At 42.9% G+C, this 72,089-nt stretch overlaps 1 non-coding gene across 1 annotated transcript; it reads left to right on the top strand.

Annotated features, from left to right (window-relative positions):
* Positions 1-40,331: 40,331 nt before the first annotated feature.
* Positions 40,332-40,438, top strand: LOC142201680 (U6 spliceosomal RNA). Its single transcript, XR_012715590.1, has one exon. It is a non-coding gene; the product is annotated as a U6 spliceosomal RNA (small nuclear RNA).
* The last annotated feature ends 31,651 nt before the right edge of the window (positions 40,439-72,089 follow it).

Below are 72,089 nucleotides of genomic sequence, written 5' to 3'. Positions count from 1 at the left end.
GGGTGTGATTCTGAGCTCTGACACTGGCTGCCTCTGATTGGAGCTCTGAATCACAGCCCCTGCCTGACACTGCCCTTCTGACATTACAGAGCTTAGATAGCATATCAGATGCCAAAACCACCTGCGCTTGTTACATGGGAATGGTGGAGGCAGAAACTAGAACTGTTAAACTCACTAGTTTAACTAGTTTAACTTTTATACTGTATATTCCATGAGAATTGAACTCTGTGCTTTCATTACACATTTTACAAGATTTACACATTTGGAAGTATTCTTATAGGTCTTTGTTGCACTCACTAGATTACTACTACTACTTTACTACATAAACTTTGGCTAGTACAAGTGGAATATGGCTATTTGGCTAGTGGAATATAACTGATATGCAATTATATGACATGTAATTTACATTAAATTAATTTAGTTGAAGAGCATGGCCCATGTGGTCTGGAATTATCAGGGTTCAATCACTCTTACCAGCAGAAAACAGTCTAGAATGCCAGATCCACCCCTGAATTGTTCTAACCTAATCTCATCAATCTAAATTCTATTCTCTGGAATCTTATACTGAGCTAACAAATATGACTCAGTCTGTTCTATTATCTTGAGTATTTATTTACACTTACCCCTAGGTATTTCTTATACACTAATTACAAAGTTACATCAGATATTTTATGCAAAAACAACAAACTCCATCAATCAATAAATGCTCAAGAGTTGTGTATATTTTTACAAAATTCATGTCCTAACTCCCTTACAACATCTCATTATTTTCACAGATTTGTCCATCTCCTGGATCTCCTTCATAACCTAACATTTAGTGATCCCATCCTGAGACTCATACTCTTCTCTAGGTAGGACGTCCAACTAGTCATGGTGAACCGAGTAGTCACTAACCAGGTTCTACCCAAATATTGTGAAGCCAAATCATTCCAAAACCAAATAAATGGTGATTTGTCTCAGATAAACTAAAATGGCTACCATCACATGTATTGTGCAGGAAAAATATACAGGAGAAACATGTGTCTCTGTGACATCCTGACATCAGCTGACAGCCTCACAGCCAATATTCAGCAATAAGTGGACACCTTACAGTGCTGGCTTTATATAGACTATATAAGGTGCTGTTGGCTTGAACATGAGGCATTGCAGTGATGGTGGATGTAGGGATGGATGTGTTATTCATCCCACTGCATGATAAAGAGAGCGGTGAGTGCTGCAAATTGCAATAGAACTAAAGAATCTTAGGAATAGGACAGTTTGGTTAGATGTAATTAATTTAATTAATTAATTTTTTAAAGGCAGATTTGTGATAGAAATCATAGTAAGGAACAATATATGTGCTGTTGTGAGCCTGACTGCTGCAGCCTACAGTAATACAGACAAACAAAGGACAGTGAAACCTTTCATTGCCAATAATCTAAATTTGTCTGTTTTTACTGAAAGTCCTGTTCCTCCAGTCCCTCCACACTGGCCCATTTCCTACCCTCAACTTCACCAGGCCAAACCATTGCTTACACTCCCCCTTCCTCATTTCATGGTTGTAAGGTTAAGCACACATTGAGTGGCAGTGTTGCACATGCTGCAGCATCAGTTTGAGCAGCAGTATACAATGAATGATTACTGCATGTAGCAAACCACAGGGACAATGGAGTAGATAACTTTGAGAGGAAGAACAACTTCTACGTCACGATCACGTTTGGAAGATAGTCTAGCTTTTTTTACTGATGCCTTCAAATGCCTTTGTCTTCAAAGTCTGTAAATTATCACTACTTTTTGCTTCATGTCCACCCATAAAGGGGTCTTTTTGTGGTGACTTTTTTCTACACTCAATTCTTTATCACTTTTTAAAATGGCTGGCACACTGATCATGTGCCATACATTTTCTTGTAATTCCAGCAACACAATGTTGATATGGCATTTGACCCATTCAGGGATGGGTCATAGAATCCTGCACCCCCATGTTTTCTTGAAATTCTGTAAATTGTCACTTAACACAATGTTGATATGGAATGTGCTTCCATATACGGATAAATGTCAGGATAATCCAGGTTCTTTTCTGATTTACAAGTGCTGTTCTCGTGATTATAAAATTCTTTCCATTTCAGAGTATATTGTAGCTTTTTCAGCTGACAGTCCAGGCACGCTGATAGTATGTTTTCTTCAAATCTTAAAATTGTCACTCACTGGTGCTACATCTGTAAAGGAACAACTTTTGGTGTCATTGGAGCACTCTACTTAGAAAAACACTCCGTCCAGTTCCCCATAGCGCCTGTCTCCTGAGGAAGCCTGAGTAAACTTTCAGTAAGTACACTGTGTATAGTTGGTATTATATGGCTACCGAGAATAGCTCAGTAGCAGCAGCAGTGGGGACCCAAACAGCCAGAGACAGGGCTACAATGACACAATGTTGGGTGAAAACAGGGTTTTGTCCATGTGGATTTATTATTGAGAAAAATAAAATACAGTCTTAACTTCAGTGAAAAAGGAAAACAAAATCCTGCTCATGCGGGCTCTAACTAAAAAGATAGGTTTTGACTATACATATGGCTTACTTCCAGCCACACAAGCCAAAAAATATACATCAACACAAACTGCAGCAAGGTCTCATCAGGCTTAAAATGATTCTAACACTAAATAGCTATTTTTTTCTGCTTTAGACGTCAGAATAGCCTTTAGAAAGGCTATTCGTCTCTTACCTTTAGACGTGGTCTCCACAGCGCCATTCCTTAGAAATCCCATCTTTTACCGGTATGCTAATGAGTTCTATTGCAGCAATGGGGGCGGCCCCAGCGCTCAAAGGGCGATGGGGGCGTCCATTCTGCTGCCCGAAAACTCTCTCTCCAGCGACAACTCCTTCTTCAGCTGCATCCTCCCCTTCTCTGTCGTCTTCCTTCTGCGTCAGCTCCAACACCTGAGCAGTCGGCTCTGCCAGCGAGACACTAGCAGAGCCGACTGCGCATGCCAGTCGGCAGCCATATTTTCGAGGCTGCAATTGCGCAAACGCGCGCGATACGCTCCTCGAAGTCTTCACCGAACAGAGCGTACTGCGCATGCTCAGCAAGGTAAATTGTTCTTAATAATGGTACCATTTATTATTCTATATAATGTACTGAGAAGCTGCAAAAAAAATTCAGAATAGGGTGGAACTGGAGAAAAAGTGCAATTGTACGACTTTCTTACGGGCTTCTTCATAAAGTCACTATATTCTGACACCTGTAACTTTGTTATATTTCCATGTAAGGTGATGCATAGGGAAACTATTTGTTGCAGTGCGAGGGGTACTTTTAGTCATTACATTTTGGGGAAGGGTTATAGCTTTGGTCACTGTTTATTAAAAATTTTATCAGAAACAATGAAAAAAACCTGAGGTTTGGCAATTATGATTTTTTTTTCCCCACCACCTCATTCACCGATTTTGTAGACCAGGCGTTTTCAGACACAGATATACCTAATGTGTACGTGTCTATCAGTATATATATATATATATATATATATATATATATATATATATACTTTATATGTATTCTAGGGAAAGGGGGTGATTTGAATGTTTAACTCTTTTTATTTTTTGCTATTATTTTTTTATATTGTATTCATTAGACTCCCTTGGGGTCTTGAACCACAGAGTGTCTGATTGCTAATGCAATGCATTACAGTGTTAATGCATTGCAATGCATTGTTAAACATTTGTATGGCAGGCTATATAGAGCATACAAATCATTGCCAGACAAGTCTGTGAGCCTTCAATAGGCTTCTGCCTGTCATGGAAATGGGTCACCAGGCTCTGATCTCGTACCAGGTGCTGGCGATCCTCCCCTAAATGGTGGCAGGGGCTGACCATGATATCAAGGGTCTTAAGGCATGTGATCAATGTGGGCACTATAATACAGAGAGACCCAGCGCCTATGGTTTCCACTCAGCTCCTGACTGGCTGCCATATTTAATCACCCGACATCTGTCGTACTATTGCGACAGATGTCAGCCAAAGGTTACATAAAAAAAATAGGGGTTTCAAACTTTTTATTATTTTTTTTATTTTTTATACTCTAATTTTTAATGTAATTTTTTTTTTTTTTTTACTTGTTTACTTTTTCCTTGAACCTGAGATATGCTAATCTCCTGTACAATGTACACAGTACATTGCACATAGGCTCCCTATGTGCAATAGGGATTGGCAGCCCTTGGACCCCACAATCTCATCACAGGGAATCTGAGAGATGGCAGGGAGCAATCTTTCTCCTGAACCATGCAGTTTCCATGATCACAATTGATGACAGCATCTGGATGGGGGGATGAGCCAAAGCCCAGAAGTCATGCTTCAGGCACACCTCCTGTGCCCACAGCATTACAATACCATACTAGTGTGATATAATAGTACGACACAAAGTAGGAAGGGGTTAACTACCTTTACATAATTAATTATGCTAACAACGTGTACCAGCGCCACTCTTTTGGTCTTTTACCCATTGCCCTGGAACCCTCAGTGGCAGTAATACATTCAATTGTATTTATGCCCTCCACCTTCCCCATTATGAAATGGTGGTCGAAGAATCTTTAGAATGTACCAACACCAATTATGACATCAGAAATATAGCAACAGAAAATCACGAAACTACTGATCAACTGTGCCCTAGTATTCACTTGAATGCAGACACATGTAACAATAAAGATCTCTCACAAGTGTCACACACAACCTTTCAAACAGCTGATCGTCAGGGGTGCCAACAGTCAGATAGATTATCAATATTATTGTACCAAGAAACTCTTTTCATCTTTATTTTTGCACTATAATTTGTATTGATCAAGCTATTATTTAAAAACAATGAAAAATTTCAGAACCATAGATGATAGAGCTACATAGAAGATAAAGCATCATTTTTTTGCCTATTCTATAGTGAGAGTGCTTGCAATACTGCAGCTTTTTTTCACGCAATGTGTAGATGCGATTAAACAAAATCTTATTTATTTTGCTGGTACTGTAAAACACAGCATAGGGCCTAAGCCCAGAGCACATATGGTAAATATGACTGTATTGACCCTGTATTCCTGACGTTAATGTAGTGTGTATTCCTACTGTCTGCTTAGCAGTGTATATTACTCACATTCCTTTGTAGGTGCTTCCATGTGATGGAAAAGTAAAGTAAACAAAGAGCATTGTGGAAAGATTTAAATTTGGCACCAGATCACTTTATTTGGCCAGAAATACTCCAGCAAGTGCACTTCAGTTCTGCATCAGTCACATCACTTTGACATTAAGTGAATTTGAGCGTATTAAAGTATCATGTGGCACTGATGTTGCTGATACCAGTCTTGCCAAACCTGTTGCAGACATTAGGACGTCAGCTGTCCTAATTTCTGCCTCACTCAGAATTAAAGACAAGATACAACTAGCAGAAGTGAGATTAAAGGTATGATATGTAGTTTCAATGAAATTAAAATCTGCTTCTATACTACCAAATGGACTTCAAATAAAAGTACAATAGTTTTTGTTTATTTCCAGTGTGGCAGAAGAGGTCCCATCTTACTGATAACATAAAAGACAAATGGGAAAAAAAACCTCAAAAAGTCACATATTATTGAGAATCCAGGGAGCCCATATAATAGTAGAGAGTTTATAGAGTGGAAAAGTGCAGCCAAAACCACAATAAACGGCCATCATATTTTCTTACTTACAGTTAGTAGCTATACAAAAATGCATTACATGTGGTCTGTTTCGTAAGACTGTTTTCTGTTTGTTGTTAGAGCAGCACACATATTGAGGCACAAACCGTTTTAACCATTAAGTTTAGCCCCAAATCTATCCCGTTTTTTTTTTTTTTTCTATAACTATACAAGTAAGATGGGTGTCTTTTTTTTCTCTTTTTCCCAGTTTTACAATATTCCTATTTCACCAAGTCATTTTTCTCCTTCCAATGGAGACCGGCACTTCACCCTTCTAACCAACCATCTTTATGGCAATGAGGACACCCCTCAACCTGAATGTTGAGTCACAACACATGCCTTCTAGGACATGTGCTCTTATACACTGTTCATGTACAGACCATACCATTATCTTTTCTTCTACTTTCCATCAGGTCAATTTAGATGCAGGATCAGACACTTCTCATGTAGGATTATAACTTTCTTTTGGTAAGATAGGAGTATTTTTTCTTTAGTTCTTTTATTTTGTTATCGGTTAGGGTAAGTTCACACAGGGTTTTTTGGTCTGGAATCTGAGGCACAGGACTCCTCAGGTTACAGACCAAAATACGGGTAGCTGCGGCTGGATGCAGTGCATCGGCATCCAGTCGCGCACTCTGCTCCGGATTAGGCACAAACGAATGGAAAATGCAAAGCTTATTCGGCTCACCGTATAAAAATCTTTTAACAAATAGTCCTGGATGCACGGCATACCGGTGGACCCAGCCCGTCTAGGTACAAGTAGGAAGACAATAAAATGTAGCCAGCTGAATCCAGATGGATGAAGAGTCCGCGGTGAATAAAATTTAAGTTTTATTTAAATAAATAAAAAAAGTTACATGGTAACCATGGTGTAAAATCTTTGTACAAAAAGCGACGCGTTTCGGGACGCTAGTCCCTTCCTCTCGGCTCAAACATGTAACAACAAACTGATCTTTTAAACCATTACATCGAGATGACTCCACCTCCCGCCCATTCTATTAACCCTCTCATTGTTAGCACACACAAAAAAATATTTACATAATCAATATACATGCAACAACTTCGTTTGTATAACTCAATGTGTGTACAATAAATATCTATTAAAGGGCGACACATAACCACTTACACAAAATATACATACAGATATAATTACCGCGGACCAACACATATATAAAAAACCTTCAATCAAAATGTAAACCTATCTACGTACTACCAATAGTCATATACGACCTGTTACTACTACACCAATCTTAAATGCTCAACTGAAAACCAAATCCAGTGAAACAAGAAAGATTTTATCGTCTTCCCACAAACGAATGGGCCTAGTCGGGAGGGAGTGTCTTCAATCGGATGTTGCGAGGCGAATCCGCCAGAAAGAATGAGCATGTTGCTTCTTTTTTCTGGGAGCCAGAACAAACAGCTTCCAGAAAAAGAACTGCCCAGCTCCTATCGATTTCAATGGGAGCCGTCTATTTGGTCAGGATTTTGAGGCGGATACGGCCTCAAAATCCTGACCAAGAAACCCTGTGTGAACTTACCCTCAGTTTGTGTCTGATTCTGTTGGTCTTCCCCAGAATAGTCCTATTATGTGAGATTTTATTTTTGCACAGCCATATGTAGTATTTCCGGTTTTTAATATATATGAATGTATTTACTTTTATATGTATTACTATTATTATTACTATACATCCATATGCTTAAATGTTTTAATAGATTGAACCTGATGAAAGATGCAGTTTGCTACTGAAGCACGTAGGCACTCTAATAAAGTTGTGTTCTATACCCTCTCTCCGTTTTCAATTGAGGTTCTCAACAAAATCTTGATGCAACTATTATTGATAACTTCTTCCAGTTGTACAGATTTTCCATAAGATTATGCAACTGAGAGGCAAACAAACTTCTATACTAAAACGGTAACACATAAAGCAACCTCAAGAAATGAAGAGGAGAAATCCAAGTACACAGATGGTGGAAGTGATGAGCTATCTTCAGGATTTGGAACTTTATGCAGAAGATTGAACATGGAAGTGTCTAACTCAAGAAATGACTTCTGGGGAAATATGCGCAATGTATTGTTATCCTGACCCCAGCAATCTCTGTCTAATGAATTTTCATAATTATCGACATGCCAGCTACTATCCATGGAGCCTAGTGCACCACAGGGAGACTTGCCCAGATCTTCAGTCATCAACCAGGAATGTAGATCTCTGTCTAATGAGGGACCTTGATGACTCACTGAATACTGCTGAAGGGGTTGGTGGTGAACTACAGTACAAACTTTTAAGGCAGCGCCTCTACAAAACTTTGGTATGCAGATAATAATCAACTTGAGTAGAAAATATAAACAAATACAAAATAATATAATATACAGTTAGGGCCAGAAATATTTGGACAGTGACACAAGTTTTGTTATTTTAGCTGTTTACTAAAACATGTTCAGAAATACAATTATATATATAATATGGGCTGAAAGTGCACACTCCCAGCTGCAATATGAGAGTTTCCACATCCAAATCGGAGAAAGGGTTTAGGAATCATAGCTCTGTAATGCATAGCCTCCTCTTTTTCAAGGGACCAAAAGTAATTGGACAATGGACTCTAAGGGCTGCAATTACAGTCCTATGAAAAAGTTTGGGCACCCCTATTAATCTTAATCATTTTTAGTTCTAAATATTTTGGTGTTTGCAACAGCCATTTCAGTTTGATATATCTAATAACTGATGGACACAGTAATATTTCAGGATTGAAATGAGGTTTATTGTACTAACAGAAAATGCGCAATATGCATTAAACCAAAATTTGACCGGTGCAAAAATATGGGCACCTCAACAGAAAAGTGACATTAATATTTAGTACATCCTCCTTTTGCAAAGATAACAGCCTCTAGTCGCTTCCTGTAGCTTTTAATCAGTTCCTGGATCCTGGATGAAGGTATTTTGGACCATTTCTTTCTACAAAACAATTCAAGTTCAGTTAAGTTTGATGGTCGCCGAACATGGACAGCCCGCTCTCAAATGATCTGAAAACAAAGATTGTTCAACATAGTTGTTCAGGAGAAGGATACAAAACGTTGTCTCAGAGATTTAACCTGTCAGTTTCTACTGTGAGGAACATAGTAAGGAAATGGAAGACCACAGGGACAGTTCTTGTTAAGCCCAGAAGTGGCAGGCCAAGAAAAATATCAGAAAGGCAGAGAAGAAGAATGGTGAGAACAGTCAAGGACAATCCACAGACCACCTCCAAAGAGCTGCAGCATCATCTTGCTGCAGATGGTGTCACTGTGCATCGGTCAACTATACAGCGCACTTTGCACAAATAGAAGCTGTATGGGAGAGTGATGAGAAAGAAGCCGTTTCTGCACGTACGCCACAAATAGAGTTGCCTGAGGTATGAAAAAGCACATTTGGACAAGGCAGCTTCATTTTGGAAACAAAAATTGAGTTGTTTGGTTATAAAAAAAAGGCGTTATGCATGGCGTCCAAAAAGAAACAGCATTCCAAGAAAAACACTTGCTACCCACTGTAAAATTTGGTGGAGGTTCCATCATGCTTTGGGGCTGTGTGGCCAATGCCGGCATCGGGAATCTTGTTAAAGTTGAGAGTCGCATGGATTCCACTCAGTATCAGCAGATTCTTGAGAATAATGTTCAAGAATCAGTGACGAAGTTGAAGTTACGCCGGGGATGGATATTTCAGCAAGACAATGATCCAAAACACTGCTCCAAATCCTCAGGCATTCATGCAGAGGAACAATTACAATGTTCTGGAATGGCCATCCCAGTCCCCAGACCTGAATATCATTGAACATCTGTGGGATGATTTGAAGCGGGCTGTCCATGCTCGGCGACCATCTAACTTAACTGAACTTGAATTGTTTGTCCAAAATACCTTTATCCAGGATCCAGGAACTGATTAAAAGCTACAGGAAGCGACTAGAGGCTGTTATCTTTGCAAAAGGAGGATCTACTAAATATTAATGTCACTTTTCTGTTGAGGTGCCCATACTTTTGCACCAGTCAAATTTTGGTTTAATGCATATTGCACATTTTCTGTTAGTACAATAAACCTCATTTCAATCCTGAAATATTACTGTGTCCATCAGTTATTAGATATATCAAACTGAAATGGCTGTTGCAAATACCAAAATATTTAGAACTAAAAATGATTAAGATTAATAGGGGTGCCCAAACTTTTTCATAGGACTGTAACTCTGAAGGTGTCTCCCTCGTAAACCTGTGATCAATGAAGTAGTTAAAAGGTCTGGGGTTGATTCCAGGTGTGTGGTTTTGCATTTGGAAGCTGTTGCTGTGACCAGACAACATGCGGTCAAAGGAACTCTCAATTGAGGTGAAGCAGAACATCCTGAGGCTGAAAAAAAAGAAAAAATCCATCAGAGAGATAGCAGACATGCTTGGAGTAGCAAAATCAACAGTCGGGTACATTCTAAGAAAAAAGGAATTGACTGGTGAGCTTGGGAACTCAAAAAGGCCTGGGCGTCCACGGATGACAACAGTGGTGGATGATCGCCGCATACTTTGTTTGGTCAAGAAGAACCCGTTCACAACATCAACTGAAGTCCAGAACACTCTCAGTGAAGTAGGTGTATCTGTCTCTAAGTCAACAGTAAAGAGAAGACTCCATGAAAGTAAATACAAAGGGTTCACATCTAGATGCAAACCATTCATCAATTCCAAAAATAGACAGGCCAGAGTTAAATTTGCTGAAAAACACCTCAAGAAGCCAGCTCAGTTCTGGAAAAGTATTCTATGGACAGATGAGACAAAGATCAACCTGTACCAGAATGATGGGAAGAAAAAAGTTTGGAGAAGAAAGGGAACAGCACATGATCCAAGGCACACCACATCCTCTGTAAAACATGGTGGAGGCAACGTGATGACATGGGCATGCATGGCTTTCAATGGCACTGGGTCACTTGTGTTTATTGATGACATAACAGCAGACAAGAGTAGCCGGATGAATTCTGAAGTGTACCGGGATATACTTTCATCCCAGATTCAGCCAAATGCTGCCAAGTTGATCGGACGGCGCTTCATAGTACAGATGGACAATGACCCCAAGCATACAGCCAAAGCTACCCAGGAGTTCATGACTGCAAAAAAAGTGGAACATTCTGCAATGGCCAAGTCAATCACCAGATCTTAACCCAATTGAGCATGCATTTCACTTGCTCAAATCCAGACTTAAGGCGGAAAGACCCACAAACAAGCAAGACCTGAAGGCTGTGGCTGTAAAGCCCTGGCAAAGCATTAAGAAGGAGGAAACCCAGCGTTTGGTGATGTCCATGGGTTCCAGACTTACGGCAGTGATTGCCTCCAAAGGATTCGCAACAAAATATTGAAAATAAAAATATTTTGTTTGGGTTATGTTTATTTGTCCAATTACTTTTGAGCTCCTAAAATGTGGAGTGTTTGTAAAGAAATGTGTACAATTCCTACATTTTCTATCAGATATTTTTGTTCAACCCTTCAAATTAAACGTTACAATCTGCACTTGAATTCTGTTGTAGAGGTTTCATTTCAAAACCAATGTGGTGGCATGCAGAGCCCAACTCGCGAAAATTGTGTCACTGTCCAAATATTTCTGGCCCTAACTGTATGTAAGAATTATGAAGAATTCCCAATAAGACCACATGTGGCCTAAAATCTGGTAGCTATGATTGTCAGCAGCTCTCCGATAAAGGGTTTGGAAATAAACCCACATTGCAAGGTATATTAAATGTAACTGAAGTTAATCTTGGCAACGTGTAGGTACCTCTAGCGCATAAGACATCTCTCTCTCTCTCTCTCTCTCTCTCTCTCTCTCTCTGTATATATATATATATATATATATATATATATATATATATATCTCCCCTTGCGAAATCCCTTCTACTACCTTTTTTAAAATTTGTACCTACTGTCTCTGCAATGCCTCTACCTTTTGTATTTGTATATTGTATTATCTATGCTGTGTAACTATGTAACACGTTGAATTTCCGCATGGTGGGACTAACAAAGGATTATCTTATTTTATCATATATTATATGCCTGGTGACTGCAAAAATAACACACATTGTGAGGTAACTTGTATTGCAACACAATTGTCTAATATGCATCAACCAAATGCATCCACCAAGTCGAATTTATAAAATGACACCATGGATCTTTGTTATTGTTAGCCTTGAGGCTAGGACTGCATATCTAATAATTCCTTAAAATCAACCTAAAAGTCTTTAAGTCATTTTGTTATTTCTTCCTGGTGTCCTATGGACTTATTATCCCAGTCATTATTCAAAAATTCATTTAACATCCCCACCAGGGCAACATCAGTGACTGGCATGGACCCAGATGGTTTTTTCCTGCAGTTTCACTGGCATGGATGGGATAAGCTGCGCTTGGTACGGACCATCAAACATAAGCTTCAGGCTCTTTCTTGTGCACCCTGTCTCCTGTATGCAGAGCATGTGCTCCTTCCAATGATTCTGGATCAGGGATGGGAGAAAACACTTATTTATGAGCATAATCCCCATTATAACTGGTAAAATCCCCATGGAATACTTGCAACTGCTGATGAAGACACAAGGTTGTTCTGGGAAGGAGTTTCTCATATGGGACAGTACCTCATACAGAGTAAGTCTGTTCTTTCTGCTGGGGGTGGTGCATACAAAATAAAGGGCCAGGAGCAAACATCCTGTCCAAGGTTTATGAATCTCTTTGATAGCCTTCTAAATTTTCAACTTAGAGGTCCCAATAAGGGCCTTTCCACCCTACCACTACTTTGGGGATAACTTGCTGTTTGAAAGCAATGCCTAGATCCTGTAATATGCGACTCAAGTCTTCTCTAGTGAAATTTATCATGTTCTACTATTCTCTACTAGACTGGGCTGATCACCTGGATGTGCTGCACAGAAAGGGTCACAGCAGGCTCTACCTGCTCAGAAGGCTGAGGTCCTTTGGAGTCTACAGGCCACTTCTTATTGATTTTTTTTTTCAACTCCATGGTTGCTTCAGCCATCTTTTTCAGTGTGGCCTGCTGGGGGAGCAGTATATCAACCATTGACAGAAATAGACTTGGCATGCTGATTATAAGAGACCCAATACAGGTGGTGGGTGATAGAAGGATACTGTCCTTGGTGAGCTCCATGCTGGAGAATAAATTCTACCCCATGTATGAGACCTTGATGGCACTTGGGCAACACTATAAGTGACCGACGACTCCCCTCCAAGTGTGAGAAGGAGCACTATCAGAGGTCCTTCCTCCTAACCTTGGTCAGGCTACATAATCCACATCAGACCAAGCAAAGAGAGAGCTAAATAATCCTGAAGTCTCCTTTCTTTCTTTTCTTCCTTAGCTGCTATGAATTCCTAGTATTTCTCTAAGTTTATGTATGTCTCCTTCTGTAATATATTACTGTGTATTATCCTGTATCTGTATTACCATGCTGCTGTAACACACTGAAATTTCTACACGGTGGGACTATTAAAGGATTATCTTACCTTATTCACTACTACTTTAGATATTCCTTATTTTACATTTATTTTTTCTTGAAACTGTAGTCACAGGCCATGGTTCTGACCATCCTGAAAAGAGTTCAATGCAGACAAGGACACACTCATATTGGCTCTCTTCAGCAGTTTACTTGCCGTCTCTGAAACAGGTAAGATGGTTGTGCAATTTGTTGGGCAAGTAGTTTCAGCATTTTACTTGGATTATGACAAGAATATATTATGTAATTCTGCACCAACATTGTTACTGCATTGTTGAATTCAATGGCTAACCAATGTAAGGGTTCTATAGTACACATAGCCTCCTCTACTAAGTAAGTGGAGCTGTGTACTAGATGGGTTATCATGAAGTATAGGACAAAAAAAAGGTTCTCTTTAAATCTGCTACATATTGCAAGTCTCAAATTACCAGTGCTGCTCCATTGTCTCAGCATCAGACTTGGTGTCCTGACTTGAACTCTTTTCTGCACCCTCAGGATGCAGATAAAGTTGAATACAGTGGTGAAACAGAGAGCTGTTAGAAACCTCTCCCTTTCACTTGAGGACCGGCAGATCTGGTCAGGTGATCAAAAAAGGTCATACAGCATGTACTACAATTAAGTTGCTAAAACATTTTAGCCACTATGTGGCAGTAGAACAAAATAAATATGCAGCTTTTCCTTTTCCTTTTCCACAGTAATGCACTTGTGTGTTCTTACATTGGCCTAGGTCATGTTAGAAGTATCATGGTGCAATATTAGAAAGGGTATGGCCACACCTACATTTGAAGGCATATATACAGCATAACCGAAATAGCATAACCAATTTAAAGAGACTGTGCTACTTCTGTTTTACGTAAACTTCCATGTTAAAAAAATATGTATACATGTGGCCTGAATTTGGCCCAGTTTAATTCCACAAGCAGTTCTCTACCCACCTGAAATGTGATATAGGTGTTGATGAAGGATGAGAAAAGCATATTAAGGCTAAGGCCCCACAGGATGTCCCGCAGGAAAAAAGGGCTGTGGGAAAAACCGCGGCGGCAATGCTTCACATTTCTTTCTGCAGCGCTTTAGACAGAAAGAGCAGAGGTTTCCTGGGAGAATCAATGGGAGAATGGATGGAGCCACATACCGCAAAATGCTAAGTGACAACCTCAGGACATTAAAAATGGGTCTGTTGGATGAGCTGTGCAACATCATTTTGTATAAACTTGGTGCTACTATATGTATTATTTCATGTCTGCTCGGTGAAAATTACTCCAAGCGTTACAATCCACAGCACAAATAACATATTGTTTATTATTTCTGTTGCCTATATAGTAATATACTGTATATTGTCATCACTCACATGAGTCTTTGTCCTCAACAGCTAACTCAAACCTAATTGTTACTGAAATGATGGTAGTCTCTGAAATCTTCTTGCAGTATCTGACATTCCATATTTGTGGAATGTGATAGAGAGCACAATATAGACATCTGGATAAATAAAGAAATCCTCCATGCAAGTGTGTATCATGATAGACACATGTATAGAGGATTTCTTATAGAGTCAGTCTGATGGAATGTATTGTGTAAATAGAATTGTGAGAACAATGAAGGTTTATGGAGTCTCTTCCACCACCGAAGAAAATATTCACTATTTAATGAATAGTCTAAATTTTAGTCACAACAGGAAACCATATCCTACCAATAAAGTCCAAGATGCTAAGTTGTGATTAAATACCATAATAGCAGGAAAAAATTCCACGAATAAACGAAATCCTGGCTTCAGAGGCAAATTGTTAAGAAAAAATGTAAAGCAGAAATGTACCAGTCATACACAATGGTGAGCACTCCTGAAGCCAAACTAAATTCAATTTATCATTATTTAGTCAGGTACTGGGAAAGATAGTTCAAATATCTGGAATATCTTACCCAAACGGGGAATGTAGCGCGGCCCTGTGTCAGTGTTTTCATACTTGAAGCACTGCCACTATTTAATGCAAGCAGATTCGGCAACGTGAGAGGAGCAGGAAGAAGTGGCAAATCTAATGTGACCTAGCATGGTTGTAGAAAGAGTGACCATGACCTGACTGCATCACCACTATATCTAACATGTCAGACAGCCACAGAAACTTCTTTTAGGTGAAGGAGAGGTCTGCAGCTCAATTTTGAAAAATTCCACAAAAATACTGTACAGGATGATCTAAGAGCATTAAGAAGTTTATATTGTTACTTTAGATATACTTTAACCCCTTAATGACAAGGTTGGAAAGGACTTTAAGGCTAAAAAAAAAAGTGGCAACGCATCACGTTTTTTTTTCCTGAAAAGCTTTTCACAGAAAGCTTTCTGCTTTCATTATACCTATAGGGAAACCACTGATGTTTCCATAGGTATAATCCGCAGCGCATATTTTTTTTTTTGCAAGGTGTGGTTGGGAATCACTAGACTCTCATCCAGATTGCTGTGACTGTAAAATGCTGTGTTAATTCCACGTGGGTCCCTGGCTAATGCGTTTTCCCAGGACTGAGATATTGAGCTCCACTTCCACTTGTCAGGCAATGCCATCACATCCATTGTCATATGGCCATGCCGAAGCTCAGTTCCATTCAAATGAATAGATAGCCTATCCCACAGTATAATGTCAAACTTTTTAATCCCCAAACTAATAAATAATCTATCTAAAAAACAAACACAAAAAGTAATACAAAATAAAATAAAAAAAAAAATAATCTAAATCGTAACAAATTTTATTGCATACTTAGAAAATACAATGAAAAACATGAACTTAAAATGAAGAAAAAGGTGGAGGTCGCCGCAAACTACAGCAACACTCAAAGTTATGTATCTCAAAAAGTTCAATCACTATTGTATCCTATGCAAATCTGAGTCCATATAAGTAACACATTAAATTATATATAGTATAGTTGTAAAGAGTAAAGTGTTTAGTGTAAAAGGAAAGTATATAGTATATAAGAAAACAAGGTGAGTGGTAGCTTCTCTGTATGTTGATATGTGATTGGGGTCTCTTCACTCCTGTGAAGCCTCATGTGATAAGTGAGGTGAAAGCAGAGTCCTTTTTATGATCGCATGTGTGGTGATTAAGGCGTATGGATACCCCACAGAATTGGAATACAGAAAGTTGGTTATATTTTGATCCCTGACACTCCCTTACCACTACAATTGTACTTCTTTCTAGATGTCTGAGGAGGGTCCTAAGCAGACTGAAGCATCACCTATTGTGTGGATTATCAATTATATTGATTCACAACACTGTTCTAAATTGAGTGCTGGAACTTGCATCATCTTAAGAAAACAAATTTGTAATTGTCCCTCGTTATTCTTATTCAGTGCTGCAAAAGTTTGGACAACCCTTGTCAAAATGACTGTTATTGGGAACAGTTCAGCAAGTTGAAGATAAAATGATCTTCAAAAGGCATAACATTAAAGATAAGACATTCCCAATGTATTTTTTTGAAAAAAGAAGTCAAAATGATAACAAAATGAAAATGGCCTGATGCTAAAGTTTGGGCCCCCTGCATGGTTAGTATCTAGCAGCACCCCTTTGGCAAGTATCACAGCTTGTTTGAGGGATTATCTAATCTTTCTAATCTTGTTTGAGGGATTATCATCCATTCTTCCTTGGAAAAATCTTCTAGTTCTGAGAGATTCCTGGGTCGTCTTGCATGCATTGCTCTTTTGAGGTCTAGCCACAGATTTTCAATGATGTTTAGATCAGGAGACTGTGAGGGCCATGGTAAACCCTTCAGGATGTGCCTTTTTAGGTAGTCTATGGTGGATTTTGACGTGTGTTTAGGGATCAGTATCCATTTGTAGAAGCCATCCTCTTTTCAATTTCAGCTTTTTAACAGATGGTGTTATGTTTGATTCAAGAACTTGCTGAAATTTCATTTAATCCATTCTTCCTTCTACCCGTGAAATGTTCCCATTGGCCGCAACACAACCCCAAAGCATGATTGATCCTTCCCCATGATTGGAGAGGTGTTATTTTCCTGAAATTCTGTGCCATTCTTTCTCCAAATATACCTTTGATCCTTGTGGCCAATCATACAGCAATTGGAGCTATGGTGTGCCAATCCAAGTGTCTGAAGGACACACACAGTTACACCAGATATTATTACATAAGCAAAAGCACTGATGCCCAATATTAAAACATAACATTTATTTATTCCTATATAAAATACCTTGATCCCTTATAAAATATCCTTGTGTAAGGACAACAGATAGTCAAGCTTTCAGACTCAGCACATGAGTATTATTCTTTCCTCACCCATGTAGCAAAGCCCAACCGTCTATCAGATGTAATAAATAGAAACGGTCTTACCAGGTCTAGTCGCCGGCTGGAGTACTGTGGACAAAGGGTTAATTCAGGAATCCTCCCTATACATATTCTCACAATGACCCTCAGTTCCCCGTAACTCCCGCCCTGACAAGGGCAGTCCACAGCTGTCCCTTACAGTTGCCTGGTATAATACAGTATATATCCCTACGCGTTTCCTGGCACCGTATTGCGCCAATCATCAGGGGATTTTCAAAAACACTAAAGTATCCAAGTACTATGCCTACCCACAGTGGTGAGACTAGACTAACTTAGCTAGACAGTGCTAACTAGCATGACTACCAATGATGACTATGTTGTCCTTACACAAGGATATTTTATAAGGGATCAAGGTATTTTATATAGGAATAAATAAATGTTATGTTTTAATATTGGGCATCAGTGCTTTTGCTTATCCTTGTGGCCAAACAGTTAGATTTTAACCTCATTGATCCACAGGACTTGTTTCCAAAATGCATCAGGCGTGTTTAGATGTTCTTTTGCAAACTTCTGATGCAGAATTTTATGGAGAGGACACAGGAGAGGTTTTCTTTCATGAAGGCCATATTTTTGCAGGTATCACTGAACAGTAGAACAATGTACCACAACTCCAGAGTCTGCTAAATCTTCCTGAAGGTATTTTGCAGTTAAGTGGGGGTTTTGACATGCCATTCTGGCAATCCTACATGCAACTGTCTCTGAAATTTTTCTTGGTCTTCCAGACCTTCTTTTGACCTCTGCTGTTCCTGTAACTGCCATTTGTTGATTACTTTTCAAACTGAGAAAAGGGAAACTTGAAAAATCTCCTGCTTTGTGGCCTCCGCCATTTTCATGTTCAGTGTGCTAAGCAGCTGCTAAGAAGAACCCTTGGCTGCTGTTTTTGGCACAAGGCTAGATGAGGCTGGGGATTTATAAAGCTTTAAAATTTGCATTACTTGACCTTTCCTAATGATAACCATGAACAAACAATAACCCTAACTGGCTAATGAAGGTCTGAGACCTTGGTCAAAGTTATCTGCACACGCATATCTACAAGGGTTCCCAAACTTTTGCAAGGAACACCTTTCCCTTTTTCACTCTAAAATTGTACTCAAACATAATAATACAGTGATATTGTTTAAAATTATAGACAAGTGTGTTTAATCTTAAAGGGGTTTTCCCATGTACATAATTATTTTTAAATTTTTAGGTAATTAAAAGTTAAAATTTTTTGCAAGTATAAGTAATTAAACATTTTGCAGAGTTTTAAAGATATTCCCTAAATATCTTGTAGTCACCGTTTTGTTGTCTTGATCGGGTTCCAATGGATATGACCATGAATGCAGGACCTTTCTAAGGTCAGAAAATCAGCCATGATTTCCTTATTGTGGCTGGAATATCTTCTGATACACGTAGTGTCTGTGCCTGATATCCCAGCTACAATAAGAAAATCATGGCTGGGTTCCTGACAAGTCCCAGACCATAGAAAGTTTCTGCATTTGTTGTCGTATCCATTGGCAACCAATCAAGACATTAGACTATCACCACTAAGATGATTAGAGGAAATCTTTAAAACTCTGCAGAATTTTTAATTACTTATGTTTGCAAAAATGTTTAACTTTTAATTACATACAAATATAAATATGACAATGTTCATGGGAACACCCCTTTAAACTTTATGCCTTTTAAAGATCATTTCATCTTCAACTTGCTTAACTGTTCACAATAACAGTCATTTTGACCAGGGGTGTCCAAACATTTGCATGCCACTGTATGTTTTATCCCACTATACATCAGTGATCAATTATCTATGACATTTATACAGTAGCTCTACTATATTTACTGGAATCTGGCTTTTCTAAATGTGATGTCTGACCACCAAGAAGCAATAAATAATGACAGGCTGGAAGTTTCTCTATTTTACATTCTAAAATGAACTCTTCACAACAAATATTGAGTTTACAAATGACATCATGGCTCAGAAAGCCTTTATCAAGAACATGCAACTATGTATAACAGATAAGATATCTTTGCCTTAGACTCTAGGTTAAAAATATACAGAAAGAAGAAACATGGAAAATACAGTAATAGTGATAAGTTTAGCATGAATGAGGGTAGGAAATGCGGAAATAGAAGACAACAATCCAGAGTTACATGCATAGAGTCACGTTGTTATTTTGGGTACTAGACACGTAGAATGAGAAGAGGTACAGGTATTCAGAGATAAGTACATGCTGAAAAGATGCTGGTGCCCTGGAATTAAAGTAAAAGAGACATAGTTGTTACCTTCCTGTCAGATTCCAAAACTATTTATAAAATGAAGGCATGAAGTTCAGACAGCATGTAGATACATAAATAGACAGAATGTATAATAAAGATGAGACCACTAACACAATAACAGCAATGGTGGAAAAACACTGGGCAAATGTATTCACAATGCCAAAGGATACGTGAACTAATGAATTAGTCAAAATTGTGTCAATTGCGCCAAATTATACATCAAAATGATGTTTATAAGATCAAGATGGTGATAACTACTAAGCAAATAAGACAGACTCTATATAACTAGAGATGAGCGAACGGCATATCGAATTGATATTCGATCGAATATCAGGCCGTTCAAGGTGTTCGATTCCCATCGAACACCACGTGGCAAACTCACTAAAAATTTGATTCCCCACCCACCTTCCCTGGCGCATTTTTTGCACCAATAACTGTGCAGGGGAGGTGGGACAGGAAATACGACAAGTATGGGTATGACAAATGCGGCCGGAAACAGATAACCTCCAATTTAGACGAATGGTGGATTTACCATTCAACTAATTTGGGACTGTGAACTATATGAATGTGACACAGGAACAGATCTACAGGCAGGGTTAGCTAGGGATAACCTTTATTTAGGGGGGAATGTCACTCACCTAGCTCTTTGGGGCTCTGTCCCTGTCAGCTTGCGATATGCGTAAGCTGACTTTTTCCCATAGGGATGCATTGACCAGCGTTGATTGGCCGAATGCCCGTACAGTGGCCAATCAAGTGTCCAATACTATAAACTCAGCTCGGCTATACCGATAAACTGAGATTGTAGTGTCTGATGTAGGTGAGCTGAGTGTGTAGGAGATGTAGATGTAGGAGAGCTGGCAGATATGCAGCAGACTAACACACTCAGCTCTGCTAACGTCGGCCAGCTCGGCTACATCTCTGGTGTAGCAGCTCTGCACTACACAAAACCAACCCTCCATGTACTCCTCCTGTCACACACATCTTCTGTGTAGAAGAACTCAGCGCACACTCAGCTCTACTACATCTCTACAACAGAGTGTAGAGATGTAGCAGAGCTGAGTGTGTGCTGAGCTATGTTACACCAGAGATGTGTGTGACAGGAGGAATAGCCACAGCTGGCTCTGCTTCATTTCTCCATAGGTATGCATTGACCAGCATTGATTGGCCAGTCTTACAGCATTCGGCCAATCAACGCTGGTTCTGCCGGAGGAGCCGGAGTCTAAAATTGGACCAGAATGGAAACTGCTGTGGAAGGCTCTTAGATTCCGCCTCCTCAGGCAGAACGAGCGTTGATTGGCCGAATGTCGCAGACTGGCCAATCAACGCTGGTCAATGGATTCCTATGGGAAAAAGTCAGCTCCGGCATATAGCAAGCTGACACGGGATCCCGACATAATAAAGGTACTTGATACCCCCAGACATGCTTCCCCTGCTGTCCCAGTTGCATTCCAGGGTGTTGTAATCATTTCCTGGGGTGTCTTAGTGGAATTGGTGACTCTCCTGAGTCGAATGCTAGGATCGCCATTTTCTCCCATAGACTATAATGGGGTTCGGTATTCGTTCAAATAGTCGAATATTGAGATGCTATTCATAACGAATATCGAATCTCAAACATTTTACTGTTCGCTCATCTCTATATATAACCTTATATCATCTCATCTACATTACTATAAAAAGTCCTAGGTTTTGTAAAGAGGAATGGTCCAAAATCCCTTCATCCAGGATCCAGGAACTGATTAAAAGCTGCAGGAAGCGACTAGAGGCTGTTATCTTTGCAAAAGGAGGATCTACTAATTATTAATGTCACTTTTCTGTTGAGGTGCCCATACTTTTGCACCGGTCAAATTTTGGTTTAATGCATATTGCACATTTTCTGTTAGTACAATAAACCTCATTTCAATCCTGAAATATTACTGTGTCCATCAGTTATTAGATATATCAAACTGAAATGGCTGTTACAAACACCAAAATATTAAGATTAATAGGGGTGCCCAAACTTTTTCATAGGACTGTAGCAAGAAGTAACTGCTGTGGATTCCTGCTATTTTTTTGGGGAGACACCCCTGAGAAAAGCTGTTTGTCACGTATATAGCAAGAAGTAACTGCTGTAGATTCCTGCTATTTTTGGGGGGACGCCCCTAATAAAAGCTGTTTGTCATGTATGTAGCAAGAAGTAACTGCTGTGGATTCCTGCTATTTTTTGGGGGGACACCCCTGAGAAAATGTGTTTGTCACATGTATAGCAAGAAGTAACTGCTGTGGATTCCTGCTATTTTGTGGGGGACACCCCTAATAAAAGCTGTTTGTCACGTATATAGCAACAAGTACAGTCCTATGAAAAAGTTTGGGCACCCCTATTAATTGTAATAATTTTTAGTTCTAAATATTTTGGTGTTTGCAGCAGCCATTTTAGTTTGATATATCTAATAACTGATGGACACAGTAATATTTCAGGATTGAAATGAGGTTTATTGTACTAACAGAAAATGTGCAATATGCATCAAACCAAAATTTGACCAGTGCAAAAGTATGGGCACCTCAACAGAAAAGTGACATTAATATTTAGTAGATCCTCCTTTTGCAAAGATAACAGCCTCTAGTTGCTTCCTGTAGCTTTTAATCAGTTCCTGGATCCTGGATGAAGGTATTTTGGACCATTCCTCTTTACAAAACAATTCAAGTTCAGTTAAGTTTGATGGTCACCGAGCATGGACAACCCACTCTCAAATGATCTGAAAACAAAGATTGTTCAACATAGTTGTTCAGGGGAAGGATACAAAAAGTTGTCTCAGAGATTTAACCTGTCAGTTTCCACTGTGAGGAACATAGTAAGGAAATGGAAGACCACAGGGACAGTTCTTGTTAAGCCCAGAAGTGGCAGGCCAAGAAAAATATCAGAAAGGCAGAGAAGAAGAATGGTGAGAACAGTCAAGGACAATCCACAGACCACATCCAAAGAGCTGCAGCATCATCTTGCTGCAGATGGTGTCACTGTGCATCGGTCAACAATACAGCGCACTTTGCACAAGGAGAAGCTGTATGTGAGAGTAATGAGAAAGAAGCCGTTTCTGCAAGCACGCCACAAACAGAGTCGCCTGAGGTATGCAAAAGCACATTTGGATAAGCCAGCTTCATTTTGGAAGGTCCTGTGGACTGATGAAACAAAGATTGAGTTGTTTGGTCATACAAAAATGTGTTATGCATGGTGTCCAAAAAAACCAGCATTCCAAGAAAAACACTTGCTACCCACTGTAAAATTAGGTGGAGGTTCCATCATGCTTTGGGGCTGTGTGGCCAATGCCGGCACCGGGAATCTTGTTAAAGTTGAGGGTCGCATGGATTCCACTCAGTATCAGCAGATTCTTGAGAATAATGTTCAAGAATCAGTGACGAAGTTGAAGTTACGCCGGGGATGGATATTTCAGCAAGGCAATGATCCAAAACACCGCTCCAAATCGACTCAGGCATTCATGCAGAGGAACAATTACAATGTTCTGGAATGGCCATCTCAGTCCCCAGACCTGAATATCATTGAACATCTGTGGGATGATTTGAAGCGGGCTGTCCATGCTCGGCGACCATCAAACTTAACTGAACTTGAATGTTTTGTAAAGAGGAATGATCCAAAATCCCTTCATCCAGGATCCAGGAACTGATTTAAAGCTACAGGAAGCGACTAGAGGCTGTTATCTTTGCAAAAGGAGGATCTACTAAATATTAATGTCACTTTTCTGTTGAGGTGCCCATACTTTTGCACCAGTCAAATTTTGGTTTAATGCATATTGCACATTTTCTGTTAGTACAATAAACCTCATTTCAATCCTGAAATATTACTGTGTCCATCAGTTATTAGATATATCAAACTGAAATGGCTGTTGCAAACACCAAAATATTTAGAACTAAAAATGATTAAGATTAAAAGGGGTGCCCAAACTTTTTCATAGGACTGTAACTGTTCTGTATCCCTGTTTTCCACCGTCCGGGGAAAGCTGGACTCCTGTCCCTGCAGTGTATAGCTCTGAGAAGAGCTGTTGTTGTTCTTCAGTTTTTCCCTGCCTATTTGAAGCTAATGTCTATCTAGCCCTCAGCAGATCTGTTTCTCTCCCTATCTCTGACCGCAAAAATGGCGAATATGGCGGCGGCCGTTCTTATAAATGGGAGGTCACATTTTTTCAGCAGCCAATGGGTTTTTTCATTTTTTTTCACTTCCTCCATTGTCGTAGTTCCTGTCCCACCTCCCCTGCACTGTTATTGGTGAAAAAAAACGCGCCAGGGAAGGTGGGAGGGGATACAAATTTTACTGCAGTCTTCACACATCTCTAATCTTTAGATGTAGCCTGCTTACCAGGAAGATCACAGGGAGAACAGCCTTGCTCACTTCTGTTGCCAGTGCCCATGTCAGGTCATTGTGAGAGTCATGTGACTGCGTAGAGATGTTCCTGCATTTGTTACCATACAGCCTCGGCTAAGTTTCTGTCTGCAGATGATGCACATAGCCACGTATTTATCATTTGGCAATGTACAAAAAGTTCCCACATAGGAGATGACTGCATGTACTTACTGGCAGTATCAGCAATGGAAACAAGTCTGCCACTACCACCACCAGTACCACCACCCCTACCCTGAGAGGTTCTCCTTGGTCTTCCCTGGGTAGGCTTTTTGGATTTGGACACATGCAATTGCTGGGACTATCATCACTAGAGATTAGAGAATTTTTCAAAAATTCGATTCGGCAACTTCACCAAATTTTCCGATACTATTCAATTCGATCCAAATTAATTTGTGGCAAATCGCATTAACTTTCCTCCTCATTAAATTCCTCCTCAGGTGGAATTTGGAGATTTTTTTGAGGTGGAATCAAATTGAATGCAAAATTCCTCTGTGTTAACAAGGTGGATGAGCTGAAAGAGAGGGAATAATTCCACTGTGCTACTTGGCACAGCAAGACTATAATTTTGTTGTAGAACACAAGCCAGGTAAACACTAAGGATGGGCGAACTTCCCCTGGTTCAGTCCAAACTTGTTTGGGTAGAACCGGACATGAAATTTTCTCTTCAGACCCATCTCTGGTTGTCTTCTGAAATGTCATGTGCACAAAGGAGGCCCAAAAAAAGTAAGGGAGAGTATAATTTTTTTTTTTTTTCTTTTACATCTCCTTGGGCCTACTCCCCATAATTTACTGCAAATCATGTTGCCATTTTGTTTGCCTGAGATGAATCCCAAATTGTTCAAACAATTTTGAATTTTCTAGATGAATCTGGCCTGTTGCGAGCCAATTCGCACAATACTAGTAAACACTTTTTTTGAATGTTGATGACCTGTTGAGGGATTACTGCTGGTTGGGTGCAAGTACCCAGGCCCCTTCCTTGGATGGGAGGTTGGCTATGTAAGCAGTCTTCAATGGAAGTGCTGGATGCTACATACGTGCCACTGAATCTGCTATTCTCAGTCACATAAACCCATAATCCATTCCAGGATTAGGAAGTCATGGTAGGAAGCCAATGGCTTTGTGCAGCAGAGAGAAGTGTCTGAGAGCCATATGTAGCTGGAGAGCTGAGTCTGCTGGGCTCTTCTGATTTCAGCAAAACTGTTTACCAGAAACTGAAGTTTATCTGGATTAGCAAACAAATAAAACTTGATGATGTGTAAAGATTTTAAGAACTTTAGGTTTTCCAGTTTCGTTTGCACTTTTTCTATTGCTATAAAATCAATTTGTTTAATTTTCTGAAAAAATGAAACTCCTTCTGCTATAATAAATCCCACTGGTTGTCTACTTCTTGCTAAGCTTAAGTATGCCACAATACCCATTATAGAGGTAAAATAAGGTGTGTGTTTATAGCGACAGAAAAGTACCGTATTTTTGGACTATATGAATCATTGTTTAGCAAGGGGTGTCTTATAGTCCAAAGTTTGAAAGGTCCATAAGTACCAGCCCCTCTAGATTGGTTGCTTCATGGTCTAATAAAACTCTTCTCCTTATCAGAGGAGCTATGTGTCTGCCCAGCTCTCCCTCCTTGCTTCCCACTAGTCTGTAACATCAAAGCAGGGTAGGTAAGAGAATAAATCAGCTAGCGGACCAGCCATCTGTACAGACCCAAGTATCCATAATCAATGCAAATGGGAAAAAACTACTCTCCTCTGGGGCGCTGTCCTTTAGAATGAATATATGACTATTATATACACAGGGTTAATCATCCCTGATGCAAGTACAACTTGTAGGCAAGTTGTGTGCTGAAGTAATGTACTAATGGTAAAGGACTTCAGACTAGAGATGAGCGAACAGTGTTCTATCGAACTCATGTTCGATCGGATATTAGGCTGTTCGGCATGTTCGAATCGAATCGAACACCGCGTGGTAAAGTGCGCCATTACTCGATTCCCCTCCCACCTTCCCTGGCGCCTTTTTTGCTCCAATAACAGCGCAGGGTAGGTGGGACAGGAACTACGACACCGGTGACGTTGAAAAAAGTAGGCAAAACCCATTGGCTGCCGAAAACATGTGACCTCTAATTTAAAAGAACAGCGCCGCCCAGCTTCGCGTCATTCTGAGCTTGCAATTCACCGAGGACGGAGGTTTCCGTCCAGCTAGCTAGGGCTTAGATTCTGGGTAGGCAGGGACAGGCTAGGATAGGAAGGAGAAGACAACCAACAGCTCTTGTAAGAGCTAAATTCCAGGGAGAAGCTTGTCAGTGTAACGTGGCACTGACGGGCTCAATCGCCGCAACCCAGCTTTCCCAGGATCCTGAATGGAATACACTGTCAGTGTATTCCCGTATACCCGATATATACCCCGATACCCGTTCCAACGGTGTGCCCCCCCACCTTCACCCCAGAAATACCCTGCAAGTCCCCTAGCAATAGAATTGGGGCTATATACACCCACAATTTTTACTACTGGTATACAGTGCCATTGTCTGACTGGGAATTCAAAGAATATATTGGGAATACAAATACCCTCATTTCTTGCTACTGCCATATAGTGCCAGTTTCTGACTGGTAATTCAAAGAATATATTGGGGTTACGTGCACCCACAATTTTTACTACTGGTATACAGTGCCATTGTCTGACTGGGAATTCAAAGAGTATATTGGGAATACAAATACCCTCATTTCTTGCTACTGCCATATAGTGCCAGTTTCTGACTGGGAATTCAAAGAATATATTGGGGTTACGTGCACCCACAATTTTTACTACTGGTATACAGTGCCATTGTCTGACTGGGAATTCAAAGAATATATTGGGGTTATAAATACCCTCATTTCTTGCTACTGCCATATAGTGCCAGTTTCTGACTGGTAATTCAAAGAATATATTGGGGTTACGTGCACCCACAATTTTTACTACTGGTATACAGTGCCATTGTCTGACTGGGAATTCAAAGAATATATTGGGAATACAAATACCCTCATTTCTTGCTACTGCCATATAGTGCCAGTTTCTGACTGGGAATTCAAAGAATATATTGGGGTTACGTGCACCCACAATTTTTACTACTGGTATACAGTGCCATTGTCTGACTGGGAATTCAAAGAATATATTGGGGTTATAAATACCCTCATTTCTTGCTACTGCCATATAGTGCCAGTGTCTGACTGGTAATTCAAAGAATATATTGGGGTTACGTGCACCCACAATTTTTACTACTGGTATACAGTGCCATTGTCTGACTGGGAATTCAAAGAATATATTGGGAATACAAATACCCTCATTTCTTGCTACTGCCATATAGTGCCAGTGTCTGACTGGGAATTCAAAGAATATATTGGGGTTACGTGCACCCACAATTTTTACTACTGGTATACAGTGCCATTGTCTGACTGGGAATTCAAAGAATATATTGGGGTTATAAATACCCTCTTTTCTTGCTACTGCCATATAGTGCCAGTTTCTGACTGGTAATTCAAAGAATATATTGGGGTTACGTGCACCCACAATTTTTACTACTGGTATACAGTGCCATTGTCTGACTGGGAATTCAAAGAGTATATTGGGAATACAAATACCCTCATTTCTTGCTACTGCCATATAGTGCCAGTTTCTGACTGGTAATTCAAAGAATATATTGGGGTTACGTGCACCCACAATTTTTACTACTGGTATACAGTGCCATTGTCTGACTGGGAATTCAAAGAATATATTGGGGTTATAAATACCCTCATTTCTTGCTACTGCCATATAGTGCCAGTTTCTGACTGGTAATTCAAAGAATATATTGGGGTTACGTGCACCCACAATTTTTACTACTGGTATACAGTGCCATTGTCTGACTGGGAATTCAAAGAGTATATTGGGAATACAAATACCCTCATTTCTTGCTACTGCCATATAGTGCCAGTGTCTGACTGGGAATTCAAAGAATATATTGGGGTTACGTGCACCCACAATTTTTACTACTGGTATACAGTGCCATTGTCTGACTGGGAATTCAAAGAATATATTGGGGTTATAAATACCCTCATTTCTTGCTACTGCCATATAGTGCCAGTTTCTGACTGGTAATTCAAAGAATATATTGGGGTTACGTGCACCCACAATTTTTACTACTGGTATACAGTGCCATTGTCTGACTGGGAATTCAAAGAGTATATTGGGAATACAAATACCCTCATTTCTTGCTACTGCCATATAGTGCCAGTGTCTGACTGGGAATTCAAAGAATATATTGGGGTTACGTGCACCCACAATTTTTACTACTGGTATACAGTGCCATTGTCTGACTGGGAATTCAAAGAATATATTGGGGTTATAAATACCCTCATTTCTTGCTACTGCCATATAGTGCCAGTTTCTGACTGGTAATTCAAAGAATATATTGGGGTTACGTGCACCCACAATTTTTACTACTGGTATACAGTGCCATTGTCTGACTGGGAATTCAAAGAGTATATTGGGAATACAAATACCCTCATTTCTTGCTACTGCCATATAGTGCCAGTTTCTGACTGGTAATTCAAAGAATATATTGGGGTTACGTGCACCCACAATTTTTACTACTGGTATACAGTGCCATTGTCTGACTGGGAATTCAAAGAATATATTGGGGTTATAAATACCCTCATTTCTTGCTACTGCCATATAGTGCCAGTTTCTGACTGGTAATTCAAAGAATATATTGGGGTTACGTGCACCCACAATTTTTACTACTGGTATACAGTGCCATTGTCTGACTGGGAATTCAAAGAGTATATTGGGAATACAAATACCCTCATTTCTTGCTACTGCCATATAGTGCCAGTTTCTGACTGGTAATTCAAAGAATATATTGGGGTTACGTGCACCCACAATTTTTACTACTGGTATACAGTGCCATTGTCTGACTGGGAATTCAAAGAATATATTGGGGTTATAAATACCCTCATTTCTTGCTACTGCCATATAGTGCCAGTTTCTGACTGGTAATTCAAAGAATATATTGGGGTTACGTGCACCCACAATTTTTACTACTGGTATACAGTGCCATTGTCTGACTGGGAATTCAAAGAGTATATTGGGAATACAAATACCCTCATTTCTTGCTACTGCCATATAGTGCCAGTGTCTGACTGGGAATTCAAAGAATATATTGGGGTTACGTGCACCCACAATTTTTACTACTGGTATACAGTGCCATTGTCTGACTGGGAATTCAAAGAATATATTGGGGTTATAAATACCCTCATTTCTTGCTACTGCCATATAGTGCCAGTTTCTGACTGGTAATTCAAAGAATATATTGGGGTTACGTGCACCCACAATTTTTACTACTGGTATACAGTGCCATTGTCTGACTGGGAATTCAAAGAGTATATTGGGAATACAAATACCCTCATTTCTTGCTACTGCCATATAGTGCCAGTTTCTGACTGGTAATTCAAAGAATATATTGGGGTTACGTGCACCCACAATTTTTACTACTGGTATACAGTGCCATTGTCTGACTGGGAATTCAAAGAATATATTGGGGTTATAAATACCCTCATTTCTTGCTACTGCCATATAGTGCCAGTTTCTGACTGGTAATTCAAAGAATATATTGGGGTTACGTGCACCCACAATTTTTACTACTGGTATACAGTGCCATTGTCTGACTGGGAATTCAAAGAGTATATTGGGAATACAAATACCCTCATTTCTTGCTACTGCCATATAGTGCCAGTGTCTGACTGGGAATTCAAAGAATATATTGGGGTTACGTGCACCCACAATTTTTACTACTGGTATACAGTGCCATTGTCTGACTGGGAATTCAAAGAGTATATTGGGAATACAAATACCCTCATTTCTTGCTACTGCCATATAGTGCCAGTGTCTGACTGGGAATTCAAAGAATATATTGGGGTTACGTGCACCCACAATTTTTACTACTGGTATACAGTGCCAATTTCTAACTAGGAATTCAAAATGCGCAAGGCTCCCGGAAAGGGACGTGGACGAGGCCGTGGGCGAGGTCGGGGGAATGGTTCTGGGGAGCAAGGTAGCAGTGAAGCCACAGGGCGTCCCGTGCCTACTCCTGTGGGGCAGCAAGCATTGCGCCACTCCACAGTGCCAGGGTTGCTTGCCACATTAACTAAACTGCAGGGTACAAACCTTAGTAGGCCCGAGAACCAGGAACAGGTCTTGCAATGGCTGTCAGAGAACGCTTACAGCACATTGTCCAGCAGCCAGTCAGACTCTGCCTCCTCTCCTCCTATTACCCAACAGTCTTGTCTTCCTTCCTCCCAAAATTCCGAAGCTTTACAGAACAATAACCCAAACTGTCCCTGCTCCCCAGAGCTGTTCTCCGCTCCTTTCATTGTCCCTCAACCTGCCTCTCCACGTCACGATTCCACGAACCTAACAGAGGAGCATCTGTGTCCAGATGCTCAAACACTAGAGTCTCCTCCATCTCCGTTCGATTTGGTGGTGGATGACCAGCAACCCACCCTCATCGACGATGATGTGACGCAGTTGCCGTCAGGGCATCCAGTTGACTGGCGCATTGTGCGGGAGGAGGAGATGAGACAGGAGTTGGAAGAGGAAGTGGTGGATGATGAGGACACTGACCCGACCTGGACAGGGGGGATGTCAAGCGGGGAAAGTAGTGTGGATGTTGAGGCAGGTGCAGCACCAAAAAGGGTAGCTAGAGGCAGAGGCAGAGGTCAGCAGCTTAGGCGAAGCCAGGCCACACCCGGAATCTCCCAAGATGTTCCAGTTCGTACCCAGCCCCGAAAAACTCCCACCTCGAGGGCACGTTTCTCGAAGGTGTGGAGTTTTTTCAAGGAATGCGCCGAGGACAGATATAGTGTTGTCTGCACAATTTGCCTCTCGAAATTGATTAGGGGCTCTGAGAAGAGCAACCTGTCCACCACTTCAATGCGCCGTCATTTGGAATCCAAGCACTGGAATCAGTGGCAGGCAGCAACGGCAGGACAAAGGCCGCCTGCCGTTCACGCCACTGCCACTGCCTCTGCCTCTGCCTCTGCCACTGCCACTGCTGACTGTGCTGGCGATGCACTCCAGAGGACGAGCCAGGACACCACTTCATCTGCCTCCGCCACTTTGTTGACTTCTACCTCATCCTCCCCTGGTCCTGTCTTATCTCCTTCTCCTGCACCATCAAAGGCACCATCAGGCGTTTCTTTACAACAACCCACCATCTCTCAGACATTGGAGCGGCGGCAGAAATACACTGCTAACCACCCACACGCGCAAGCCTTGAACGCCAACATCGCTAAACTGCTGGCCCAGGAGATGTTGGCGTTCCGGCTTGTTGAAACTCCCGCCTTCCTGGACCTGATGGCAACTGCGGCACCTCGCTATGCCGTCCCTAGCCGTCACTACTTCTCCCGGTGTGCCGTCCCCGCCTTGCACCAGCACGTGTCACTCAACATCAGGCGGGCCCTTAGTTCCGCGCTTTGCACAAAGGTCCACTTGACCACCGACGCGTGGACAAGTGCATGCGGACAGGGACGCTACATTTCACTGACGGCACACTGGGTGAATGTAGTTGAGGCTGGGACTGCTTCCCAAACTGGCCCGGTGTACCTCGTCTCCCCGCCTAACATTCCTGGCAGGGACACGAGAAGAACACCCCCCTCCTCCTCCTCCTCTACCGCCTCCTCCTCCGCCACCGCCTCCTCCTCCGCCACCGCCTCCTCCTCCGCTGTTAGATTGACCCCAGCTACGAGTTGGAAACGTTGCAGCACTGGCGTTGGTAGACGTCAGCAGGCTGTGCTGAAGCTGATCAGCTTGGGGGACAGACAGCACACTGCCTCCGAGGTGAGGGATGCCCTCCTCGATGAGACGGCAATATGGTTTGAGCCGCTGCACCTGGGCCCAGGCATGGTCGTTTGTGATAACGGCCGGAACCTGGTAGCAGCTCTGGAGCTTGCCGGACTCCAACATGTTCCATGCCTGGCCCACGTCTTCAACCTAGTGGTGCAACGTTTCCTAAAGAGCTACCCCAATGTTCCAGAGCTACTGGTGAAAGTGCGGCGCATGTGCGCCCACTTTCGCAAGTCGACAGTAGCCGCTGCTAGCTTAAAATCTCTCCAGCAACGCCTGCATGTGCCACAACACCGGCTTTTGTGCGACGTCCCCACACGCTGGAACTCAACGTTTCAGATGTTGAATAGAGTGGTTGAGCAGCAGAGACCTTTGATGGAATACCAGCTACAAAACCCTAGGGTGCCACAAAGTCAGCTGCCTCAGTTTCACATCCATGAGTGGCCATGGATGAGAGACCTTTGTGACATCCTACGGGTCTTTGAGGAGTCCACAAGGAGGGTGAGCTCTGAGGATGCGATGGTGAGCCTTACAATCCCGCTCTTGTGTGTTCTGAGAGAATCCCTGATTGACATCAGGGATAACTCAGATCACACAGAGGAGTTAGGGATAGCATCCGATCCGTCACAGCTGGAGAGTAGGTCCACACATCTGTCCGCTTCACTGCGTTTAATGGAGGAGGAGGAGGAGGAGGAGGAGGAAGAAGAGTTGTCCGATGATGTGATGGTGATACAGGAGGCTTCCGGGCAACTTCGAATCGTCCCATTGTTGCAGCGCGGATGGGTAGACATGGAGGATGAGGAGGAAATGGAGATTGAACTTTCCGGTGGGGCCAGAGGAGTCATGCCAACTAACACTGTGGCAGACATGGCTGAGTTCATGTTGGGGTGCTTTACAACCGACAAGCGTATTGTCAAAATCATGGAGGACAACCAGTACTGGATCTTTGCTATCCTTGACCCCCGGTATAAAAACAACATCTCGTCTTTTATTCCGGTAGAGGGGAGGGCCAATCGCATCAATGCTTGCCACAGGCAATTGGTGCAGAATATGATGGAGATGTTTCCAGCATGTGACAGTGGCGGCAGGGAGGGCAGTTCCTCCAGTAGGCAACCAAGTTCTCACCGGTCCACACAAACGAGGGGCACACTGTCTAAGGTCTGGGACACCTTGATGGCACCCCCTCGCCAAAGTGCCGCCACGGAGGGTCCTAGTGTCACCAGGCGTGAGAAGTATAGGCGCATGTTGCGGGAATACCTTTCCGACCACAGCCCTGTCCTCTCCGACCCCTCTGCGCCCTACACGTATTGGGTGTCGAAGTTGGACCTGTGGCTTGAACTTGCCCTATATGCCTTGGAGGTGCTGTCCTGTCCTGCCGCCAGCGTCCTATCTGAGAGGGTGTTCAGTGCAGCCGGTGGCATCATCACTGACAAGCGCACCCGTCTGTCAGCTGAGAGTGCCGACCGGCTCACTTTGATAAAAATGAACCACCACTGGATAGAGCCTTCATTTTTGTGCCCACCTGTGTAAAGCACCCCAACATGAAACTCCATGTCTGTACTCAACCTCTCCAATTCCTCCGCATCCTCATACTCATCCACCATAAGCGTTGCACAATTCTGCTAATACTAGGCTCCCTCCAACATGATTTCCCCCAACTCTGCTGGTTAGAGGCTCCCTCCACCCTGATTTCCACCAACTCTGCTGGTTAGAGGCTCCCTCCACCCTGCTTTCCCACAACTCTGCTGGTTAGAGGCTCCTTCCACCATGAATTTGCCCAAACTGGGCTGTTTAGAGGCTCCCTCCACCATGAATTGGTCCAAACTGGGCTGGTTAGAGGCTCCCTCCACCATTAATTGGTCCAAACTGGGCTGGTTAGAGGCTCCCTCCACCATGAATTTGCCCAAACTGGGCTGTTTAGAGGCTCCCTCCACCATGAATTTGCCCAAACTGGGCTGTTTAGAGGCTCCCTCCACCATGAATTGGTCCAAACTGGGTTTTTTAGAGGCTCCCTCCACCATGAATTGGTCCAAACTGGGGTGGTTAGAGGCTCCCTCCACCATTAATTGGTCCAAACTGGGCTGGTTAGAGGCTCCCTCCACCATGAATTGGTCCAAACTGGGCTGGTTAGAGGCTCCCTCCACCATGAATTGGTCCAAACTGGGGTGGTTAGAGGCTCCCTCCACCATTAATTGGTCCAAACTGGGCTGGTTAGAGGCTCCCTCCACCATTAATTGGTCCAAACTGGGCTGGTTAGAGGCTCCCTCCACCATGAATTTGCCCAAACTGGGCTGTTTAGAGGCTCCCTCCACCATTAATTGGTCCAAACTGGGCTGGTTAGAGGCTCCCTCCACAATTAATTGGTCCAAACTGGGCTAATTAGAGGCTCCCTCCACCATGAATTGGTCCAAACTGGGTTTTTTAGAGGCTCCCTCCACCATGAATTTGCCCAAACTGGGCTGTTTAGAGGCTCCCTCCACCATGAATTGGTCCAAACTGGGCTGGTTAGAGGCTCCCTCCACCATGAATTTCCCAAAACTTGGCTGTTTAGAGGCTCCCTCCACCATTAATTGGTCCAAACTGGGCTGGTTAGAGGCTCCCTCCACCATGAATTGGTCCAAACTGGGGTTTTTAGAGGCTCCCTCCACCATGAATTGGTCCAAACTTGGCTGTTTAGAGGCTCCCTCCACCATGAATTGGTCCAAACTGGGGTGGTTAGAGGCTCCCTCCACCATTAATTGGTCCAAACTGGGCTGGTTAGAGGCTCCCTCCACCATTAATTGGTCCAAACTGGGCTGGTTAGAGGCTCCCTCCACCATGAATTTGCCCAAACTGGGCTGTTTAGAGGCTCCCTCCACCATGAATTTGCCCAAACTGGGCTGGTTAGAGGCTCCCTCCACCATGAATTGGTCCAAACGGGTTTTTAGAGGCTCCCTTCACCATGAATTGGTCCAAACTTGGCTGTTTAGAGGCTCCCTCCACCATGAATTGGTCCAAACTGGGCTGGTTAGAGGCTCCCTCCACCATTAATTGGTCCAAACTGGGCTGGTTAGAGGCTCCCTCCACCATGAATTTGCCCAAACTGGGCTGTTTAGAGGCTCCCTCCACCATGAATTTGCCCAAACTGGGCTGTTTAGAGGCTCCCTCCACCATGAATTGGTCCAAACTGGGTTTTTTAGAGGCTCCCTCCACCATGAATTGGTCCAAACTGGGGTGGTTAGAGGCTCCCTCCACCATTAATTGGTCCAAACTGGGCTGGTTAGAGGCTCCCTCCACCATGAATTGGTCCAAACTGGGCTGGTTAGAGGCTCCCTCCACCATGAATTGGTCCAAACTGGGGTGGTTAGAGGCTCCCTCCACCATTAATTGGTCCAAACTGGGCTGGTTAGAGGCTCCCTCCACCATTAATTGGTCCAAACTGGGCTGGTTAGAGGCTCCCTCCACCATGAATTTGCCCAAACTGGGCTGTTTAGAGGCTCCCTCCACCATTAATTGGTCCAAACTGGGCTGGTTAGAGGCTCCCTCCACAATTAATTGGTCCAAACTGGGCTAATTAGAGGCTCCCTCCACCATGAATTGGTCCAAACTGGGTTTTTTAGAGGCTCCCTCCACCATGAATTGGTCCAAACTGGGCTGGTTAGAGGCTCCCTCCACCATGAATTTCCCAAAACTTGGCTGTTTAGAGGCTCCCTCCACCATTAATTGGTCCAAACTGGGCTGGTTAGAGGCTCCCTCCACCATGAATTGGTCCAAACTGGGGTTTTTAGAGGCTCCCTCCACCATGAATTGGTCCAAACTTGGCTGTTTAGAGGCTCCCTCCACCATGAATTGGTCCAAACTGGGGTGGTTAGAGGCTCCCTCCACCATTAATTGGTCCAAACTGGGCTGGTTAGAGGCTCCCTCCACCATTAATTGGTCCAAACTGGGCTGGTTAGAGGCTCCCTCCACCATGAATTTGCCCAAACTGGGCTGTTTAGAGGCTCCCTCCACCATGAATTTGCCCAAACTGGGCTGGTTAGAGGCTCCCTCCACCATGAATTGGTCCAAACGGGTTTTTAGAGGCTCCCTTCACCATGAATTGGTCCAAACTTGGCTGTTTAGAGGCTCCCTCCACCATGAATTGGTCCAAACTGGGGTGGTTAGAGGCTCCCTCCACCATTAATTGGTCCAAACTGGGCTGGTTAGAGGCTCCCTCCACCATTAATTGGTCCAAACTGGGCTGGTTAGAGGCTCCCTCCACCATGAATTTGCCCAAACTGGGCTGTTTAGAGGCTCCCTCCACCATGAATTTGCCCAAACTGGGCTGGTTAGAGGCTCCCTCCACCATGAATTGGTCCAAACGGGTTTTTAGAGGCTCCCTTCACCATGAATTGGTCCAAACTTGGCTGTTTAGAGGCTCCCTCCACCATGAATTGGTCCAAACTGGGGTGGTTAGAGGCTCCCTCCACCATTAATTGGTCCAAACTGGGCTGGTTAGAGGCTCCCTCCACCATTAATTGGTCCAAACTGGGCTGGTTAGAGGCTCCCTCCACCATGAATTGGTCCAAACTGGGGTTTTTAGAGGCTCCCTCCACCATGAATTGGTCCAAACTTGGCTGTTTAGAGGCTCCCTCCACCATTAATTGGTCCAAACTGGGCTGGTTAGAGGCTCCCTCCACCATGAATTGGTCCAAACTGGGTTTTTTAGAGGCTCCCTCCACCATGAATTTGCCCAAACTGGGCTGTTTAGAGGCTCCCTCCACCATGAATTGGTCCAAACTGGGTTTTTTAGAGGCTCCCTCCACCATGAATTGGTCCAAACTGGGCTGGTTAGAGGCTCCCTCCACCATGAATTGGTCCAAACTGGGGTGGTTAGAGGCTCCCTCCACCATTAATTGGTCCAAACTGGGCTGGTTAGAGGCTCCCTCCACCATTAATTGGTCCAAACTGGGCTGGTTAGAGGCTCCCTCCACCATGAATTTGCCCAAACTGGGCTGTTTAGAGGCTCCCTCCACCATTAATTGGTCCAAACTGGGCTGGTTAGAGGCTCCCTCCACAATTAATTGGTCCAAACTGGGCTAATTAGAGGCTCCCTCCACCATGAATTGGTCCAAACTGGGTTTTTTAGAGGCTCCCTCCACCATGAATTTGCCCAAACTGGGCTGTTTAGAGGCTCCCTCCACCATGAATTGGTCCAAACTGGGCTGGTTAGAGGCTCCCTCCACCATGAATTTCCCAAAACTTGGCTGTTTAGAGGCTCCCTCCACCATTAATTGGTCCAAACTGGGCTGGTTAGAGGCTCCCTCCACCATGAATTGGTCCAAACTGGGCTGGTTAGAGGCTCCCTCCACCATTAATTGGTCCAAACTGGGCTGGTTAGAGGCTCCCTCCACCATGAATTTGCCCAAACTGGGCTGGTTAGAGGCTCCCTCCACCATGAATTGGTCCAAACTGGGTTTTTTAGAGGCTCCCTCCACCATGAATTTGCCCAAACTGGGCTGGTTAGAGGCTCCCTCCACCATGAATTGGTCCAAACTGGGCTGGTTAGAGGCTCCCTCCACCATGAATTTGCCCAAACTGGGCTGTTTAGAGGCTCCCTCCACCATTAATTGGTCCAAACTGGGCTGGTTAGAGGCTCCCTCCACCATGAATTTGCCCAAACTGGGCTGTTTAGAGGCTCCCTCCACCATGAATTGGTCCAAACTGGGTTTTTTAGAGGCTCCCTCCACCATGAATTGGTCCAAACTGGGCTGGTTAGAGGCTCCCTCCACCATGAATTTCCCAAAACTTGGCTGTTTAGAGGCTCCCTCCACCATGAATTGGTCCAAACTGGGCTGGTTAGAGGCTCCCTCCACCATGAATTTCCCAAAACTTGGCTGTTTAGAGGCTCCCTCCACCATGAATTGGTCCAAACTGGGCTGGTTAGAGGCTCCCTCCACCATTAATTGGTCCAAACTGGGCTGGTTAGAGGCTCCCTCCACCATGAATTGGTCCAAACTGGGTTTTTTAGAGGCTCCCTCCACCATGAATTTGCCCAAACTGGGCTGTTTAGAGGCTCCCTCCACCATGAATTGGTTCAAACTGGGCTGGTTAGAGGCTCCCTCCACCATTAATTGGTCCAAACTGGGCTGGTTAGAGGCTCCCTCCACCATTAATTGGTCCAAACTGGGCTGGTTAGAGGCTCCCTCCACCATGAATTTGCCCAAACTGGGCTGGTTAGAGGCTCCCTCCACCATGAATTGGTCCAAACTGGGTTTTTTAGAGGCTCCCTCCACCATGAATTTGCCCAAACTGGGCTGGTTAGAGGCTCCCTCCACCATGAATTGGTCCAAACTGGGGTTTTTAGAGGCTCCCTCCACCATGAATTTGCCCAAACTGGGGTGTTTAGAGGCTCCCTCCACCATGAATTTGCCCAAACTCTGCTGGTTAGAGGCTCAATCCACCCTGATTTTCAAAACAAATGTTGGTGCCAACCTCAACTTACTACAAGGGCCAAATTCACTGCTGGTGACAAGCTCTCCTCACTGCAAGTGCCAAATACACATGTTTCAAGGTGTTTTCCTACTGTCAGAGAGGTGGTATTGAGTGTGTAAAGTGTGTAGTTGTTAGGCTGTGATGTTGGGGTAATAGAGGGTCTTTGGTGTGTTAGATGCCCCCAGACATGCTTCCCCTGCTGTCCCAGTGTCATTCCAGAGGTGTTGGCATCATTTCCTGGGGTGTCATAGTGGACTTGGTGACCCTCCAGACACGGATTTGGGTTTCCCCCTTAACGAGTATCTGTTCCCCATAGACTATAATGGGGTTCGAAACCCGTTCGAACACACGAACATTGAGCGGCTGTTCGAATCGAATTTCGAACCTCGAACATTTTAGTGTTCGCTCATCTCTACTTCAGACCGAAGGTAAGTGAATTTCTTGACAGCTGTCAGAGTGTGTGTGTGGGCAATAAGGAACATTATACTGTACATGTGGGGGGAGGGGCATTAATATGAGTGAGGGAACTAATGGGAAATTATACTGTGGGGAACCCTAATGCCCCATTAGTGTTTCCCATGCGGCATAATGTAATGCTCCTTAGTTCCCGCCTACACCGTATAATGCCCCTTGATCCCCCCACCCAGTATAACTCTTAGTGTCATCCACCTAGTATATAACTACTGAGTGCTTCCAATAAATTATAATGCCATATTATTGAGACCACATATTACAATGCTCCATAGTGCTCCCCACCTGTTATAATACCCTATTAATAATAATAATCAGTGTTGTGGCGATACCAATAGGACATAATACCATGTAGAAGCCACTAATGGAGCTTTGAGGTGTGTCGTATGGTCAGATGTGTATCATTGTCCCAAAAATATAGCAGATATTTCAGTAGGGTAGAAAACAAGAAGTAGAATAATTTTGGGTGTCCCAAAAGGAATGTAATGAAAAACAGATAAATCCCTTGGGTTGTCCCTGATTTCATCATATCATCTAGTAAGTTTTTTTTCTGCCATATCTTTGCCTTTAATTGAAAATAAAAAGTTTAAAGTAAACAATAATAATAACATTGTTTATGGAAATTGGCGAGAAATAGGAGAAAGCAGCACCTTTACATGAGCAGAGAAATATTTACACATTGGAAATAGATTTGCAGGATCCAGTTCCATAAGACTGAAGGCCTTTTTGTGAGCTATCAGATTGCAGGGGTAGATATCATTGTGGTTTATAGAACTGTTCAGCTGTTGTTCTAGAATATTTCTTTGCTTGATTAAATTGCTTTACTCTAAGTGTAATTACAGAAAGTTTCTTCAGCTATAAATGAGATCATGCAAACATCATTTAATCCCAGCTGACTGGCACATGATCAGCCACCAACATACTGGCATTGCTATTTTCTTTACAACCTGTCAATAGTTAGGTTGCCATGCCTGCAACCTCTCCAATTCTTATTTTCGTAGACATTATTATTTCATATAACACAATTTAATAAAATATATAATATATCATAATTTAATAGTCTTAATTTTATCAGATGGTAGTACCCAAATTACTTAAAGGCGTGTAACAAAATAAAAACAAAACATTTATACTCATCTTCCTCAGCCCTTTTGGGTATCCTCACCAACAATTTTGCCTTTTTTAGCACAAATTTCCGCACCAAACATGGTGTTGGTATTGGAGGAAGCAATGGCGTTTTTTGTTGGTATTATATGCCAATAGTGTAGCAGTGGTAAGTGGCACTACAAAATTTTAAGAGAAATTGTGCAGACTGTCAGCTTTCCTAGTTAAAAAGGGAAGAAGCTATATCAACATGGTGGTATTGGAAGAGGCAATGGGTTTATGTTTATTTATTATGCCAACCATGTTGCAGTGGACCTCAAAAGCACAGAATATATGTGCTCACTTTGGCAGCACATATACTAAAATTGGAACAGTACAGAGAAGATTAGCGTGGCCCCTGCACAAGGATGACATACAAATTCTTGAAGCTTTCCATATTTTTTATTTTAAATTAAATTTAAAAAAAAAAGAAAAACAGAATATAAAAAAAAAAAAAATTGTGACACTCTGGTAGACTGGCATTATTCTTGGTTTAAAAGTGAGTTGGCTTTAAAAACAAAAAAAAAGATTATCCCTTTCTGGGAGCACATGTCACAACAACTTGGTGTTGGAGAGGTGACAACTACAGAATTTGAAGAAAAACACAAATCAGCCAGTTGAAAAGTGAAGAAATTACTTTAAAAAAATCATAAATAAGCTCTTTATGGGTGCAGAGTCCATACAAACATAGCATTGAAAAAGTCACAGTGTGAGCAGATGGTGCACCAGTATAGCATTGTATTGAAAGAAACAAGGGTATTTTTCTTTAGATTGGGGGGGGGGTTAAATATAAATTTCATTATGCCTTCAGTGTGGCACCAATAGTATGGAATAAGAGAATATGACTGACCAGGCCACAGGAGATGTTTGACTTATATTGGCCGTAACTGTGGGAACATGAGTGACAGTGCAGTATGGAATTGAATGCAATGGAACAGGCTACAAGAGATTATGTGGTGCTGGCGAAAGTGCGGGAGCACCAGTGAAGAGGTCTGGGAGAAGGCACTTGCAAGCTGGGTATGCAGCTTATTCTAAAGCTGGGTATACAGCCTATTCTGATAACGCACAAATTTTGAAAGAAAAATTCCTTCATTATGGCTTTATAGTGAGGATCTAAAAGCACACAGATCCAGTACTTGTCCCTTTGGTTCATGCTAACAATACACTTGTTACTATGTAAACAATATAAGAGTTTACGTTCAGAATGAGCGGAGTGTAAAATCCATGTGCAGGCTCCCTAAGTGTGTTCATTGAGTCAGGGGCCTGCCATGGTTGGTCTTCTTTGACAAAGTGGTCATTGGCATCATCATCCCCAAACAAATAACTGTTAGCCTTGTTCCCTGGCTGTGAAATATCAAGTCCCTCCTATTCTAGGGGGTCTTTATTACAATTAGAAAGGTGTCTTTGTGATCACAAAATGTGGACGAAGTAAAAAATAATAATTAGTTCCAATGTGCAAATAATCTGCCAGGTGCACTGGGGATGAGGGCATCATCCACAAAAAAATGTTCACCCCCTGAACTAACAACTCTGCATATACTCCCGATCCCCAGGGGACGCTAAGTCCTACATTGGCTCTGCTCCAAGCAGTGATTGAAGCGAAGTTGTCAGGTGTATGCTGATTGGACATACACTCACTTACCTGGTCCTGGTAGGGCAATGAGCGAGTACTATTTAAAACGGCAGTTTCGAATAGCACGCGCCCATAGGAATGAATGGATGCAGCCAGCACGCAGGGGGTTAAGCGGCAGGACGCCGGCCCCGGCTGCGTGCCGGCCGCTCCCATTCATTCCTATGGGTGCGTGCTATTTGAAACTGCCGTTTCGAATAGTACTCGCTCATCTCTAGTCCTGGCAAATGAGTGAGGTATGGATAAGGTATTAAATAGACTGCATCCACACCACACATGCGGTCATGTATCAGTGCTAGCAGGGTGCGGAATACTTTCTGTTATGTTGCACTCCACAGTGCTAATCTATAAAATACAGAATCTTTATACTCGTAAGACATATCTGATGAAACACAATGATAGAATCCTCATTAGGAACACATTTATCTTAGAGATGACTATTCTGGAAGAGTGGGCGTAATAGTTTCACTGTTTCACTATTCTAGCACTGGAGAATAGGAGTATACGCATGGAGACTAAAGTTTCTTCTTGTGTCAGTCCAGGGGGTGAAAAAAAATTGTAGATGATGGAATGCAAGATAAAAGAAAGAAGAGCCACTTATAAGCCTGACGCCTGGATGCCTGCCTCAAAATAATTGGTTACAGAGACATTTTGGACCTAAAAAATTCTCCTTAACAGATTACTAATTTAGCATTAAAAATATTGTAATGATAGAAAATAGATCTTTATTTGTTCATGTACAAGATCCATTGGATTACAAATACAAGCGTGACATGGTGTCGTGCATAGTTACAGCCTTGTTATGTAAGCAGGGTGTTAAAGTCCTGCAAGTGCCTGTGATCGAGCTATTACACATTAAATATAGTCAAAACTTTGCGCTTAAAGCTATGCAAAAACAGCACATTTTCTGCAACGAAAGCATGTTTATTCATGACTTTATGCATTAAGTTGCCTTTTTTGGTATTACATTCTTTGGATTTTTTACATACCTTAAACCCATCAAGTTTTACACAGGCATTGCTATGCTTCTTTTAAATGCTTACATTTTAATACATGATTGACTTACTGACACTAAGCTCAAATTTTGCAGTCAGTCAACATTAGGTGAACATAGTCCTTAAGGCAGAAAACCATGAACATGTGTCTTCATAACAAAGTGACTGGAGCAAGAGCCGATTGTTGATACTGGAAAAACAACAGGCTCAGAAAAATGAGAAAGTGTGCAGGCCCAAGCATGAACTGTAAAGCTGACATACAGCCAACTCACTGTGTTATAAGTGCGGCTACGAGTAGGTATATGACATAACCAAACTGGCTGAAAATATTAACATTAGTTTTAGAAATAAGAATTAGATTTAGTAATACTGCATGTATAATGTATATATTACTTGGTCATTTGGTCAGTTTTGTCTTGAATTCCCTATTTACGTTTTAGTCTTAACTGTTTAACTTCATGTGCTATAAATGTGATAGTCATAGACATAGTTTCCCCTTATTACTTCTGTAGCGGATGACCACCTTTCGTATACAAGTCTTCTCTGTTGAACTGTGTTAGCCTCTCATAGATTGTAAGCTCTTGCGAGCAGGGCCCTCAGTCCCATTGTGTGAAATGACTTTCTTTGTAATGTATCTTTCTTTCTGTATTCGAACCCTACATATTGTACAGCGCTTCAGAATATGTTGGCGCTATATAAATAAAATGTATTATTATTATTATTATTATTATTAGCCCTCCCTCTTGGGATACCTTACTGTATAGTCGTAATCCCAGACTTGTGCAGGAAAGTAATATTTTTGTTCACACGAGCAATACAATGGTAATGGTAGAACATTTGTGCAAAGATGTACTGTATACATATATGGGGCATAAGTAATGTATGCGGTCTCCAAGCAAGTGTCCTTTAGCTGCAGCCAAAAAGCACAGCGGAAAAGACCGCAGCGGAAACTCATCACGACTTTTTACATATCACTTTTCACAGAAAACCTGCAGTATTTTCTTCTACCAATTTTATGTCCCTGTTATACCTACAACGAAACTGCCAGCACTTCTGTAGGTATAATTGACATGCTGTGATTTACAGAAATGGGGCATTATTGAAATTGCAGCATTTCCGGTGCAGATATTTTTCTACAGTGTGTGGGTGGGAATAGCTATAATACAAACCACTTTACAGGTACCCTAATATGCACCTAATTTCTGCTGCATTCAAAACGTCTCATATTTGAAACGTGGAGCCCCAGTCTTAAAAAGTCTTACTTAGCCATGAAGATCAATAGTTCAGACATTTGCCCGCAATCTAATAGATAGTAAAAACAGAGACAGCAAACCAGGAGAGCCATTCACAGGGTGAATTGATTACAATAGATCCATAAAAAAGTGGGAGATGTCTTTACAAGATTGGGTTTACAAAATATGGCACATCTAAATATATTTAGACCCCCTATGATACTATTAGATGATCTAACACTCTATTCCTGTATAAATATGCTTGCCTTCAGATATTGTGTTATATAGCCTGATGAAGAGATCATTTTAGCAATCCCGAAAGCTCGCAATATGTCATCATTTTTAATTAGCCATTAATAAAGGTATCAACTACTGAAGACTCATCAAAAATGTTTTATTTTTTTTTTATATTTACTAGAGATGAGCGAGTACTATTCGATCGAGTAGGTATTTGATCGAATACTACGGTATTTGAAATACTCGTACTTGATCGAGTACCACTCGCTATTCGAATGGAAAAAGTTTGATGCAGAACCAGCATTGATTGGCTGAATGCTATACAGTCGGCCAATCAACGCTGGTTCTTCTCCTACCTTTAGAAGTCTTCTCCGTGCAGCGTCTTCCGGCTCTGAATTCACTCTGCCAGGCATCGGGCCTGGACAGAGCCGACTGCGCATGTCCGCTTGTAGTGTGGGCATGTGCAGTCGACTCTGCCCAGGCCCGATGCCTGGCAGAGTGAATTCAGAGCCGGAAGATGCCACGGGGACGCTGCACGGAGAAGACTTCTCGGAGGATCCAGCCCGACCCTCACTCGTGGACTTGGTAAGTGTAATTTGATCGAACGTTGCCAACCCCTAAAATGAGCATTTTCCCCCCATAGAGTATAATAGGATTCGATATTTGATTCGAGTAGTCGAATATTGAGGGGCTACTCGAAACGAATCTCGAACATTTTACTGTTCGCTCATCTCTAATATTTACTATTAGATGATGACATATGAGCGGAGGACATTATACAGTCATGGTTTAATTGTTGGATACCCCTGAAATTTTTCCAGAAAATGAAGTATTTCTACCAGAAAATTATTGCAATTACACGTTTTCTTCTACAAATGTTTATTTCCTTTGTGTGTATTGGAACAACATAAAAACAAAGGAAAAAAAGCTAAAATTATACAATTTCACACAAAATTCCAATAATGGGCTGGACAAAATTACTGGCATCTTTAATATTTGGTTACATACCCTTTGGAAAAAATAGCTGAAGTCAATCGCTTCCTATAACCATCATCAAGCTTCTTATACCTCTTAACTAGAATTTTGGACCACTCTTTTGCAAACTGCTCCAGGTCTCTCATATTTGAAGGGTGTCTTCTACCAGCAGCAATTATAAGATCTCTCCACAGGTTGTCAATGGGATTTAGATCCAGCCCCATCGCTGGCCACTTCAGAATTCTCCAGTGCTTTTTTCCATCCATTTACATGTGCTTGTGTTTAGGTTCATTGTACTGCTGGAAAACCCATGACCTCAGATGCAAATCCAGATTCCTGATACTGCATTGAGACCCAAAATCTGTTGGCAATCTTTAGATTTCATGATGCCTTACACACAGTTAGTCAAGGCACCCGGTGCCAGAGGGAGCAAACAACCTCAAAACATCTTTGAACCTCCATCATATTTGACTGTTGGAACTGTGTTCTTTTCTTTGTAGGCCTCATTCAATTTTTGGCAAAAAGTAGAATGATGTGTTTTACCAGAAATCTTTATCTTGGTCTCATCTGTCCACAAGACATTTTTGAGAAGGCTTAATTACATACATTTTGACTGTAAACTGCAGTCAATTTTTTTTATGTCTCTGTGTCAGCAGTGGGGTCCTTCTAAGTCTCCTGCCATAGTGTTTCATTTCATTCAAATGTCGATGGATAGTTTGTGCTGACACTGATGCACCCTGAGCCTGCAGGACAGCTTCTTATTCACCATTCGAACTATCTTGTGTTGCAATCTTAGACCCTTCTCTCCAAGTCCTGGAAGATTAGCTTCACTGCCACTGGGTTGTAAATTTCTTGATTATGTTGCGCACCGTGGACAAAGGAATATCAAAATCTCTGGACTTGTAACTTTGAGATATTTTTCAATAATTTTAGTTCTCAAGTTCTCAGACAGTTCTCTTCTACTCTTTCTGTTCTCCATGTTTAGTGCTGCACACACATAGGCACACAAAACAAAGATTGAGGCAAAATCTCTTTATCTGGTTTCAGGACTAATTTTTATATTGCGCGCACCTATTACTTGCCACAGGTGAGTTTGAAAAAGCTTTTGCTTAAAACAAAGTTATTTACCCACAATTTTAAAAAGGTGCCACAATTTTGAGGGGCCCATTTTTAGATATTTGAATGAAATTATGTCCAATTGCCTTTTTTTTCTCAGTATTTTTGTGTTATTCCAATACACACACATGAAATAAACGTGTAAAACAAAACGTGTAATTGCGATCATTTTCTGGGAGATATACTTCATTTTCTTGAAACATTTCAGGGGTAACAACACTTACACCATGACTGCTTAATCACTTTATATATAGAGCAGGGGTCTCAAACTTGCAGCCCGCGAGCCAACTGCGGCCCTCGGGACGAAAGTTTGCAGCCCCCGCGCAGCTCCCTGCATGTCCCGCTATAGTTATCTTTCAGCGGCACACTAAGACACACCTCCAATAGTCAGGTGACGTCCTTGAGTCTTAAACTTCAGCAGTACTAGCTTTCCAATGATCACCCATCGCTTTTATTGCTGTTATAACAGCAATAAAAGCGATGGATGATCAGTGGATGCCTAGGCAGAGTGAATTCCACCCGGAAGAGGACACGGGGACCCTGCGCCGGGAGAAGACTGCAGCGGAGCCAGAGACAGGTAAGTAACTTTTTTTTTATGTCTGTATCTCCCCTCGATCTCAGATTATTATACTCTGGGGTCTGAAAATACCCCAAAATATAATAATTGTTCATGTGTGTTCATTATGGGGCATAATCCCGTGTGCAGGGGCCACAATGGGGTATAATACTGTGTGCAGGGGCCACTGAGGGACACAATAGAGCGTGCAGGAATGCGGCGTGGGGGGGGGGGCGGTCGATCAAGGTCTTCGGCGTCGGTCAGGAAGGGAGGGGGGCATGTCAAAAGTTCGCCATTCCTAGTTACGCCACTGAGCAGGATCCAGCCCGACCGTCACTCATGGACTTGGTAAGTATGATTTTATCGAATGTTGCCTACCCCTGAAACGAGCATTTCCCCCCATAGACTATAATGGGGTTCGAAATCCATTCGAACAGTCGAACAGTGTGCGGCTGTTCGAATCGGATTTCGAACCTCGGACATTTTAGTGTTCACTCATCTCTAATTAGTAACAGTAGTGTGAACTCCCCCTTACACATAGAATACCCTTATATAGCAACAATTCCATGGAATCTGCTACAGAGATGTCAATGGGCAATGTCTATAACATTAAACTGTATTTCACACAAAAATTTAAGGGCAGAACCGGGTAGTATAATCAGAACAACCACATTAGCCAAAAAAAGGCTAACTACTAGAGATGAGCGAACAGTGTTCTATCGAACTCATGTTCGATCGGATATTAGGCTGTTCGGCATGTTCGAATCGAATCGAACACCGCGTGGTAAAGTGCGCCATTACTCGATTCCCCTCCCACCTTCCCTGGCGCCTTTTTTGCTCCAATAACAGCGCAGGGTAGGTGGGACAGGAACTACGACACCGGTGACGTTGAGAAAAGTAGGCAAAACCCATTGGCTGCCGAAAACATGTGACCTCTAATTTAAAAGAACAGCGCCGCCCAGGTTCGCGTCATTCTGAGCTTGCAATTCACCGAGGACGGAGGTTTCCGTCCAGCTAGCTAGGGCTTAGATTCTGGGTAGGCAGGGACAGGCTAGGATAGGAAGGAGAAGACAACCACAACAGCTCTTGTAAGAGCTAAATTCCAGGGAGAAGCTTGTCAGTGTAACGTGGCACTGACGGGCTCAATCGCCGCAACCCAGCTTTCCCAGGATCCTGAATGGAATACACTGTCAGTGTATTCCCGTATACCCGATATATACCCCCGATACCCGTTCCAACGGTGTGCCCCCCCACCTTCACCCCAGAAATACCCTGCAAGTCCCCTAGCAATAGAATTGGGGCTATATACACCCACTATTTTTGCTACTGCCATATAGTGCCAGTTTCTGACTGGTAATTCAAAGAATATATTGGGGTTATAAATACCCTCATTTCTTGCTGCTGGTATATAGTGCCATTGTCTGACTGGGAATTCAAAGAATATATTGGGGTTACGTGCACCCACAATTTTTACTACTGGTATACAGTGCCATTGTCTGACTGGGAATTCAAAGAATATATTGGGAATACAAATACCCTCATTTCTTGCTACTGCCATATAGTGCCAGTTTCTGACTGGTAATTCAAAGAATATATTGGGGTTACGTGCACCCACAATTTTTACTACTGGTATACAGTGCCATTGTCTGACTGGGAATTCAAAGAATATATTGGGAATACAAATACCCTCATTTCTTGCTACTGCCATATAGTGCCAGTTTCTGACTGGTAATTCAAAGAATATATTGGGGTTACGTGCACCCACAATTTTTACTACTGGTATACAGTGCCATTGTCTGACTGGGAATTCAAAGAATATATTGGGGTTATAAATACCCTCATTTCTTGCTACTGCCATATAGTGCCAGTTTCTGACTGGTAATTCAAAGAATATATTGGGGTTACGTGCACCCACAATTTTTACTACTGGTATACAGTGCCATTGTCTGACTGGGAATTCAAAGAATATATTGGGAATACAAATACCCTCATTTCTTGCTACTGCCATATAGTGCCAGTTTCTGACTGGTAATTCAAAGAATATATTGGGGTTACGTGCACCCACAATTTTTACTACTGGTATACAGTGCCATTGTCTGACTGGGAATTCAAAGAATATATTGGGGTTATAAATACCCTCATTTCTTGCTACTGCCATATAGTGCCAGTTTCTGACTGGTAATTCAAAGAATATATTGGGGTTACGTGCACCCACAATTTTTACTACTGGTATACAGTGCCATTGTCTGACTGGGAATTCAAAGAATATATTGGGAATACAAATACCCTCATTTCTTGCTACTGCCATATAGTGCCAGTTTCTGACTGGTAATTCAAAGAATATATTGGGGTTACGTGCACCCACAATTTTTACTACTGGTATACAGTGCCATTGTCTGACTGGGAATTCAAAGAATATATTGGGAATACAAATACCCTCATTTCTTGCTACTGCCATATAGTGCCAGTTTCTGACTGGTAATTCAAAGAATATATTGGGGTTACGTGCACCCACAATTTTTACTACTGGTATACAGTGCCATTGTCTGACTGGGAATTCAAAGAATATATTGGGGTTATAAATACCCTCATTTCTTGCTACTGCCATATAGTGCCAGTTTCTGACTGGTAATTCAAAGAATATATTGGGGTTACGTGCACCCACAATTTTTACTACTGGTATACAGTGCCATTGTCTGACTGGGAATTCAAAGAATATATTGGGGTTATAAATACCCTCATTTCTTGCTACTGGTATATAGTGCCATTGTCTGACTGGGAATTCAAAGAATATATTGGGGTTACGTGCACCCACAATTTTTACTACTGGTATACAGTGCCATTGTCTGACTGGGAATTCAAAGAATATATTGGGAATACAAATACCCTCATTTCTTGCTACTGCCATATAGTGCCAGTTTCTGACTGGTAATTCAAAGAATATATTGGGGTTACGTGCACCCACAATTTTTACTACTGGTATACAGTGCCATTGTCTGACTGGGAATTCAAAGAATATATTGGGAATACAAATACCCTCATTTCTTGCTACTGCCATATAGTGCCAGTTTCTGACTGGTAATTCAAAGAATATATTGGGGTTACGTGCACCCACAATTTTTACTACTGGTATACAGTGCCATTGTCTGACTGGGAATTCAAAGAATATATTGGGGTTATAAATACCCTCATTTCTTGCTACTGCCATATAGTGCCAGTTTCTGACTGGTAATTCAAAGAATATATTGGGGTTACGTGCACCCACAATTTTTACTACTGGTATACAGTGCCATTGTCTGACTGGGAATTCAAAGAATATATTGGGGTTATAAATACCCTCATTTCTTGCTACTGGTATATAGTGCCATTGTCTGACTGGGAATTCAAAGAATATATTGGGGTTACGTGCACCCACAATTTTTACTACTGGTATACAGTGCCATTGTCTGACTGGGAATTCAAAGAATATATTGGGGTTATAAATACCCTCATTTCTTGCTACTGGTATATAGTTCCATTGTCTGACTGAGAATTCAAAGAATATATTGGGGTTACGTGCACCCACAATTTTTACTACTGGTATACAGTGCCATTGTCTGACTGGGAATTCAAAGAATATATTGGGGTTATAAATACCCTCATTTCTTGCTACTGCCATATAGTGCCAGTTTCTGACTGGTAATTCAAAGAATATATTGGGGTTACGTGCACCCACAATTTTTACTACTGGTATACAGTGCCAATTTCTAACTAGGAATTCAAAATGCGCAAGGCTCCCGGAAAGGGACGTGGACGAGGCCGTGGGCGAGGTCGGGGGAATGGTTCTGGGGAGCAAGGTAGCAGTGAAGCCACAGGGCGTCCCGTGCCTACTCCTGTGGGGCAGCAAGCATTGCGCCACTCCACAGTGCCAGGGTTGCTTGCCACATTAACTAAACTGCAGGGTACAAACCTTAGTAGGCCCGAGAACCAGGAACAGGTCTTGCAATGGCTGTCAGAGAACGCTTACAGCACATTGTCCAGCAGCCAGTCAGACTCTGCCTCCTCTCCTCCTATTACCCAACAGTCTTGTCTTCCTTCCTCCCAAAATTCCGAAGCTTTACAGAACAATAACCCAAACTGTCCCTGCTCCCCAGAGCTGTTCTCCGCTCCTTTCATTGTCCCTCAACCTGCCTCTCCACGTCACGATTCCACGAACCTAACAGAGGAGCATCTGTGTCCAGATGCTCAAACACTAGAGTCTCCTCCATCTCCGTTCGATTTGGTGGTGGATGACCAGCAACCCACCCTCATCGACGATGATGTGACGCAGTTGCCGTCAGGGCATCCAGTTGACCGGCGCATTGTGCGGGAGGAGGAGATGAGACAGGAGTTGGAAGAGGAAGTGGTGGATGATGAGGACACTGACCCGACCTGGACAGGGGGGATGTCAAGCGGGGAAAGTAGTGTGGATGTTGAGGCAGGTGCAGCACCAAAAAGGGTAGCTAGAGGCAGAGGCAGAGGTCAGCAGCTTAGGCGAAGCCAGGCCACACCCGGAATCTCCCAAGATGTTCCAGTTCGTACCCAGCCCCGAAAAACTCCCACCTCGAGGGCACGTTTCTCGAAGGTGTGGAGTTTTTTCAAGGAATGCGCCGAGGACAGATATAGTGTTGTCTGCACAATTTGCCTCTCGAAATTGATTAGGGGCTCTGAGAAGAGCAACCTGTCCACCACTTCAATGCGCCGTCATTTGGAGTCCAAGCACTGGAATCAGTGGAAGGCAGCAACGGCAGGACAAAGGCCGCCTGCCGTTCACGCCACTGCCACTGCCTCTGCCACTGCCTCTGCCACTGCCACTGCTGACTGTGCTGGCGATGCACTCCAGAGGACAAGCCAGGACACCACTTCATCTGCCTCCGCCACTTTGTTGACTTCTCCCTCATCCTCCCCTGTTCCTGTCTTATCTCCTTCTCCTGCACCATCAAAGGCACCATCAGGCGCTTCTTTACAACAACCCACCATCTCTCAGACATTGGAGCGGCGGCAGAAATACACTGCTAACCACCCACACGCGCAAGCCTTGAACGCCAACATCGCTAAACTGCTGGCCCAGGAGATGTTGGCGTTCCGGCTTGTTGAAACTCCCGCCTTCCTGGACCTGATGGCAACTGCGGCACCTCGCTATGCCGTCCCTAGCCGTCACTACTTCTCCCGGTGTGCCGTCCCCGCCTTGCACCAGCACGTGTCACTCAACATCAGGCGGGCCCTTAGTTCCGCGCTTTGCACAAAGGTCCACTTGACCACCGACGCGTGGACAAGTGCATGCGGACAGGGACGCTACATTTCACTGACGGCACACTGGGTGAATGTAGTTGAGGCTGGGACTGCTTCCCAAACTGGCCCGGTGTACCTCGTCTCCCCGCCTAACATTCCTGGCAGGGACACGAGAAGAACACCCCCCTCCTCCTCCTCCTCTACCGCCTCCTCCTCCGCCACCGCCTCCTCCTCCGCCACCGCCTCCTCCTCCGCTGTTAGATTGACCCCAGCTACGAGTTGGAAACGTTGCAGCACTGGCGTTGGTAGACGTCAGCAGGCTGTGCTGAAGCTGATCAGCTTGGGGGACAGACAGCACACTGCCTCCGAGGTGAGGGATGCCCTCCTCGATGAGACGGCAATATGGTTTGAGCCGCTGCACCTGGGCCCAGGCATGGTCGTTTGTGATAACGGCCGGAACCTGGTAGCAGCTCTGGAGCTTGCCGGACTCCAACATGTTCCATGCCTGGCCCACGTCTTCAACCTAGTGGTGCAACGTTTCCTAAAGAGCTACCCCAATGTTCCAGAGCTACTGGTGAAAGTGCGGCGCATGTGCGCCCACTTTCGCAAGTCGACAGTAGCCGCTGCTAGCTTAAAATCTCTCCAGCAACGCCTGCATGTGCCACAACACCGGCTTTTGTGCGACGTCCCCACACGCTGGAACTCAACGTTTCAGATGTTGAATAGAGTGGTTGAGCAGCAGAGACCTTTGATGGAATACCAGCTACAAAACCCTAGGGTGCCACAAAGTCAGCTGCCTCAGTTTCACATCCATGAGTGGCCATGGATGAGAGACCTTTGTGACATCCTACGGGTCTTTGAGGAGTCCACAAGGAGGGTGAGCTCTGAGGATGCGATGGTGAGCCTTACAATCCCGCTCTTGTGTGTTCTGAGAGAATCCCTGATTGACATCAGGGATAACTCAGATCACACAGAGGAGTTAGGGATAGCATCCGATCCGTCACAGCTGGAGAGTAGGTCCACACATCTGTCCGCTTCACTGCGTTTAATGGAGGAGGAGGAGGAGGAGGAGGAAGAAGAGTTGTCCGATGATGTGATGGTGATACAGGAGGCTTCCGGGCAACTTCGAATCGTCCCATTGTTGCAGCGCGGATGGGTAGACATGGAGGATGAGGAGGAAATGGAGATTGAACTTTCCGGTGGGGCCAGAGGAGTCATGCCAACTAACACTGTGGCAGACATGGCTGAGTTCATGTTGGGGTGCTTTACCGACAAGCGTAATGTCAAAATCATGGAGGACAACCAGTACTGGATCTTTGCTATCCTTGACCCCCGGTATAAAAACAACATCTCGTCTTTTATTCCGGTAGAGGGGAGGGCCAATCGCATCAATGCTTGCCACAGGCAATTGGTGCAGAATATGATGGAGATGTTTCCAGCATGTGACGTTGGCGGCAGGGAGGGCAGTTCCTCCAGTAGGCAACCAAGTTCTCACCGGTCCACACAAACGAGGGGCAAACTGTCTAAGGTCTGGGACACCTTGATGGCACCCCCTCGCCAAAGTGCCGCCACGGAGGGTCCTAGTGTCACCAGGCGTGAGAAGTATAGGCGCATGTTGCGGGAATACCTTTCCGACCACAGCCCTGTCCTCTCCGACCCCTCTGCGCCCTACACGTATTGGGTGTCGAAGTTGGACCTGTGGCTTGAACTTGCCCTATATGCCTTGGAGGTGCTGTCCTGTCCTGCCGCCAGCGTCCTATCTGAGAGGGTGTTCAGTGCAGCCGGTGGCATCATCACTGACAAGCGCACCCGTCTGTCAGCTGAGAGTGCCGACCGGCTCACTTTGATAAAAATGAACCACCACTGGGTAGAGCCGTCATTTTTGTGCCCACCTGTGTAAAGCACCCCAACATGAAACTCCATGTCTGTACTCAACCTCTCCAATTCCTCCGCATCCTAATACTCATCCACCATAAGCGTTGCACAATTCTGCTAATACTAGGCTCCCTCCACCCTGATTTCCCCCAACTCTGCTGGTTAGAGGCTCCCTCCACCCTGATTTCCACCAACTCTGCTGGTTAGAGGCTCCCTCCACCATGAATTGGTCCAAACTGGGCTGTTTAGCGGCTCCCTCCACCATGAATTGGTCCAAACTGGGGTTTTTAGAGGCTCCCTCCACCATGAATTGGTCCAAACTGGGGTTTTTAGAGGCTCCCTCCACCATGAATTGGTCCAAACTGGGGGTTTTTAGAGGCTCCCTCCACCATGAATTTGCCCAAACTGGGCTGTTTAGAGGCTCCCTCCACCATGAATTGGTCCAAACTGGGGTTTTTAGGGGCTCCCTCCACCATGAATTTCCCAAAACTTGGCTGTTTAGAGGCTCCCTCCATCATTAATTGGTCCAAACTGGGCTGGTTAGAGGCTCCCTCCACCATGAATTTGCCCAAACTGGGCTGTTTAGAGGCTCCCTCCACCATGAATTGGTCCAAACTGGGGTTTTTAGGGGCTCCCTCCACCATGAATTTCCCAAAACTTGGCTGTTTAGAGGCTCCCTCCACCATTAATTGGTCCAAACTGGGCTGGTTAGAGGCTCCCTCCACCATGAATTTGCCCAAACTGGGCTGTTTAGAGGCTCCCTCCACCATGAATTGGTCCAAACTGGGTTTTTTAGAGGCTCCCTCCACCATGAATTGGTCCAAACTGGGCTGGTTAGAGGCTCCCTCCACCATGAATTTCCCAAAACTTGGCTGTTTAGAGGCTCCCTCCACCATTAATTGGTCCAAACTGGGCTGGTTAGAGGCTCCCTCCTAGAGGCTCCCTCCACCATGAATTGGTCCAAACTGGGTTTTTTAGAGGCTCCCTCCACCATGAATTGGTCCAAACTGGGCTGGTTAGAGGCTCCCTCCACCATGAATTTCCCAAAACTTGGCTGTTTAGAGGCTCCCTCCACCATGAATTGGTCCAAACTGGGGTTTTTAGAGGCTCCCTCCACCATGAATTGGTCCAAACTGGGGTTTTTAGAGGCTCCCTCCACCATGAATTGGTCCAAACTGGGGGTTTTTAGAGGCTCCCTCCACCATGAATTTGCCCAAACTGGGCTGTTTAGAGGCTCCCTCCACCATGAATTGGTCCAAACTGGGGTTTTTAGGGGCTCCCTCCACCATGAATTTCCCAAAACTTGGCTGTTTAGAGGCTCCCTCCACCATTAATTGGTCCAAACTGGGCTGGTTAGAGGCTCCCTCCACCATGAATTTGCCCAAACTGGGCTGTTTAGAGGCTCCCTCCACCATGAATTGGTCCAAACTGGGTTTTTTAGAGGCTCCCTCCACCATGAATTGGTCCAAACTGGGCTGGTTAGAGGCTCCCTCCACCATGAATTTCCCAAAACTTGGCTGTTTAGAGGCTCCCTCCACCATTAATTGGTCCAAACTGGGCTGGTTAGAGGCTCCCTCCACCATGAATTTGCCCAAACTGGGCTGTTTAGAGGCTCCCTCCACCATGAATTGGTCCAAACTGGGTTTTTTAGAGGCTCCCTCCACCATGAATTGGTCCAAACTGGGCTGGTTAGAGGCTCCCTCCACCATGAATTTCCCAAAACTTGGCTGTTTAGAGGCTCCCTCCACCATTAATTGGTCCAAACTGGGCTGGTTAGAGGCTCCCTCCACCATGAATTTGCCCAAACTGGGCTGTTTAGAGGCTCCCTCCACCATGAATTTCCCAAAACTTGGCTGTTTAGAGGCTCCCTCCACCATTAATTGGTCCAAACTGGGCTGTTTAGAGGCTCCCTCCACCATGAATTGGTCCAAACTGGGCTGTTTAGAGGCTCCCTCCACCATGAATTTGCCCAAACTGGGCTGTTTAGAGGCTCCCTCCACCATGAATTTGCCCAAACTGGGCTGGTTAGAGGCTCCCTCCACCATGAATTGGTCCAAACTGGGTTTTTTAGAGGCTCCCTCCACCATGAATTTGCCCAAACTGGGCTGGTTAGAGGCTCCCTCCACCATGAATTGGTCCAAACTGGGCTGGTTAGAGGCTCCCTCCACCATGAATTTCCCAAAATTTGGCTGTTTAGAGGCTCCCTCCACCATTAATTGGTCCAAACTGGACTGGTTAGAGGCTCCCTCCACCATGAATTTGCCCAAACTGGGCTGTTTAGAGGCTCCCTCCACCATGAATTGGTCCAAACTGGGGTTTTTAGGGGCTCCCTCCACCATGAATTTCCCAAAACTTGGCTGTTTAGAGGCTCCCTCCACCATTAATTGGTCCAAACTGGGCTGGTTAGAGGCTCCCTCTACCATGAATTTGCCCAAACTGGGCTGGTTAGAGGCTCCCTCCACCATGAATTGGTCCAAACTGGGTTTTTTAGAGGCTCCCTCCACCATGAATTGGTCCAAACTGGGCTGTTTAGAGGCTCCCTCCACCATGAATTTGCCCAAACTGGGCTGTTTAGAGGCTCCCTCCACCATGAATTTGCCCAAACTGGGCTGTTTAGAGGCTCCCTCCACCATGAATTTGCCCAAACTGGGCTGGTTAGAGGCTCCCTCCACCATGAATTGGTCCAAACTGGGTTTTTTAGAGGCTCCCTCCACCATGAATTTGCCCAAACTGGGGTTTTTAGAGGCTCCCTCCACCATGAATTTGCCCAAACTCTGCTGGTTAGAGGCTCAATCCACCCTGATTTTCAAAACAAATGTTGGTGCCAACCTCAACTTACTACAAGGGCCAAATTCACTGCTGGTGACAAGCTCTCCTCACTGCAAGTGCCAAATACACATGTTTCAAGGTGTTTTCCTACTGTCAGAGAGGTGGTATTGAGTGTGTAAAGTGTGTAGTTGTTAGGCTGTGATGTTGGGGTAATAGAGGGTCTTTGGTGTGTTAGATGCCCCCAGACATGCTTCCCCTGCTGTCCCAGTGTCATTCCAGAGGTGTTGGCATCATTTCCTGGGGTGTCATAGTGGACTTGGTGACCCTCCAGACACGGATTTGGGTTTCCCCCTTAACGAGTATCTGTTCCCCATAGACTATAATGGGGTTCGAAACCCGTTCGAACACACGAACATTGAGCGGCTGTTCGAATCGAATTTCGAACCTCGAACATTTTAGTGTTCGCTCATCTCTACTAACTACCACAAAATTGCAGAAAAAACTTTTTTTAAAAAAAATGTATAAATTTATTGAAAATATATTAATAAATATTTCACATAATTTCAGAGGTCAATGGTGTAACCACAATAATGCAATAAAACACATACTGATAGGTTTCAATAAGAGAAAATATATGCTTTGCAGTGAGTCAATATAGTATTTTAAATAGAAGAGGAACACTCCAAGAGTTAAAGTGAACAGTAGTTAACATGCTTTGTATATATCAATACATGGAGAGGCCTCAGATGACTAACAATTATTGCTGACATTCACCATATTACTCAATGAGGTAGACACAAGGAAAAGCATATGAGAAAGTTACATATTACCTGTATGTATCTTATGCATTTAGTACGCGCCCCGACGCGCGTTTCACCACACACAGTGGCTTCGTCATACATAGTCTTTTCCCCCTGACGAAGCCACTGTGTGTGGTGAAACGCGCGTCGGGGCGCGTACTAAATGCATAAGATACATACAGGTAATATGTAACTTTCTCATATGCTTTTCCTTGTGTCTACCTCATTGAGTAATATGGTGAATGTCAGCAATAATTGTTAGTCATCTGAGGCCTCTCCATGTATTGATATATACAAAGCATGTTAACTACTGTTCACTTTAACTCTTGGAGTGTTCCTCTTCTATTTAAAATACTATATTGACTCACTGCAAAGCATATATTTTCTCTTATTGAAACCTATCAGTATGTGTTTTATTGCATTATTGTGGTTACACCATTGACCTCTGAAATTATGTGAAATATTTATTAATATATTTTCAATAAATTTATACATTTTTTTAAAAAAAGTTTTTTCTGCAATTTTGTGGTAGTTAGCCTTTTTTTGGCTAATGTGGTTGTAACATTAAACTGTAGTAGGATAACACTTTTAATGCTATAGTAGTTTTGGCTCCAAATTGAAGTTTTGCTTTAATTGTGACATAAGATGAACAGTATGGAAGAAAATGTTTGCTTTTGGTCTTCTAGTATCTCCACGTATGTACTTTGGCAAAGACTTAAATGATGGAAGAATAGAATGACTTTTGGATACCCTGAGAGAAAATTACCTAGAATGCATTACTATCAATCACAAAATCATTTGACATGAAAAGTGAACATCGGTTATCTGCTGCAATGTTCTTGTCTGAAGAACAACAGTCTAACACTGTGGTAGGTGAAATGTCAGCAACATATTCATGTAATTCATATCACAACACATTAGCATGGGCTTTTGTGAGATTTCATGCGCAGACCATTTGTTAATGCGGCCAGGGAGATCACATCAATTACAAGAAGCCAGCAGCTGCACTCCTCATTCATCTTTCTAAAGTTCATTTTCTGTCACGTTGTAAGAGAAAGCATCTTTTGTACTGGACAAACATGAAAGATTTGTTTCAAGAACAAAAGATGATAATTTTCTTTTTAATATTAATGTTCTGTTTAGACTGAAGCCAAGCAGTCCATTAGATTGTGTTGCTATATGGCAAGTATTCCACCACTATGCATGTCCCATGACTTGTACTTATTTCAATAATTCCATTAGGTTTCTGTTACTGTAAGCATCATGTTTACCCAACACGATTCCATATTTAAAGGGGTGCTCCAACTCTTTTTTAAAATTGTCAATATAAAGGAGAGAATCCAAGTTGGGCCACGCTAATAGGAGCTTGACATCTAGTTCTTGTATGTGTCCTTTTTGCAAACTGCAGCAAATAAACTTGTCTTACGCCTTTTTGGAACGTAGTCAAGTGCTGGACAACGGATTTGCAGGGCAGTGTCCTCGGTATTACGACTCCTAGGTCGAATGTGTATATCGGGATAGTATTTGGGGGATATAACCTCAAATTGAAGAATCTGTTCCGCGCTCCTTCCGGTGAAATAAATTACTGGTACGCTGATATTATATACAGTGGTTGTATTACAGATAACGCGTTTCGGGGTTCACTGGTACTTCACTTGCACCACCCCTTCATCAGATCATATTGCCCCAAATACTATCCCGATTTTTTAAAATTGTTTAATTGTTCTACTGAAGGGGACATAAACATAAAAAAAACTTTACTCATCTCTTCCCAGGTCTTTGGTTCCATTGTCAGCCGGTCCGTTCATCTGTATACAGGTCCCGTACTGTAGGTCACCCTTTACACACAGCACATCACAGCACAAGCCCTTTATGAAGAGGTCACTACTGAGGCCAGTGACTGGCTGTAGCAGACACCTAGCACAAGCGGAACAGCATAGAACCTGTATACAGGAATCCATAGTTGCCACCACTGCAGATGGAGGCCCGGGTAGAGGTGAGTTTTTTATTGCCTTTCAGCAGCGCAATTTAACCCCTTCCCGCCGATGGCACTTTTTGACTTCCTGATCAAGCTCTATTTTTCAAAACTGACATGTGTCACTTTATGTGGCAATAACTTTGGAATGCTTTAATTTACCAAAGTGATTTTAAGATTGTTTTTTCGTAACACATTGTACTTCATGTTACTAGTAAATTTTGATTGATATGTTTTGTGTTTAATTATGAAAAAATAGGAAATTTGGTGAAAATTTTGAAAAATATGCATTTTATAAAGTTTGAAATGATGTGCATTGCATACAGATAGTCAGACCGCCAAAAGTATATCATAAATCTCATGTCCCAGATCTCTGCTTTATGTCGGCATCAAACTTTGGTCGCCCTTTTAATTTTTACGGACATTATAAGGTTTACAAGTGAAACAACAATATTCAAAATTTTCAAGAAATTTCCAAAACCCATATTTTAAGGGACTAATCCAGTTATCAAGGGGTTTTGAAAGACCCTTGTATTAAAGCCCCCCATAAATCACCCCATTTTCAAAACTGCACCCCTTAAATAAGCCAAAACAATATATGCCTAGTAATTTAACCCTATAAGTGCTTAACAGGAATTAATACAAAATGGAGGTGAAATTTTCAAATTTGATTTTATTTTACTAATATTTTCGTTTAGCCCTAGAATTTGCACATTCACAAGGGGTTAAAGGAGAAAAAGCATCCCACAATTTGTTAGGCAAGTTCTCCGGACCACCATAGTACCCCACTTGTGGGTGTAAACTAATATATGGATGCACAGGCGAGACGCAGAAGGGAAGGCGCGCCAAGGAGCTTTTAGAGGGCAGATCTGGCTGTGAGCAGTTTCAGGAACCATGTTGCATTTACAAAGCCCCTGAGGTGTCAAAACAGTGGAAACCTCTAGAAAGTGACCCCATTTTGAAAACCGCACCCCTCAAAGAATTCATCAAGTGATGTAGTAGCATTAGTAACCCAGAAGTGAATGTGTAAGCTGTGCGGAGTAAATTGGGTACACCAAATCCTATTCTATTTTCCCACTAGCTCCTATGACACGGACGGGGAAGAGGGGCATTCTGGGGGATCAGCGCTGCTGTCATAAGCTCTAAATATGGGGGATCCCCTGAAAACGCTCGCACAGCTTATACATTTCCTTCTAGTCGCAGCCACTTATGTCCTAATGATTTGGCGAATTTTAGGGTTTTTGTCTTCATATTGTACAAGCTAGATTTTTATTTTTATCTTCTGGCAATGTGGCCATATGAGGGCTTGGTGTTTGCGGTATTAGATGTATTTTTCATACATTTTGGGCCCTGTAACTTATTGACTACATTTTATTAACTCTTTCTGGGTGGGATGTAAAAGGAAACATCAATTCTGCCATTGCTTTTTAGCATTTATTTTTTTTCCCGTGCAGCGTACACTATAAGTAACATGTTACCTTTATTCTGCGGGTCGGTAAGGTTACAGCGATACCTCATTTATATGATTTTTTAATGCGTTGCTATTTATGCAGAATAAAATTCAATTTAGGGAAAAAAAATCAATTATTTTTGCATCGCCATCTTCTGAAAGGCATAACGTTTTTATTTTTCGCTAGACAGAGCTGATTGAGGGCTTATTTTTTGCGGGAACACCTCTTCTTTTTATTGGTACCATTTTGGTTTTCATCTGACCATTTGATTACTTTTTATTGAATATTTTGTAAGGGAAAGGTGGTGAATAATCATTATTTTGTGCGGTTTTCTATGGGGTTTTTTTACGCCGTTTGGGTTAAATAATGTTTTAATTTTATTGATCAGGTTATTACGGATGCGGCGATACCAAATATGCAATGTTTTTTTCTTTTTTTCTTTATTTTACATAAAGCATTTTATATGGGGAAAAAGGGATTTTGGGGGCTTTATTTATTTCTAATTTATTTTAAACTTATTTAAACTTTTTTATTTTTACTTTTTTCTAACTTTTTTTTCTGTCCCCATGGGGGATTGAAGCAGTGATCGGCTGATCACTGCTTCAATAGAGATACGCTGCAATACACGTGTTACACGTGTATTGCATTGTATAGGAAGCTGTCAGCCTGTGTAGACGCACAGGCTGACAGCTTCATTTACGGCAGGATCAGCCAGGTGCGCGGACGGGGTAAGTGATGGGGCAGACCCGGGGTCACTGCCCCCTACGAACACCTAAACCAGCGCGGGGGGTGCCAATCGCCAACATAACAAAGTGAAACCCCGGAGATGTCGGCGGTCGTGTTGACCACCGGCATATCAGGGGTTAACACCCGTGATCGGACCCGCTTCCGACCGCGGGTGTTACAGGGCATAGTCAGCCATGTATTACGGCTGACACCCGCTGTGCATGGTGCGCACACAGTTTCTGTGTGCGCACCATTCATCCGCAGTAATAGTACGGCGGTTTGCGGGAAGCCCTTCCCGGCAGCGCCGTACTATTACAGCGCGTGTCGGGAAGGGGTTAAAAAAAAGAGTTGGGACACTCCTTTAACCGGCTTCTAATACATAGACATTTGTATGTAAGGAAGGGAATGAATTGATGTTGGCTATTGGTGTTGACAAGTTAGTACTATAATGGCATGTCATGACATGGATATCTATATTATACTAGAGGGAGGACCCGGCTTCGCACGGGTATATTACAATTTATGTTTGTGTACTGGCCCCATAAGAATTGTCCAATTTTGCACTGGTGTATTTTGTATGTTGTTTGTGTGTATGTCCATAAGCGTAATGTGATTATGTGTATCTCATTTTGGATGTCAGTGAAAAACCTGTGATCAGTTGTTATGGATACCTGGAGTAAAGCTGTATCTAATCTTTCCCCGTGTAGTACTGTGTTTAGATGCAAGTGTCTAATCCTTGTTGGTGTGGTACTTTGTGCAGATGCACATATCTAATCCTCCCCATGTGATATTGTGTGAAGAGGCGCGTATCTAATCCTCCAGTCAGTGAAACTGTGTGCAGACGCGTATCTAATGACTCTGGCGTGTGGTACTGTGTGCAGATGCGCATATCTAATCCTCCCCCATGTGGAACTGTGTGCTGAGACGCGTATCTAATTCTCTGGCATGTGGTACTGTATGCAGAGGCCTGTATCTAATCCTCCCCTGTGTGGTACTGTGTTCAGATGCACGTATCTAATCCTCCCCTGTGTGGTATTGTGTGAAGAGGCGCGTATCTAATCCTACGGCGTGTGGAACTGTGTGTAGACGCGCGTGTCCAATCCCCCGGCAAGTGGTACTGTGTGTAGACACGCGTATCTAATCCTCCCCCGTGTGGTACTGTGTGCAGACGCGCGTATCTAATCCTCCCCCGTGTGATACTGTGTGCTGAGATGCGTATGTAATTCTCTGGCTTGTGGTACTGTGTGCAGAGGCATGTATCTAATCCTCCAAAGTGTGATACTGTGTGCACACACGTATCTAATCCTCCCCTGTGTGGTACTGTGTGAAGAGGCGCGTATCTAATCCTACTGCATGTGGTACTGTGTGCAGACGCGTGCATCTAATTCTATGGCGTGTACAACTGTGTGCAGACGCGTGTATCAAAACCTCTGGAGTGTGGAACTGTGTGTAGACGTGTGTATCTAATCCTACGGCATGTGGTACTCTGTGCAGACGTGCGTATCTAATCCTATGGCGTGTACAACTGTGTGCAGATGTGCGTATCTAATCCTCTGGAGTGTGGAACTGTGTGTAGACGCGCGTGTCCAATCCCCCGGCAAGTGGTACTGTGTGTAGACACGCGTATCTAATCCTCCCCCGTGTGGTACTGTGTGCAGACGCGCGTATCTAATCCTCCCCCGTGTGATACTGTGTGCTGAGATGCGTATGTAATTCTCTGGCTTGTGGTACTGTGTGCAGAGGCATGTATCTAATCCTCCAAAGTGTGATACTGTGTGCACACACGTATCTAATCCTCCCCTGTGTGGTATTGTGTGAAGAGGCGCGTATCTAATCCTTCGGCATGTGGAACTGTGTGTAGACGCACGTATCTAATCCTACTGCATGTGGTACTGTGTGAAGACGCGTGTATCTAATCCTATGGCGTGTACAACTGTGTGCAGACGCGCGTATCTAATCCTCTGGAGTGTGGAATTGTGTGTAGACGCGTGTATCTAATCCTAAGGCATGTGGTACTCTGTGCAGATGCATGTATCTAATCCTATGGCGTGTACAAATGTGTGCAGATGTGCGTATCTAATCTTCTGGAGTGTGGTACTGTGTGCAGACGCATGTATCCAATCCCCCGGCGTGTGGTACTTTGTGCAGACGCATGTATCTAATCCTTCGGCATGTGGAACTGTGTGCAGAAGCGCGTATTTAATCCTCTGGTTTGTGGGACTGTGTGCAGATGCGTGTATCTAATCCTCTGGCGTGTGATACTGTGTGGTGATCTATGTATCTAATCCTCTGATGCATGTATCTCAGTTTGGATATCAGTGTTGGGTTGTGTATGTGGAGTGACCGTGTGTATTGCAGTTGGAATATGAGTGAAAGACTTGCAGGTTTGTATTGGCTAAGGGGGGGGGGCATTGGGTTTGGAATGCTGTATCTCAGCAACGGTACGTCCGAACGAGTTGGAGTCTCGTCTTAAACCTTCCCGGATATCTGAAGTATCTCTGTACCAAATTTGGTGAAGGTCGGTCCAGTCATTTGGTTCGCATTAGAGCACAGACAGACAGACAGACAGACAGACAGACAGACGGACAGACAGACAGACAGAAATTCATTTTTATAATATCTCCCTATATTATAAAAATGAATTTCTGTCTGTCTGTCTGTCTATCTGTCTGTCTGTGCTCTAATGCGAACCAAACGACTGGACCGATCTTCACCAAATTTGGCACAGAGATACTTCAGGTATCCGGGAAGGTTTAAGATGAGACTCCAACTCGCTCGGACATACCGTTGCTGAGATACAGCATTTCAAACACAGTGCCCCCCCCTTAGCCAATACAAACCTGCAAGACTTTCACTCATATTCCAACTGCAATACACACGGTCACTCCACATGCACAATACAACACTGATATCCAAACTGAGCTACACGCATCACAGGATTAGATACACAGATTAGCACACAGTATCACACACCAGAGGATTAGATACACGGGTCTGCACACAGTCCCACAAACCAGAGGATTAAATACGCACTTCTGCACACAGTTCCACACACTGAAGGATTTGATACACGCATCTGCACACGGTTCCACATACCGAAGGATTAGATACAGGCGTCTACACACAGTTCCACACTCCAGAGGATTAGATACGCGCGTCTGCACACAGTTGTACACGCCATAGGATTAGATACACGCGTCTTCACACAGTACCACATGCAGTAGGATTAGATACGTGCGTCTACACACAGTTCCACATGCCGAAGGATTAGATACGCGCCTCTTCACACAATACCACACAGGGGAAGATTAGATACGTGTGTGTGCACACAGTACTACACTTTGGAGGATTAGATACATGCCTCTTCACACAGTACCACAAGCCAGAGAATTAGATACGTGTCTCAGCATACAGTACCACATGGGGGAGGATTAGATACGCGCGTCTACACACAGTACCACATGCCATAGGATTATGTACGCGCGTCTGCACACAGTACCACATACTGGGGGATTGGATACGCACCTCTTCACACAATACCACACAGGGGAGGATTAGATACACGTGTCTTCACACAGTTGTACACGCCATAGGATTAGATACACGCGTCTTCACACAGTACCACATGCAGTAGGATTAGATACGCGCATCTACACACAGTTCCACACGCCGAAGGATTAGATACGCGCCTCTTCACACAATACCACACAGGGGAGGATTAGATATGTGTGTGTGCACACAGTACCACGTTTTGGAGGATTAGATACATGCCTCTGCACACAGTACCACAAGGTAGAGAATTAGATACACGTCTCAGCACACAGTACCACACGGGGGAGGATTAGATACACGTGTCTTCACACAGTTGTACACGCCATAGGATTAGATACACGCGTCTGCACACAGTACCACATGCTGTAGGATTAGATACGCGCGTCTACACACAGTACCACATGGGGGAGAATTAGATATGCGCGTCTGCACACAGTACCACATGCCGTAGAATTAGATACGCGCGTCTACACACAGTTCCACACTCCAGAGGATTAGATACGCACATCTGCACACAGTTGTACACGCCATAGGATTAGATACACACGTCTGCACAGAGTACCACATGCCGTAGGATTAGATACACACGTCTACACACAGTTCCACACTCCAGAGGTTTTGATACACGCGTCTGCACACAGTTGTACACGCCATAGAATTAGATACACGCGTCTGCACACAGTACCACATGCAGTAGGATTAGATACGCGCCTCTTCACACAGTACCACACAGGGGAGGATTAGATACGTGTGTGCACACAGTATCACACTTTGGAGGATTAGATACATGCCTCTGCACACAGTACCACAAGCCAGAGAATTACATACGCATCTCAGCACACAGTATCACACGGGGGAGGATTAGATACGCGCGTCTGCACACAGTACCACACGGGGGAGGATTAGATACGCGTGTCTACACACAGTACCACTTGCCGGGGGATTGGACACGCGCGTCTACACACAGTTCCACACGCCGTAGGATTAGATACGCGCCTCTTCACACAATACCACACAGGGGAGGATTAGATACGTGCATCTGAACACAGTACCACACAGGGGAGGATTAGATACAGGCCTCTGCATACAGTACCACATGCCAGAGAATTAGATACGCGTCTCAGCACACAGTTCCACATGGGGGAGGATTAGATATGCGCATCTGCACACAGTACCACACGCCAGAGTCATTAGATACGCGTCTGCACACAGTTTCACTGACTGGAGGATTAGATACGCGCCTCTTCACACAATATCACATGGGGAGGATTAGATATGTGCATCTGCACAAAGTACCACACCAACAAGGATTAGACACTTGCATCTAAACACAGTACTACACGGGGAAAGATTAGATACAGCTTTACTCCAGGTATCCATAACAACTGATCACAGGTTTTTCACTGACATCCAAAATGAGATACACATAATCACATTACGCTTATGGACATACACACAAACCACATACAAATTACACCAGTGCAAAATTGGACAATTCTTATGGGGCCAGTACACAAACATAAATTGTAATATACCCGTGCGAAGCCGGGTCCTCCCTCTAGTATATAATAAATGACCATATATTTGAGAATGTATGCTATTCTGAAATGGAGCAGAAAAGATGGTTGGGCTAAATGAGGCCAAAGTAAAAATGGAAAGTTAGGTTTCTAGCATTTTCAAAGATCCACACCTGGATCCCATTCACATAGGCATACATCTATATAATGAAACACATCAATAAATAATTATAAATATATTTATTAAAACTAATAAAAGTCCTTCAGATCTAAAATGAATGAGCAAATCATTTATATAAAAATTATTGAGTAACTCTACATGAAAGTTCATGTAATGGCCAGGACATAACCTTCTGAATTGAGCCCTCCCCTAACCTCCCCTTCCCAGCGTTACACAAGACCTCACCGCTCCATATTCTGCAGATTTCAGCTGACTATAGAAAAATAGGAGCAATGTAAATGTGCAAGATTTCACAGAAAGGAGCCAAAAATCATTATAGTGTATTAGTGTATTACCACATTTACTTAGCACACAAATGCTGCCAAAAAGTCCCAAGTGTTTTGAAAGTTTAGGTACAGAGATGAGCGAGTAGTGAAATATTCGAGATTCGATATTCATTTCGAGTAGAGACCCAATATTCGACTACTCGATCAAATATCTAATCCCATTATAGTCTATGGGAAAAAATGCTCATTTTAGGGGAAACCACTATTCGACTAAAGGAGAGTTACCAAGTCCAGGAGTAGCAGGAGGAAAGTGTTTAGGAGGAGCGCTGTGCAGTTAAAGCGCATGGACCCCATAGACTATAACGGGTCAGTGCGATTTAACTGCACAGCGCTTGCAGTTGCGCTGATATTCCGTTTGGGGGGTCCTCCTGCGGACTCCTTCTGGACAGGAGGTAAGCGCTATACAGTATATAGAATTGGGACAATCAACACTGGTTCTGCAGCAGGCTCTTCTTTGCTAGTCAGGAGAGCTGGCAGCTTGCGGTTATGCGGGAGCTGACTTTTTCTCATAGGAATGCATTGACCAGCGCTGATTGACCAAATGCTATACAGTGTACAACATTCGGCCAATCAACGCTGGTTCTGCCGGAGGCTCGTCTGTGAGGAGGCGGAGTCTAAGATTGGACCACAGCAGTCTCCATTGTGGTATGATTGGAAATCGGAATTTAAAAACGATCCTGAAATTTCAAGATCGGCTCAACCCTAGCTGCCAGTTTTCCCGACTAGCAAAGAAGAGCCTGCTGCAGAACCGAATGCTATACACTGTATAGCATTCGGCCAATCAATGCTGGTTCTGAATCAAATCTTTACTGCGAATAGGAGTAGTATTCGAACGAGTACGAGTATTTTGAATACCTACTTGATCAAATACTACTCACTCATCTCGATTTAGGTATAGTTTAACATTATATTGATAATACACTGTGCACAGAAGTCAAGAAAAGGCATTGAAACCTATTGAAAAAGTTGAGTTAACACCCCGGGCCACAGTGTAGTGTTTTATTCACAGGGAACTGATTGTTCTTGTTCCTTGTCACAGTACAGAAGTGACTGTCAATGTGACAAAATGCACAGGGGCACCTTATAGACTTACAGAAGTAGGTAAAAATGAATCATGTAAACAGAGTTATAGAAAGACTATTAGGAAGCATGCATGTGGTAACCATAAAGTGATAAAGCAATGTAGAAAAAAATACATTTCTTATTATTGTTTATTTATTGTTTATTTATATATCACCATTAATTCCATGGTGTTTTACATTTGTGGGTTTACATACAATACACAAAATATACAAACAGATATAATACTAACAATAATCAACTGGCACAGTGGAATAGAGAGCCCTGCCCATGAGGGCTTACAATCTATGATATAGATACTGTATGGAAATCAACCTTTAAGTGCACCAAGGATTGATTTACCAGATCTGCCTACAGACAGTCATGACACAGGCAGAAACTGAAAATATTCAAGTACTGTTTTTTCAATCTGAAATTTTGCTTACTATTCATTTCTTTTTTTAATGTATGTGTTTGTATATCTATACACAGTTATTTTTAATGTTTAATGAATATAAAAAAAACAATCATTTGACACATCTATATTACAGCAAAATCGCATTGTGCAACATTGTGATGCAGTAAAGTCTTGTGACTGTTGCATGAGTTAAGTGGTTATAAATAGAGATGAATGAACGCAGCCATAGGAATGAATGGACACAGCCGGCATGCAGGGGGTTAAGCGGCCGGCCACTGGCAAAGTCTGCGTGACGGCCACTTCCATTCATTCCTATGGGTGCGTGCTATTCGAAACGGCCATCTCTAGTTATAAGATCTCTTTAATGAAAACAACCTACTTATTCTTTGTGGATTGGGGATAATAATACAATTGTGGGAAATTATTATGAGGGGAATTTATAAAGTCACTTGCTGTAGTCTGCATTGGTGTTATATGCATCAAATTTATCACATGTTGCCTGATGTTTGATAAATTTGACTGATCTATAGGTCTAACACAGACTTGCAATCCTTCAATCAATGAGCCAATTTCTTCAATCAATGAGACAACAAATGATAACCAAATAAAATAAGTGGAGAATACTTGGCTGCTCTGAAAGCATAAAACTGCCACAACGCAGGTGATATGTTAATCCATTTTCTCAGGGGTTGCCATTGAACCAGAAGAATTCTGAGCATGTCATAGACAGCAGCTCTATTTATTTAGCACATACTTCTTATCTAAATACCTGACATTGACATTTCTACCTTTTTATACTATGAAGTGGAACATTTTTTAAAGAAAATGTTAACGTGTGTTAGTATATGTATTTTGCACAGATTAGCCTGTCTAACAGAAATAATACAGTGTCCATAAATCTAAGACAAGATGACAAGAAACATAGCACATGTATACGTTGGAAAGTTTCAGAAGGCTTATAATATGCTTCTTGTGACTCCATTGTCTCTTAATCTTGGGATGAATTGAAAGATAAGGGGTCCTAATTGTGTGACAAATAATATACATTATGTATATATCCTAAATCTGGTGTCCATTGTTATTAGATGGTGGCTTTAACTAATAAACAAATATGAGATATAGTATTTCGGGCAGTTAACAGTCTGGAAACCAGCAAAGGAAGCAACAATTAATACAAAGGGAAAACAATAGTGACACCAAGCACAGTTGCCATTGAAAGTGTTTCCATGTTGAAAAGTTACATCCTGTCAATTAAAATGTTTTACAAGTCTCTTGAGGACGATAAGAAATTCATGTTTCCTTTACGAAAATTATAGGTTTGTTTGATCTTCTTCCACTAGTAGCTAACGAGAATTGTGTCACAAAAATGGTTTAAGAGAAGTCTGGTGAATTGTCTTTATCACTGTATATTATTATGTCGGAAAGGGGGTTGGGCTTGCATATGAGATGACTTAAGATGCAATACCATGCATCAAAAACTTGGCACCTTTTTAGGGATGATATAGTCCTATGAAAAAGTTTGGGTCCCCCTATTAATCTTAATCATTTTTAGTTCTAAATATTTTGGTGTTTACAACAGCCATTTCAGTTTGATATATCTAATAACTGATGGACACAGTAATATTTCAGGATTGAAATGAGGTTTATTGTACTAACAGAAAATTTGCAATATGCATTAACCCAAAATTTCACCGGTGCAAAAGTATGGGCACTTCAACAGAAAAGTGACATTAATATTTAGTAGATCCTCCTTTTTCAAAGATAACGGCCTCTAGTCGCTTCCTGCAGCTTTTAATCAGTTCCTGGATCCTGGATGAAGGTATTCCTCTTTACAAAACAATTCAAGATCAGTTAAGTTTGATGGTCGCCGAGCATGGACAGCCCGCTCTCAAATGATCTGAAAACAAAGATTGTTCAACATAGTTGTTCAGGGGAAGGATACAAAAAGTTGTCTCAGAGATTTAACCTGTCAGTTTCCACTGTGAGGAACCTAGTAAGGAAATGGAAGACCACAGGGACAGTTCTTGTTAAGCCCAGAAGTGGCAGGCCAAGAAAAATATCAGAAAGGCAGAGAAGAAGAATGGTGAGAAGAGTCAAGGACAATCCACAGACCACCTCCAAAGAGCTGCAGCATCATCTTGCTGCAGATGGTGTCACTGTGCATCAGTCAACAATACAGCGCACTTTGCACAAGGAGAAGCTGTATGGGAGAGTGATGAGAAAGAAGCCATTTCTGCAAGCACGCCACAAACAGAGTCGCCTGAGGTATGCAAAAGCACATTTGGACAAGCCAGCTTCATTTTGGAAGAAGGTCCTGTGGACTGATGAAACAAAGATTGAGTTGTTTGGTCATACAAAAAGGCGTTATGCATGGCGTCCAGAAAAAAACAGCATTCCAAGAAAAACACTTGCTACCCACTGTAAAATTTGGTGGAGGTTCCATCGAGCTTTGGGGCTGTGTGGCCAATGCCGGCACCGGGAATCTTGTTAAAGTTGAGGGTCGCATGGATTCCACTCAGTATCAGCAGATTCTTGAGAATAACGTTCAAGAATCAGTGACAAAGTTGAAGTTACGCCGGGGATAGATATTTCAGCAAGACAATGATCCAAAACACGGCTCCAAATCAACTCAGGCATTCATGCAGAGGAACAATTACAATGTTTTGGAATGGCCATCCCAGTCCCCAGACCTGAATATCATTGAACATCTGTGGGATGATTTGAAGTGGGCTGTCCATACTCGGCGACCATCAAACTTAACTGAACTTGAATTGTTTTGTAAAGAGGAATGGTCCAAAATACCTTCATCCAGGATCCAGGAACTGATTAAAAGCTACAGGAAGCGACTAGAGGCTGTTATCTTTGCAAAAGGAGGATCTACTAAATATTAATGTCACTTTTCTGTGGAGGTGCCCATAGGTTTGCATCGGTCAAATTTTGGTTTAATGCATATTGCACATTTTCTGTTAGTACAATAAACCTCATTTCAATCCTGAAATATTACTGTGTCCATCAGTTATTAGATATATCAAACTGAAATGGCTGTTGCAAACACCAAAATATTTAGAAATAAAAATGATTAAGATTAATAGGGGTGCCCAAACTTTTTCATAGGACTGTATATAGGTATGACGGGTTGGATGATTTTTTAATTTAGGTTTGATTTGTCCATCTCAAAACTGTGAAAAAAGCTCTGGCTACTGGAGGTGCAAAATTTCCAGGGACCCTTGGCAGTGAAAGGGTTAAAGTTGATGCACATGGTGAAATTTTGCTCTGTGCATGACTTGGCTAAAGTAGAAAAAAAAATTAACTTACTGGAATGCTGCTTGAAAGCATGTGAAGCATGAGACAATTATCACATCACTATGTTAGCTTGCTCAGCATTGTCCTGGCGTTCACACTGCCGCTGCTGTC

This window comes from Leptodactylus fuscus, chromosome 4 (genome assembly GCF_031893055.1).
Source record: "Leptodactylus fuscus isolate aLepFus1 chromosome 4, aLepFus1.hap2, whole genome shotgun sequence".
Taxonomy (NCBI): Eukaryota; Metazoa; Chordata; class Amphibia; order Anura; family Leptodactylidae; genus Leptodactylus; species Leptodactylus fuscus.
The sequence above is the reverse complement of the archived record's forward strand: the minus strand, read 5'-3'. Positions and strand labels throughout refer to the sequence as shown.